At 39.0% G+C, this 72,089-nt stretch overlaps 1 protein-coding gene and 1 long non-coding RNA gene across 2 annotated transcripts; one reads left to right on the top strand and one right to left on the bottom strand.

Annotated features, from left to right (window-relative positions):
* Positions 1-4,015: 4,015 nt before the first annotated feature.
* Positions 4,016-38,166, top strand: LOC116726596 (heparan sulfate glucosamine 3-O-sulfotransferase 3A1-like). Its single transcript, XM_032573371.1, has 2 exons — positions 4,016-4,798; positions 35,411-38,166. The coding sequence occupies exons 1-2, from the start codon at positions 4,302-4,304 to the stop codon at positions 36,030-36,032; spliced, it is 1,119 nt and encodes a 372-aa protein (XP_032429262.1). The 5' UTR covers positions 4,016-4,301; the 3' UTR covers positions 36,033-38,166.
* Positions 38,167-64,449: 26,283 nt separating this feature from the next.
* Positions 64,450-67,006, bottom strand: LOC116727586 (uncharacterized). The gene is made up of 3 exons (XR_004340826.1): positions 66,822-67,006; positions 65,186-65,243; positions 64,450-65,002 (listed from the first exon to the last, which is right to left on the bottom strand). It is a non-coding gene; the product is annotated as an uncharacterized LOC116727586 (long non-coding RNA).
* Positions 67,007-72,089: the final 5,083 nt, after the last annotated feature.

Below are 72,089 nucleotides of genomic sequence, written 5' to 3' on the forward strand. Positions count from 1 at the left end.
TAAGGAAATGTGTGCCACTGCGCAAACATTGCACCAGGCACGCCTCGGCTTTAGAGTCCCAGCTCAGACGCCACTAATGACAACTGTGGTATTACAATAATCAATGTTTTTAATCAGAGATTTTAAATCTTTCATATCTTACGACTGGATATGCATTATGTTCAGATTAGATGCTGACGTTATTTAAAAAGTAGCCAGAGATTTTTTTAAATAATGTACTAGAATTAAATACATTACATTTTTTTATACATATATTTTTACCTTAAAATCAATCAATTAAAAATATACTTCTTGTTAGAATATTTAGATTTGGCTCAATACAATTAATAGCTTAAAGGATTTGTGCTATTTGTGCTATTCAACTATTTCAATTATGATCGAGTTTTGTTTCTGCAATAAAATTATACTACGTCTAAATTGAACTGTAAAATTTCTTTTGTGATCCCAGTGCTGTATGTGGCTCTTCGTAGCTTATAACAACTATGACCAAAAGTGTAAAAAAAAAATAAAAAAGTAATGTTTTTAATTATAAAAGCAGAGGGAAACTGAATTTTCTTATGTTTTGTAGGACATTAAATTTCCACAATGCAATGAGACTACAAGGTTCTGCTCTTTTGTGTTATTAATCTGCTAACCACCTGCTTTGTTTTAAAATAGGTTACCCTTTGAAATATGAGAAAACCCTAAATTGGTCTCCTTCTACTAACAAATTGAATGTTTTGCCATAATTGTGAAAGTTTTCTTTTTCTTTTGTAAAACCAAGAAAAACACCTCAACCCACCTTTAGAATTAAAATATTATTTTAATAATAAACATCAATGCCATAATGTTTTGATCAACATTGATAGAAAAAAGTCAGAAAGCCAGTTCCAGATCGGCAGTAAAAGTGAGCTACTTCCAAGCTGAGCGGCAGAGTTAGTACTGGGGTCTGCGACCTGTGGCTCCAGATCTGCATGTGGCCCCTCCAATGTGGCCCCTCACAAACCTTGACCAAATAAATTAGGAAAAAATGAGCCACTAGATACAAAGGCAATATGAATGAGTAAAAATTTTCAGTGCTTTAGCTTTGATTTGATTACAAATCAGTTGAATTTCAATTCAACAAATGTCACCACAAGGAACATTAGAAGATGGATTATATCTATAGGAAGAAATATATACTCTAAATAAATAGATTTTACTCAAGGCTGAATTTTTTTGTTCCTTGTTTTAGAACTTTAATGTTTTTGGTTTTCCAAAGCTTAAAAATATAAATAACTTATTGTAGTTTTGTTATTTTACAATTAAATGAAAAAAAGTGAAAGTAAATAGTTATAAAGCTTGAAATTGTAACTTTTTACTATTAGGTATAGTGTTAGACACTTATTGATTAGTTGAGGCTCTTTGGGTTGCATAGTTACTGATTCTAGCGTTGGTAAAATATTAATACAACAATGTCTCTCCCAAAACATTTGCTCAAAGTAAAAGTGAGATGAAACAAAACACATGGAAGATGTAATAGGATGGTTATGTTTACTACTCTAATATAAATATAATTTTTCAGTAAAGTAATTTAACTTGCCTGAGTAGTTTTCGAGCAATGATTATTTTCACTGGTGTTCTTTTTATGACATAGTTCGAAAGTGTACTTCTGATTTAGATCCGACTCGTTCATACAGTAAACTGCAGACTTCCTCTCAAGGACATTAAAGCTGCAGATGCCAGAATAAATATGTACCTTTCTTGTGGAAATGCACTTTGCATTCTCTGCTCTTCTACCATTAATCATGTCTGAATAAGTTTATTGAGTGACCCCTGGGTCCAGTGCTGTCGGAGACCGCTACACTGCACATCAGGACCGACCCTATAAAGATTCATTTTTAAACTTAAAATGGAAAGGCACTGCTAAAGCAATCCCACAAAACTTTAGCTTTGAATTGATCATAAATAGAAATCATTCTTGGTATTTCATGATATGAAGACATTTGACCTTCTGTGAGGGAATGTTAAGTGTCATCATGGTTCGTTTGAGGGGGCTGAACACTTCTCCAGGGTCGAGGACATGCAGAAAAGACACGGGGTGTGATTTGTTAAATGCGGGACACCCTCTTGTATTGTCCCAACAACATGGGGGACATCTGGCACTGGCAATGCGGCCCACTGTTGAGGTCTCCATCCGCTTTCTCGAGCAGTGAGCTGTGCAGCATTGAAGCACTGCCTGCACATTCTCATGCTAATACTCGGAAGGCAGGAGCAGATGTGAACCATTTGGTTCTGTTCTTGTCCACTTGTTAAGGAATTATGTGCTCCGTTATCATTATTTCTCTTTTTTTGTTCTTCTGTGTGTCATAAAAAGCGATTCTTGACCCAGGTCATCTTCTTTGGTGGCCTTACTCAAGCTGAAAACAGCAGTGATAATGTTGAGAGTTTTTACATTAAGGTGTGATGCTAGAGTAACAATCTGTGGTTAAAAAGTGCAAAATAAACACTTAATTTCATGAGTGAGACTTACTATTAAGGTGCAGCTATGAGTATGCTGTAATATGTGTTAATACCCCAAAGTTTTCAATTTTCACCCCATCAAACTGTGTCAATGAGGAAGGTTTTGTAATGTGTTGCCAATTAGAAGCCTCTAATAATATCAATAGCCAGAACAACATTTCAGGAGTTATTTTTAGGTACGTCACTATTGCAGTAAATACTGTTTGTCATTTAAAGTTTTAAAAATTACATATGTTTTCAGTGCAAATATACTAAAAATCAGCAGATTTGATACGCTAGTCAATGCTGTTAAAGCCCGTGCAAAATGTTATGTGCATGATTTTAAAATATTGTATCTCCTACTTTCCATCCATTTTCTAACACCCTTGTCCCTGGTGGGGTCGGGAGAGGTGCTGGTGCCTATCTCCAGCTAACGTTCCGGGCGAGAGGCGGGGTACACCTTGGACAGGTCACCAGTCTGTCGCAGTAACTCCTATTTTTTATACCTAAATCTGTATGTAAAGGGAACTATAAATAAAAAGAAATTTAAGCATAAAAAAAAAATTAACGAAAAAATAAAATTATACTGCACCTCATTTAAGCTTGTCCATACCTCTCTTAAATTCATACATAAAAAATATTATGCACATTAGACCATGGCTGAGTGCGGGAAGCAGATTTATAGGTGTGACCATTTCTCCTCTCAGCCCGCATTGGAGGCCTGGCAGAGTTCACAGCTGCTTATGATTCTGTTTGTGGACTTAAAGAAGTCTCAAAATATCCTTGAAATCAACGGCACGAGAGGAAAAACAGTCTAAAAATAGTGGACATTCAAACAACTGTCAAGATCTAGCCGTGCAAGCATGCAAGTTCATTCTGAAAACAGACTGCAAGATGCTAAAGAAAGACTCCAAAACTCCCAAAGTGGTCATCAGGGGATCTGCAGTATGAAGATGCACACCTGTACCATCAGAGAGACTTTTACAAGTTTATCTATCATTGGAGAAAAAGAAATCCTTTGCTTTTTGAAAAAAAATCACAACAGCCAAACTAAGGTTTGTTACAGACAACAAATAGAAAGGGGAGAACATTATTTCAGTAATCCTTGCCTTTGCATTTGTTGTCTCTCGCAAACTTTAGTTTGGCTGTAATGCTCTGGACTCTGCAACACAACCATGGTTTATTTATTTTTTAAACAGATCTCTTCTATTTCCTTGATCCACAATAGTGTATTCTTTAATGTGAAACTTGTAGGTTTCGGTAGTAGCAACTTTTACTTTTTGTCTACATTTGGAGCTTGAATTCAATACCCGCAGGATTTCCTTAATATTAAAACGTAAAAATAAATGTATTTTAATCATTCAAGAGTATTTTAGCTTTCTTCTTCAAGTCTATATTCATAATTTTAACTTTATGTACCAGTTTCACAAATTAGTGAGCTTATCATGATCTCCACCCACCTGGAAGCTTATTGGTTGTTTGGTTCGCTCTTCTCCCTCCCATTGGTCAGGTGCCGTGTCAGTGATCGAACTTGACGTGTGAGACAAGTTTACAACTCTATACACGTGCAGCTGGTGAATCGGGAGCATCCTACATCAGGAGAGAGGCGCAGACCATAACCCGAGTGTTTAATTAATGCACCTCCACTTTCGCGGGGTTATCTTTGTTTCATTTAAGGTAGTTCTGCCTTACATGTCAAGTTTAAGTCCCATGTGTTGTTTTTGGAGGGTTTATGCTCCACATCGTAGTGTGGATGAAGATTATTTTCGCACTTTTCTTCATGGAAAGTGGATTCAGTGATGTTCGCTTAGCATGGCTGTGGCTCCTTCACCGGAGCCGGTATGGCTTTTAGCCTCATCCGCAAACTGGACGCCCCGTCCCGAGGCATCCTGTCCAGGAAAGCGGTGGTCATGCTGTGTTCCCTCCTCGCCCCTCTCATCCTCCTGCACCTCCTCACCGACCGCTGCGCCTCGCCTTCACCGGTCAGAGGCTCTCCGCGGAACAAGCGGCTCGTGAGCGAACGGCGCGCCGCTGGCCACGGGGTCGCCGAAGGGGCTACAACGGCTGTGCGAGCGGGGCCGACGGTTTGGCAGCTTCCAGAGGAGTTCCCTGCTTTCCCGCCGCCGCAGGACCTGGTCGTTTCTCCCAGGTTCGCAGGTAAAATCAGCCCGCTCGGGGAGGGGAGCAAGAAGCTGCCCCAGGCTCTCATCATCGGGGTGAAGAAAGGAGGGACCCGAGCTCTGCTGGAGTTTCTACGGGTACATCCGGACATCAGGGCAGTGGGAGCGGAGCCGCACTTCTTCGACCGTAACTATGACTACGGACTGGAGTGGTACAGGTAAATATGTACAAATAATATAGTTTATACTGAAGAAAGAAAATGCACTTACATAAGTTGTCTAATTTGTGTAAATGTTCCTCAAGCTTAAATGGAGCAGAATATTAAATCTCTAAAATGAATTCCAACCTATTCCAGGATTTATTAAAATGTCCGAATCTGATTTATAGATAAAATTAAAGGTCTAAAATGGCCAGTGGGTAATGTTTTGGGAGAGGGGGGTTGTATTTAATTAGCTTATATCTTGCAAGCAAAACGTTGCAATTAAAGCATGAGCGCATATTCTTTTGGAAAAACCTTCAACTTCATTATTTTTTCATGTCTCAACAAATCAAATTGTCCAGATTTGCAAACAAGAGTAAATTAAATCAAGTTTTTACAAGTGTAACATCAAATTGTGATATGAAAACAGCTAAGTTAAAAGTTGCGATTGCCCTGAATAAAATGTGCATAAATGACACTCGCATGCCTTCAATGTGCTCCCTCACTATAGAGCTTTATGACCTTATTAACCGTCCGGATACAGTTATCAATGGATATAGTTTTGAATACTGTTAAATACCTAATTAAATTTTAATGTTTTTCATTTTCAAAACTGTTTCACAAATTAAGCACATTGTTTAACCTTAAAAAAAACTATTTATTTTTAATGGTTTATGTACAAAGTTTCAATAGATCAATATAAGAATAACCCCACTGTGTTGTTGTGGGTTATCCTAATATTTCAGTAAAGATCTAAAAAGTAATGGTAACGAACTGAATTAATATAGCACCTTTCCAGTCATACTGACCACTGATAGAGCTCTACACTACAGCTAGATGCACGCTTTCGCATTGACAAACACACACAACAATATGGAGGTTGGAAGGCAAGTTGGGATCAAAGCCCATCAACATGTGACAGGAGAAACTGAATCAAACTTACAACTTTGCGTTTTTAAGACATTTAGTCTTAAAGCTACAATTGCCAAAAAATAAAATAAAATAAACTCTGCAGTAGAATGGTAATGGTTTCCAGCAGGATTGTAGTTGTATTTCATCAGGCTCTTTCATATTCAAATAAGGATGGATTTTTTTCTTATTTATTTGAGAGTGGCTAATATTTCATCCCTCCGAATTTTTGCACCACCCCCTTTCTGCTGTATTGATTTCTTTATGGTTTTGAGATACTAACCTAACATTAGCCTGCTTCTTCTCTTCTTTGATATGACTCTTTGATCATTTGTCCCTTAACTTGTTTTGTTTGCAGCTCCAGTCAGTCATTAGAACATGAAAATAATGGTTTTGCTGCTTCTCCAAATAAGCACTTTGCTTTCAACATCGTAAATATTAATAAGTTCCATTGTCCAACTATGTTACATTATGTTCAATTCTCTTCCCTTAACGTAAGTTATGGACTGTGTCTGTTTTGGCTTGCCATTCAGTCAGAATCTTTGGGAATCTTTGAAAGGAACTGGATTATGCTGTTCTGAGTCATTAAATTGCCACAGTGATAGATAGTGTTTTTCTTGTGTTTTATTTGGCCTCCCATACATCACTGATAAAGACATGTCACAGTCCAGAAATCTTTATTTTGAATCTCAACTCTCAGAAGTAGCCTAATTGCTGCTGAAATCAGCACAGCCTGTTGATTTATTGAAGCTGCGTTGGCTCTGGTTTTATTAGATGTTATCAAGCGGCTCATTTTGTTTCACATTTCAGGCTTGACCACCTTTAGCTTCTTTAGTCAAACCCCATGGAAACAAACTTCAAGCCAGTTTTAGAAACAACCAAGGGAGGAAAAACAAGTAGTTAAAATATTTTTGATAATTTGTGGTTCACATTTTCTCTGCTGAGTCAGAGTTTGTGTCAAACGTTTCTCAAAACATTTGTAACCTAATTTCTTTTTAAACCTGTCATGGCAAGACACACACATGATTTAATTATTTGTTCTGTCGTTCTAAATTTTCTACAAATATTTTTTCCACAATTACACCATTATACATATCCTGCAGGTAGCTCACAAGCTAAATTGTTACAAAGTCAGATATGTTCCTAAATGCTAACAATATTTACACAAAACTTCAAAATGATACACTTGTCTAATCTACAGCATTTAGTCACTAGGATTTTAATTTTTACACTAGAGCAAAAATATTGTACTTATGAGTGTTAAAACCTTTTTGCCATTTTTCATAGAAGAGTACGGTACTAGTAAAACAAAATGATAAAAGCTGGCCAATTAGTCAGATTATGAGCTGCTTAAATGTTGCTCTTAGTTTGCTACCAATATTAGAAACAATGTCAACTGGATGGTTGGTGTTGCTTGATTCTGTGAAAGTCTGCATTTCTTAGCAGCCAGAAACATGGAAATACTAGTGATCTTTCTTTTTCAGCCTGCTGAACAACAGTGGGCAGCAACGTGCGGGGGTGGGGACGATGCTGTTTTACCATGTCACCGTGGCAACTCAGTAAAATAACTTTAAAGTGATATGTTGGAAAATGTTTACGATTCTGAAATTGGAACATTTTAAGCCGGTCTAGGTTCCCCTAAACGCTTCAGGAAGGTTGGAGTGAAAGTGTTTTTTTGTTAACCAGAAAGGTTAAAAACTTGTTCATGGCTTTTGCAGTTTGTTTTTGCTTTTAGAGGACCAGATTCCACGTAAATACACATTTACTCTCCCTTAATGTCTCCTTTTCCTCATGGAGGAGTTTCTGTAGCTCATGTCGAATTTGTGATTGATTTCATCTGTCACTGCTGAAACTCTGTGAGTGAGTGTTGGTGTGTTCACATTTCTGCAGGCCTGTGGGGAATAATGGCTCTTCCTCTCAGTGGCTCTCTGTCTAATGGGGCATTGCCGACATTGCGGCTCTGTTATTAAGAAGGATTAGGGCCATAATGAAAGGTTACCTGAGTGTCTCAGGAGGTATAATTCACCCTTTTGATTGAGTTAACACTACGCACAGCACCGCCTAAAAGCCCAGAGACCAAACTTTTACTCTCGTTCACCAACAACTCCCTTCAGAGCCCCCTCTCACTCCCTCCCCTTCGCTCCCCCTAAACATTTTGGCTTTCTCCCATCTCCCACTCACACACCGCCCTCTTTGTGCCTCGCTGAGAGTGAACATTCTCTTTTTGCCATCACTCTTTCACACTCTTCTGTTTACCTATTCATCCATTGTGGGGTTTTATATCCATGAGGGTCCCATCTATCCCGAAGAGTTGCCAAGATTCTCTGGAATTTGGATCGCGGCTCCGAGGACAGACCTCCGTGCCGGTCCACCTTAATGCTGCCCATTAAAACAACAAAAAGATCCTTGAATTAGAAAGAGGAATAAATAACTGTTAGAAGAACACAGTCCACTCAGCTGGAGTTCATCTTGTCGGCTATTCTCTACAACGCCTGAGAGTCCTCCTGTTGATGGCTCTTGTGTTTCTTTTTTTTCCACTAAGATTATGATTGAACTTTGTTCATTCTGAGTTGTTGGTTTGAGGGCATACAAAGGTATTTTCTTGTGCTTCACTGGTGCTTGTCGAAACCAAGAAATCGGTCTGATTGCAATGGTTAAACCAACAAACTCCTTGACAAAGTTGCTGCTGCCGCCGTGCTGCTGGGCTACAGTTATTTTAAGAAACTCTTAAAATTCGTCTTCTGTGGTATGGTATGTTTATGAAACATCTTCTATGTGATTGTTAAAAAGCTGAGCGTAAGGATGCAATTACGAGATTAATTTAAGGCTTTATACACTTTGTACCCAGGGAACCAGGAAATGTAGAGGGGTCAATATATTTTTGAATCCAAAATAATTTTTTGAGAAGGTGTTTCCTTGAAGTTTACTTTTTTAAATCAAACTTCAGATGTTTCATATTGTTTTGAGTGATTTTTTTACACACTAAACAAACCAAGTATCCAGTCAGTTGGTGTTACATTTCACCGCACATTACTCTGTCTAACCACACACACAACCTGTTCTTGTTCCGGCTTTTGTTGTGGAAATGGACACGCCAAGCGAACAAGCAGGTCAAGCACAAGCACTGTGAAGTAAGGCGGAGGTCCGTGCAACAGAGTAGTAACTATTATGTTTTTGGCCGACTTGGGTTACTGAACACCCAGGCTTTCACCTGTCCTTCAGACGGCTAAAGACCGGTTGGATTAGGCCTCACCTGATCCCTGAGTGGGCTAATTACGCTCCATAAAAACATGTATGACCACACAAAGAACAAACTCAACTATATGCGGATGTGCTTAAAAAGGTGACTAAAGTAAACAGGTGCTTTAGAGGAAATCTGTTTTCCTATGGTTTATAGGAGTTGAATTTTTTATGTGATTTTTTTTATATTTGTAAAACCAGAAAAAAGCCCCAAAAATCTATACGTTTGTGTGGAAAATCCTAAAAATCACATTATCTTAAGCTGTACCGTTCCTTTAACAGTGCAGGTACTTAAGACGGAGTCCTGTAATGGTAAAAAAAACACACACAAAAAAAAACAGTTCTTGATTATAAATGCAATGACCCAGTGTTGACTTGTGATTGCAACTGCCTTCTTACGCAGATCTTTTTCCCTCTGTCGCTCCGTGATTAGTGCCGCCAGACAGTTTTAGATGTGGATAAACTCAGAGCAAATTAAGGATTTTATTTCTGATTTTCAAGTATAACTAAAGATCCAAATGTAATTCTTTAAGTAAGTAAAATTACTGGAAATCCATAAGAGTTTTCAAAAAGCCATTACAGTTTTTTTTTTCCCCTCTAATTGTTACCGATTCAGCAGGTTGGTTTGGCCAAATGTTTTTTTTTATTTATTTTTTTATAAAAAGACCGTTTAGAGTTGGTAGAAAACTCATAAAAAGCAGCATTAATTCAATGTTCATCTGTTGGCTCTTTTATCTGGGCGGCTGAGTTTAAACGTCCTCATCTGCTGTTGATTCGTATTTCTTTTGTCGTTATGTGAAGTTCTGCAAATTGTTGGAAAGAATGACACAACTCCAACTGGGAGAGGTTATACATTAAGACCTTGTGTTCGTCGTACAACAGGAATGTTGTGTTCATGTTATACAAAGCTTTCTGTAATTTAATCAGCCCCTTGGAAATTTTACAATACTTAAATCACAGCAGTAAAAAAAAAAGAATCCCTATTTGCATGTGAGCATTGCTTGTCTAGTGACTGCTTTGGTGCGAAACACACAGCAGCTGCAATTGAAGACTCAGTCCAGCAGAAATCCTTTTTTAGGAACAATTTCTGTGAAAATATAATCTTAATCTAATTAGCTTTGTGATACTTTTTATTTCCATTGCTGTTTTTCAGAAGGTTGAAAATGAACATATTAACTCTGTGATCATATTAACTCATGTTTATGTGTAGGTTTTTAGGGGTGTTCTTAGTTTTCACAAATCCTTTAATTTTGGCTTCACTTTTATATAAAAATATTCATCTGGAGGTGGATTTTTTTGTAAGATAGTTTCAATACATCATTTAATATCTACAATGCACAGATATAAGAACTAGGGACATGATCTTAGAATTCTTTAATTTGTGGTTTGATTTAAAGCTACTGCCTTTCTCAATTTTCTATTATGTTATGGACGTTAAAAAAATAAGAATATATCAATAAATGAATAATTTATTCGCAAAGCATTTCCACAGCAAGCTTTTAAAAGTGATCTATGAAATAAGATAAGAGAAAATGTCATAAAACTCAAAACCACAGGAGATAAAAACATAAAAGCAAGCAAATATGCCTGAACTCATGCAAGTCTGAAAAGACAAGAATAGGCAGGAAATACATTTAAGATGAAGAAGTATTTTTAAACCTAAGCAAATGCCTGGATAAATAGACATGTCTTTAACAGATCTTTTTCATAATCTTCTGTTTTAGTCAGAAGATTCTATCATTCACAGCTTTATATATAAGCAATAATATTTTTAAAAGAAACTTAAAGTGGGAATTAATTAATTAGCCTTAAGAAGGTGGGAACCTTGATTGGACATTTTATGGGAAACGGCATAATTTTTTGAAAGTGACAATGAAAGTAATATTTAAAGAGAAGACAAATATGAATTAGGATCTCAAATTTAAATTTGAAAATCTCTATTAGGGCAAAACAACATAATTGTGCAAAGATGGGTCTGTAATTGTGCCTGTCCGATTATGTTAAGTAGGTTGTAAAATGTTTACAGTTGTAAACCAGTTGTAAAATATACTGTCTGACTTGTTACCTGAACTGCCTTACATTTATTCTCATCTGGTGGACCTACTCAAGTTTGGGAAATAGTCTAATGCCTCTGCGGGTGAATCCGCCAACTGGTCACAGAAAAATTTTCTTGGTTCTCAGCTGAAATGGGTAGGACTGGTCTAGGAAACATTACTTCAAACAGGCTGATTTTCTCACTCCAGTTCTGAACAGCATTTAGTTGTTCTTTATAACTCAGGAGCTAACAAACACTCCTAAAAAAATAATTTAAAAAAACTCTGCCACTGGATATTTTTAAAACCTTTCTCTTTGTTGTCCATGGCAGTTCAAACAGCAGCTTATGGACAATTTTTCAGTAGCATAGACTACACATTTTTGTGAAAATTTAAGGGTTGTCATCAAAGTTAACTTAATCCGCTCCGAATATTATGACTAAATATTCCTTACCAAGTTTTATATTTAACTTTTTAAGTCTTATCTTTGCGCACTCCTTTATTGTGTTTTCTGTGAGTTTATGAAATTTTCATGAGAAACACTCTTGCATTATTCAGTTGTTCTGTCGTAGTTCTAAAATTTAAATGTTGTTAATCTGTGACAAAACTACATGACATATAATTTGGAGCAGCAACCAAGAAAACTGAATAATTGCAGTGTTTTTTGGAAATCAAATTAATTGACATCTTATCTCTAATTTGATCCTTTATCACAAGAGACTGCATTTCACAAAGTTTTGTGAACTCACTGGGGTTCTAAACATGGACTGTAACAAGTCAATTGAGTGACTGCTGTCAGTCACTGTAATAAAGTCAGGTTTAAGATGTGTAAAAGACAAGGATGTATGGCAACCTGGAGATAAAAGCAACAGGCTTTCAGAGGAAGGCATGTATTTAGAAACAGTTACTATTCCATGTGAAAAATTGAGACCCATCCATCCAGCCTGGACCCTGCAGTAATATCTACCATAAATTCACGTTGACCGTTATAAAAATTTGGCTACTGAGATATTTTTGGATATTTGAGTCAGTAAATGTATTGAATTTTTAGTTGTAAAATGTTTAGGAATCCTGTTTATGTAGTATTTTGTTGAGGGGAAGACTCCAGAAACATTTGAAATAGTAGGAAAAAAATATTTTTAGCAGACTAACGTTTGGACGTTTGACCCTAGTCAAGGTCAGTTTTAATTATGACATCTAGGAAAGTTTTTAAACATCATGAATTTGACTCACTGAAATACCCTGTGCCCTAAAGATGTGTCAGTTTACTTGATATTGATTACGCAATTTACCAATCCGTTTGAACATATTCCTAGTTACTGAGAGCTTCCCTTTGAAGTTGAAATAAAATTTTTCCTGAATTTAATTTAGCAAATTTCTCAGGTAAAAACATAGAATTTAAGTAATGTAATATGCTTATTTGATCTATAAATAATAAAAAAAAGTTTTCTACATATTGCACATATTCTACATATTATATATATTATATTTTACAATAATTGCCTCAGATTTTCTGGAGCATCTGTTAAAAGCAGCAGGGTTTTCCGGGGCAGGTGGAGCGGAAGGTCCAGACGGAGGTGGAGGAGGTCGTGACAGGGGTTGCAGAGGGCACACACTCAGTGGACGGGAGGTAATGTGATCACCAAAAGACCTCCGGAGCATGAGCTCAGAGCTGCCTTTGGATTGTGAAAGTGATTATCGGGGGTATAATTGTACAGCCTGGACGCTCACCTCTTGCTGAAGGCATGCAGACCACAACCACGGCGCCCCATCCCTCTCACCCCCTTTTCCCCCAACTCCTTGACCTCCTCCGCCCCCCCGCCGACTTCTCTGCAGCTGACCCTTGTAGGCCCCATGTTGAGGAGGTAGATGGAAGCAAGGGAAATATCAAAAGTAGTGCCTGTCAGCAGCTGCCCTGTGGCATCCCGAGAATCTGCCCTCCAATGGGTGGGTGAGGACAGGCAGCAGGTGCAGACCCCACCTGGATCTCCACTGCTCACACCTGATGCATTCACCTGACACACCTAAAATAAGACTATTTGTTGTCTCCCTGAACTGGGAGGCCGGTGTCCTGCTTTGGTGCAGATATTTCAGGTGTCAGGGATCAGCACCTCCTGGGGCTTTGATGAACATGTGAAGAAAGGAAGGGTGATTGATCAGAGTCAGGAGGGTCGTCCAGAGGGCTTCAGCCGACCACAGCAGCCTCGGAGCTCGCAGTGCCAACAGATGGTACGCCGACACTGGGATCAGGTTGCATTGTTTCTAGGATTCAGTTGTTTATTCACTTTTGGGTTTATGTGTACACAAGTCGGCAACCTATATGACCTGGTTGTGTCTCAGCTTAGCAGCTGTTGGCCTTTTTATGAGCTTTCAGTCGCGACTTTATGAGGCATTTATTCTGGGATTCATATTTCCGAATGAGAACTTGAGGTCAGTTTTTTTTTTTTATTGCACTTAGCATTACAGAGCTGTGTATTTTTGTACAGTCAAGCTGTGATGGAGACTATTGTTTTATTGTATTGTGTTGTGTCTGAAGTTAAGATATGTGACCTTTTGAAAAGCAATTGTTTCACGTCTGAAGCTCAGAAAGCTATTTTCAGGCAGCATACTGTACCTGAAGCCATCACTGTATGGCAACTCTCTGAATGTCATTGATGTTTGTTTTTTTTTTCTCAAATCCATCTAAACCTGCCAAGTAATGTTTTCTAACAGTATAGCAATGTTGGCCTTAGGCTCTCTAGGGAATAGCTTAAAAAAGAAATCAAGATTTTTATGTACTATATATAAAGTTAAAGGTCGATGGTGGTTAAGTATTATCCTTCCTCAAACAACCTCTAGAATTCATGCATAGTAAGACTTTCAGAGGATTTGCCAGAGAGCATCAGGATTTCAAAACGGTGAGGCCAAACCACGTTATTTGGGCACGGAGGGGCTCGGTAAATGATGTATGGATGGAGCATGTATGTTTTACGACTCTCTGTGGTGTGGATTGGCGGGGTAAGCCTATGCCTTAGCGTGATGGATCTCTCTTTCCCATCTCTCAGGCTGCAGCTTTATCACAGGAAAGGGAGCTCTCCACATTTTCCACTAAAAAGGAGAACAGTGAGCCACAGAAAGAGAGAAGACCAATCGCTGTGGAAATCTTGGGAGCCAATGAAATGAAGGAAACCCTTTTCTCCTCTGTCCACCATTTTATATTCCTACTCAGGGATCTTTGTCGATATTTAGTGCTGTGATAAATGAAGATAATTTAAAAACTGCTTTTTTATTCATGCTTGTTATCTTATTCTGTTATTAAAATTAGTCTGATCACCAAAGCGATTCAGTTTGACGGGGAAAAAAACCCCAAAACCTTAGAAAAACATACTTTTGGCAAGTTCACACTTTAGTATGGAATTAGTTTATTTACTCATAATCTAATCAATGCCTCAATATAACAAAAATCAATCAACAATTATTGACTTTTGCTTTGAGTGATCAATATTACAAATAAGAGCTAATAAATGTATGTATATTCCTCATAAATAAAATTTTCTTAGTCATCATTAAAATAAACACTTTATTTATTGAAAATATAAATGAGAACTGCTAATCTGAGAAAGTCACACACACATACACACACTGTTGTTTTTGCCAGAAGGTCACTCCCACTGGAAAGTGGTTAGCTTTGGCCCTAGTCTGGTGAAATATTAAAGCTTTCTTAATTTCTTATTTAGCAAAGTAAGAGAAACGTTGACATTTATTATCAGGCATTTAAACCACACTCCTCCACTCGACGCCTTTGGAAGCCATAAAAACATTCATATTTTTGACATTTTAGGGCGCCAGTTGCATGGAATAACATGTTATTTTGGCCAGACCCCAAAAGTGTAGTAAGGACTTTTTAAAGTGACCTGGAGAAAAGCAGTTGGAAAAAGGTCAAAGGTCAAATCACAAATGTCTGTGTGTATCACAGGTAAAGCATTTTGTGTAATTGCTACTCAGAGAAGTTCCTCATGCCAGCTCTTGATGTGTGTTCACTGAGCAGGAAAGTCTTTTCAAGTGTTTTCCATGAGCTTATTGGCTTACATGGATTTGTTTTCCTCTCGTGTCTGTGCTTAAAGGCATGGACGCTGTAACATTCACAGTGTGAATGCTACAGCGTTGCAGCTGCCGGTGTGGTGATAGGATGGCAGCGAACGGCGCTTTCAGTCTTCTCCATCGGGGATTCCGGCCATGCCAGTTGCTTTGGCAGAGTCTACCCAGCAGACATGGGTAGAGGCTATGGCAGACGACACCTCAGGCACAACCCTGGTTTGACTGCCCAACCTCTGTCTACGTGCAGCACACTGCAGCAGAGCTCAAGGCGTGTATGTGTGGCTCTCTGAGTCCATTTGAGGGGGATTGGCACTTTTTTGGCACTGCCACCAAAGAGACCAACATCCTTTCTTTCAGATGTTATTTTCAAGCTTTCAGCACCTCCAGATCCAGCGTATTCTGCATATTCCAGCTACACTATGAACAAAGACTCTCACAGTAGTGATGAGTGAAATAAAACATGCTGAAGATTAGGGTTTGGCATCAGTAAAGACCACCACTGGAAATCCTGTACAATTTTTTAAATATCTAATAATGGAGGTGGTGAATGGAGAAAGAATGACAGAGTGCCACTTAATCTGCTGCGAGAGCTTTTCTATTCAAACAGGAGCACCGTGGATCTGTTGCATGTGCGGTTTGAAAAAGCTACCTGATTCTTCAAATAGAAATCCAGCTGTTCAAACAAAGTCTTTTGTTTTTCACGTGAGTGGTTGCATTTTATAAAGCATCCATTCACTGTATAAAATAAGATGTCCCTCAGCAAATGATCAAATAAAATTTATCACAAGCACAGGTTTAGTCTTCTTTGTTTTCCAGACCTCAGGTCAAAGTTTTTCGAATCCCAACTTCAGTCTTTCAGATCTTTTACAGTTTATTAATAATAATAATAATAATAATAATAATAATAATAATAATAATAAAAACAAGCATGCAGACTCTACTAACTACCACCGGATGTCAGGCGGCTTGATTAAGGGGAAGAATCTGTTAGAAATTGAGTTTGCCAACCTGGACTTGCTCGTTGATAGATGGAGTGCAACTGCGCAACCTCTGCCTTTTTTACATAAAGATGGAAAAGGGTGATAAAGGGGCCGTGTAACAGCAGAGCCTGTGATTGATGGGCCCACAGGGGAGTGCAGAGAACCCACACAGTAATTCAATTAATCTTAACCTGAACACTAGTAATTGCTACTGTAACTAGGTCTGACTGTATATTAGGCAGGAAGGAGATTGCTGTCAGACGAGCATGTCCAACTAATAGCAGAAGGAAGACACATGCATGGAATTCTGCTGTTTTTATGCCATTATTCTCTAGCCTAAAATTACGTTTTGCATGCAAATGAGACATTTGAGGCACTTTTTTTTTCTTTAGTTGCAAGCCAGGAATTGGAAAATGAGGATAAAAAAATCTGTACGAAATACGCTGCTGTTAATTTTTTAATAAAATTCTAGAATTGTCTCTGACAAAAATGTTCCTGTTAACAATATAATCCTTCATTTTCTGAAATATCTTTTATCTCAGAATCACATAAGGAGACCATTGCCATACTCATAAACAGTGTCTTGTGAAAGTGTTTACATACCTCGAACGTTTTCATAACACTATAAACTTCATTGTGCTACACTAGGCTTGTATGTAATAGACCCACACAAAGTGGTGCATAATTACAAAGCAGGAAAAGGATACATAGTTTTCATATTTGTTTATCATAAACTCCTGAAAAGCGTTCTGCATTCAGTCCTTCTTTATTTTGACACCCCTAAATAACATCTAGTGTAGCCAATTGCCTTCAGTAGTCACCTAAATTGTAGAGATCTACATCAGCTATTTTGTGAAAGTCACAGAAATTTGTCTAAAAAACACAATTAAACAATATTTAAAGCTTTAAAAATCTCACAGAGTGATATTTAGTCCAGCAGAAAATGGAAAGAGAATGGCACAACTGGAAATCTGAGTCTTTTTTGTTTGTTTTGTTGGACGGGTCTGAGCATTAGTTCTGACAAAAACAAACTTAGTCTTTGATTGGCTTCCGCGATCAAATTAGCCTTCTGTTTCTGCTTTTCTCATGTCCAAAGATCCCATTAAACTCTACAACAGATCCTTTCGGATTGTCAGAAATCCTTCGAGCAAACGTCAACGTATTGATTGTTTCCTGGAGGATCCCTACAGGAGTTTGGAGGCATTTACCAGGAGACAGAGACGATACTTTCATTTTATGCACCCCCTGGAAATTAGATACCTTGAACATGTCATATACTGTAAATCAACTTTACTGTAAAATCTATGTTTTCTTTCTCTCCAGTATCTTTTTTTTTCTTTTTACTAGACACACCTCTGCTCTCCTTTCATGTCTTAAAATTCTTTCCTCTAGGTAGATTTTACAGCCGTAGTGTCTGGTATGAGATCTAAAGCGAGGAATTTGTAATAGCATGCTTTGCTAGTTTTTACATAAATGCAGTAATTTTTTTTATCTGTGCAGTCGGCTGGTTCTGGATCAGCCACAGTCAGAGGGAACTGCTGCTGTGACAGCATAGAACCTTGTGGGACTTGACATGAGACCGAGACAATTTAAGCATCAAATTTGCGGTGGGGTCGGGGGTTATTATGTAATTATGTTGTCAGGCTGATTGTTTACTTTGACATCTTCGTCCCACATAGGCACGTCCTCGCCTGCAATCGAGGCATCAATAAGGAGGAGGAAGCCGCTTATTTAGCCACCAGCATAGACAGATGCACCAGATAAAGCATTTAAACTCCTTCCAATAAGATGATACGCGTGCAGCTTCTGCACCTCCTTAAACAGACCTTGCATTATTTATTAATTTAGCCAATTAGCAGGACTGAATTATTCACCCAGCTGCCTTGATCACATCCATTAACACCACTGTCATCTCATGTGAGATTCCTGCTACCTGGTGGAGACATTTGGCTTACTCCCAGCATTCTGTGCTGCACTGTGCTACAACCTGTTTTCCCCCTCAGGACAGTCTGGGAAACCTCTGGCTATAATGGCCACGTCTCAGAGGGAAGTGACCAATGATTATTTGCTTCCGATGTACTCAGAGGATGATAGCTGTCATCCGGGCCAAAGCATCCTGTTTAGTTCACCTATCTTGTTTTACGCATACATACATTTAAAAGGGAGTAAAATACAATGTATTTCCAGGAGATAAACCAGTTGTTTTGTTTCAAGATTTTATTTACAATCTGTGCTTTACTCAACTTGGCTCTACATTCAACAGCTGACACCTCACATCGGTTGGTAAGATTCTCATCTACAAACAACAGCATGGCAGAGAACATATGCATTACATGGGGTGGTGTAAAACTTTCACTGTGTGATAACCTTGGGTTAAAATTACTTGGTTTCACTCTATTATTATACAAACAATTTCAAGCAAAAATGTAACAATTATTTCATTACTTTTATTATACTACAGTAATATTTTATTACAGTGATTGTTGCAGTGATGATTATAGATATTTATTTTGGTTATTATCCTATACTGTAGCCATCTAAATTTATCATTTCAACTTTATTTTTTTAAGATAATCGGGGTTTACAAATCATCATGTATTTGTTCAGCTTCTTCCACTCATCAGGTCGTTCGCGCAGAGTCAAATGTTTCTCGGTGTCACAGTAAACTGGTCAGTAGGAAACGGTGTTCACGTTGAACTTTTTTGTAGATAACACAGCAGTGATAAGGTTGAGAGTCGGCGCAACCAGTGGTGGCTGCCCTGGTGGCATCCATTCAGATTGTGAAAAATTAAGGAATTTATCACATCCTAGGAAATGCAGGAAATCCTGTCTATTATGAAATCTCAACCGTCAGTTGATAGTGTGTGCACGGAGTCCACGCATCTCACAGAATAAACACAATACTCCTGAGTATGATGGAGTCTTGGCATGCTGTTTCTCTGCCCAAACCAAGTTGCCTTGTTTTCCCTTTCTGAGGCATGAAAGTGAGCAGAACCACCAGACTTGACAATAGTCCTGAACAATAAATCCCAAAAATTACAAACAAAAAAGCATGCCAGCTATAATTAGAATCCATCACATCTCATTCATCAGTCATCCATTATCTGGAACCGTGTAATCTTCGCTGTAATCTTTGTTAAATAGGAAATGAGAAAAACTACAATGACTTAAAGTAAACTTATATCCATGGACATAAATCATCCAAAGTAAAAGTAATATTAATGCTTATCATTGTGATCCTTTTTGTTTAGCTTTAAACCAGATGTAAATGAGCTTTTCCCACAGCTTTAAAAAAGTGCTTGTCACTGGGATTTATGGGGCCTCAAAATGCTGAACAAAACCTTTTCCTGTTTTTATTGTGTTTACTGGACACACAGGCAGGCCCACCGCACATTTGATAAAAAGTGATTTATTATCTTTTGCTTATCTGGCTAATTGATGTCCCCCCAGGTCTCCCTGGCAGCAGTAATTTCATTACACAAACAACTTAGAGAAGTTTGATTAACACAAATGAGAGTGCAACAACCCCACTAGTTTACATGTTAACCTACACATTGGGAATCATGTCAGTTTCACATCGACTCAATCTTCATTCTGCTTTGACGATTAAAAGAAACAGGAAAGAAGGCTGAACGTGTTACTCTGATTATCCACCATGAAATACAGTAGTAAAACTTTGACATAATGCAATACTTTCATTACATTACTGTAACATATATTTCACCCCCACTTGTGCATATGTTTGTGTTAAATTTCTAAAAGTGAAAGTTTAGTAAGCATCTACATTTAATTACGGTTGAATCTGTGAACTGAAGACTCAGGTATAAAAGATGGAATCCATGAAAACTGGAATCTGCAACCTACTGTTAGCATAAACAGCCAATTCAGATTTTTTGCACATTCCAACTTATTTTCTTAACAAGTCTATAACAGAGATAAAAGAGCTGCAGCTTTATCTAATGCAAATAGTAGTTCATAATCCAATACAAAATGGATAACAAAGCCAACCCACAAATGTTCACCAAACCATATGTCTATTTTTTTTAATCTGATTTATACTTATTTCAAAGCAAAGTGCATCAAAACACATTCTGGTTGCTGATATACTTGTACAAAAGTGATATTTTTCAGTTGTATGCATTTACTCAACAAGACAGCATTTTTTAAAAGTATTTTCCCTTCCAGTCAGAGCCGATTAAGGGAAAATTGGCCGATTTTGACTACTTGCTGAACGATCGTATAAACAAAGTAAATCTGTGAGGTAAATTTTTGCCTAAAACTAAAAGTTTAGTAAACATTTCTATTTATATAAAACTGGTAACATCTGGATATGCCTGTTGTAATTGGAAAGTATGGGTCTTGCTGAATTATTTTCCGTTTTCTTCAGTAAATATATATCAACTCTGTATCCTGGAGGCTTATTGTCTTTGCACAGCCTGGTCAGCTCAATGTGTTCCCACATGAAAAGCTAAGTTGTTTCCATCTGCCAGTATAATACAAATACTCTTTTTAGCTCTGAACCAAATAAAAAGGACAGATTTATTTATGCAGTTTTGCATCTAGACTTCAGAAATCTTGTGTGAGGAATGAAAATTAAACTATAAAAGTTTATGTGGTTCCCAGATTCTAGATATGGTCCCATATGACATTCTCACTATTGCATGGTTTTTCCTTACGAGCTAATTGTTTTAATTTATGACAGAAACCCACAATAGTACTTTCTGCTGCGAAAGTATAGTAAAAAAAAAAAAACAACATTTACTTATTATAAATGACACAGACTGGTGGAGTCGCACTTACTTCGCAATGGTGGAGTCGTGTGCTTTTACGAGATTTTTTTGTGTGGTTTTGGAAACTGACGGTCTGATGGGACAACCCCCCTGACCTCGGTTCTCCGCTGTCTGACCGTGACATTTACCGCACTCTTCCTGAGCATTGCGCTAAGACCACACGCGGGTGAATTGGAGAAAAAGTTTCTCGGCCTTTTTTCAGTCAGCTGACCAGCAATGCACAGCAACAAGTGGGGTATGGGAAATATGGCATCTTTGGACAACTCATGTCACTGTACTTTCTCTGGCTATTCATTAAAAAGACCATCATGTTTTAGAATGGTATAATGTAATTTTTTTGTGTCTGTGTAAAAACTTGACATATTTTTATAACAGGCCCAGGCATACTGTATTTCAAATGCAGTGTATATTTAGAGAGGGATGTTCGGTATAATCGGACTTATTAAATTAAGAGCTCACAGTATCATCCCTGGTATATCTCCTCTCATTGTTAATGTTCTTGTTTGTTTTAATCATCTAATAATTGGTGAACATTACTGGAAAAGCTTAAACATACATGGACAAACTCAATGACTGTTTCTGACGTATAATTTATAACATTGATATTTTCCATTTACCCCAGCAGCAGTGAATATTATTTTTCACTGCCCAGTTTTTTTCTTTAAATTTTTTTTTGCTCCAGCATTTCTTTTACTTTCTTTCTTTTATCAAGCTTGCTTTAAAACAGGGTTGGCTCGGACAGGGCATAAATCCAGCAGGAGGGATTTCCCCCTCGTCCACAAAGCTCCATTCTTTTTGGCAGTCAACTCCCAGTGTGCAAATCCAGCGCTTCATGTTGCCCTCTTGAATGCATGTTTTTGGAAAGACAAAAAATGGAAGAGAGCTCTAATACTCAGGGTTAATTTACACGAATGTAGAGATAGTTTTTACTAACAACCAGACCATATGCCTGTGTGGTCTTTGCTACACCTAGAGGACTTGCTCGTAAACCAAAACCATGTTTGCAACAATATTAGTGTATGTCTATTCTCTAGGTTTACACTTCAACTGCAGGCTTCTAATGTAAATGCAAATGTGATTGAAAGTAGCTCATAATAGCCTCTATTCCACTGTCATGAATATGAATTGCATTAATATGCATTTCGTTTTGGTTTGCCGCTGCTGTTTGTCTGCACATGTGAATAATCATGCACACTCAGCCCCTCCTCATTATGGGCTTTATGCTATATTTATTTATTTTCTAATTGTGCTTTGGACTGACCATATTTCTTCACACCACAGCTTTTATCTGTATTTAAGGCACATCTGTCATTCAAGGATGGAAGAGTTTGACTCAGTAATAGTGCAAACAACAGCCATTATCCCTCTGCGGAGCACTCTCTCAATGTTAATGTGTTTTTAGGACGATTACATCAGTGTGAAATATTGAAAAATAACCCACTGATTGATCACATGAATCATCAGGGCTGTGTCCCCTCCCCCCTTGAACACCTCATTTACCATCTCTGTGGATAATATTCCAGGGCACAGCCTACAAGCAATCACCTGCTCACACAAGCTGTGGTTTGGGGGTTGTCTATGTAATCAGGTGGTCCTTGGCGACAATTGGATCATTCCTTATTGACTATAACAGGAAAACAGCAGCATGGGCCTTAACTCGGTAATGCTTCCTAAATACATCACAAGTTTATGAGTAAAAAAAATGGAAGGCAACATTCCTACCGGAGGTAACTTTTAAACTGTAGTTGATCATGTGTGAAAAGCCTTCAGCAAATTTATCATTTGACACTGCAGGTAAAATGTTCATTTGCACTTTTAAACTCTTAGCGCTTAAGTATATTTAGAGCTTTACTGGTTTGTCTTTCTACTTACCTTACATTTCTTACCAGTGGAGAGTTAATAGTTGAAATCAGCGACAGGGCAGTGAAGGAAGCTACATTGCATCAGTTTCAAAGGGGATGTTACAATATTCATTGGTTTACAGATAATCCAAAATTATTTACTTGAGTAAAACAAACCAATTGGCAATATGTTTTTAATCATTACTTTGATAACATCTTAACAGTTTCATTGAGTCTGGTGTAGGAAAGGAGAGATATAGACTTCAAATTTGTTGAGATTTCTTCTGTAATTATGACATTTGCATTTCTTACTGGTTTGACTGGTCTGCACTGTAATTGCCAAAGATGAGAGATATACAAATATATTCCCATTATGGATCTTAGGAAACATATGAAATTAGATTTTCAGGCACCATACAGAGGCAGAGAACAATGGCATCGTTAAAATAAATGTATGATATTTCAAAGGAAGTGAAAAAAAATGACTTGAATTCTGTAAACTTTGAAGATCTTACTTATGTCTTTTTAGCACTGAAAATCTTGTTAAATTTTAAGCGGGAAGAGGAAAACATCCCTACAGTATATCCATTGTCCAAACTTTAGAAAGGAGGTTATGCCTTGTAATTACATTCTATTTCTAGATCCATTCGTCTTTCCTTACAGAGAGCTGACAGGTTAAAACATTAGCACGTTGTCAGCGGCTCCTCAGACGCCGCACTTCTCCATTGCACTTTATATTAACTTCCTCCAACTCAGCTTCCCAGATAGAGTTACCTCTCTGGAGCCTGGGGAGAAAGAGGAGGTGTTTTCCTGTTGCGTGGCCGGTTTAGCAGAGCCATGATGGGGCCTTCTGCATTCTCACTGGAGGTTTGTTGGATTCTGGGTCACAGTCCTTCCCCGGGTGCCCCCTGGCTGCACTTTGGCTGTTCTGTGTCGGTTTAGCTCCTGTGACATTCCACATTGGGTCATTTTTCACCTTTTCTATCAGCAAACAACCTGCTCTCTATCCCTCCCCACCTTGCTGGCACTGCATGCAGCCACAGCAAGCTTGAGGCAACTGTTGCTGATAGCAAAGCGGTCTCGACACCTCTGCATCACCTGTTCGTTATGCATAACAGTGCTGCCTCAACAGAAACGAGCTGCGTGAAGTTCCATTTTCCCCAGGCTATTTATTTAATGGATAATGCAGGGGACGCAAAATGGAAATAACGCATTCGACCGTGTCTTTAACCCCGGCTCCTCCCTGCATGCCTTCCTGAACCGCATTTCTTCTCACCCCCAGTGAGCATAAATCATTTGGGTAACTTATTATCACCGCGCTGATTATTTATTCTCCAAGGAAGTTTGAGGAGACGCACAAAATTTCTATCAAATATTAAAAGCTACCAGGGTGTGTAAATCTTGATCTGTTTCTGCCTGTGTCTTTGGCAGCAGAATCTTAGCGAAAGCTTGCTGAGATTGTTCAAGCATGTTGACATCAGAAGAAGAGATAAGTCGGGGAGCATTTATACATGCTAATCTTGGCCCTGCTCTGCTTCGTCTGCGGTGCAGGGATAGCAGAAAGGGGTTCAAGCTTTTCCTGGTGTGCTTTGGCCATGGCTTGGCTCTGAGATGAGAAAAATCACTCTGATGTGCCAGGCGCTTTGTATTCTGAGCCTGGGAGTTGAAGGATGCAGACAGGAGGAAAGAGGGAGGAGGCAGAAAGAAGAAGAGACAGTAATCACTTTTACACTCCGTGATATCGGTGTACACCTAACCCATAACTCCATCAAGTATCTCCCACCCGCCCCCCCTTTCAACCTCAGTCTAAACAGAAACTTGATCTTCAGGGTTAGCCTGTACTTCAAGGCAGTTTTGCTGTCTTCCTAATTTTTTTTATGGAAAGCTTACACTCTGGACTCCATGTGCTCCCAAAAGTGTTTAAATTTTACTGTCAAATATTTGGGTTTCATTATGCTGTAACTATCAGATTTCAAGTAGGAATTATGTTCTACTACCTTCCTCGTTCTTCTGTCTATAGATCAAGAAACACTGGGCTGAAGGAGAGCAAAAACTAATGAAATTCAGGACGATGGCAACTGAAACCTACACCAGCTCTCTGCTGTGAGGTAGACAACGGCGTCTGGGAGGAATGACATTCTGGGTTCACAGCGAACTAATCTGGCAGCCCATCTAACTCCAGCACTCTTGGCTAAGAAGTTACCTGACTAATTTTGGCTTCTATATGCCAACGTTTGTGCAGAACAATGAAGCCCTCTTAGAAGTAGATCTATTTTAGAAAATCCCAGGCGGTTAGCAGCTCTCTGTACTACACCATCGAGAATCAACCTGTCAGGTTTTTTGCTTTAATTAGGTGTCGTACCGGACATTGATTTTGAGTGTGGATGCGCCACTGTAGTTTTATCAATGCATTGATATTCTTATCTGTGCTGTGGATGTGGGATGAAAATACCTGGAGATAAAAGCAGACACATTGAAGTTGAGGGGTTGGCAAGATTGAAAATGACATTGTCTCCACAAGCTTTTCTTCTTGTTGAAATATGCATTGTGTGGTAAAATAAGGAGACAAATTGTCTGATGTAGCACCAAACACACACGCATGCAAGCACACACATGGAAACAAACACTCTCCACCACACCCAGCTCCTCCTCTTTTCCTTTGTTTTTCTTCATCCTTATGATCCATTATCATAAAATAGAACAGACTCCAGTATCATCCACTTGTACTGAGCTGTGGGAAGCTTTCAAATAGCACCGTGCCACATCTGCTCCTTTGGCAAAGAAATAAACTTTTAGTTTCCTAATGCCTCCTAATATTTTTACCAGCTGCATTAAACAACAAACATCTCCAGACATCTAATGTAGAGGGGTTTGATGTGTGCTACATACAGTAGATAATAGCTAAATACTGACGGCAATCCAGGAGGTTTTTTGGGATACTGATATTTTAGTAATGAAAAATGTACTGTATATTTTGCAGTTTCAAATCATGCCAAGGTCAAATGAAAGCTATTGGTCAACATTTAGCCTGTCGCTGCAGTGAATAGAAAATTAACATAAGAAGCTGTTTTAGTTTAGCTGGATGAATGAACACTTCCTAACATTACTAACACAAGGCTCAAGGAAGACAGTAGTGGGCCTAATGTAGACCCCTGTGGGACCTCATAACTTGTGTGTGCATGTGTGGGTTCTTTCCAGGTGCTCAGTCTTGATTGAATTGATAAAGCGCTCTAGAAGTAGAGGCAGTTTACCATTTAACTTTTTTTTTCCTCCCTTAATTTAAACTAAAATTTAGGAGCTAATCATCTAAAATTAGTACCAGCCAGTCATGGAGAAGGGATTGTCTATCTGCCAGCTCATCATTTCAGCAGCTGTTTCATGAAGGATCAAACCCTCTACTTAACTTATTAGAGTTTGCCTTTTTATTATTTAAATCACAAGCTGTGGGGATTTTTCTCATATTGCCGTCCCTTCGTCTTTCAACACAAACAGCAGCTAAAGCTGCAGCAGTGGAGGCACTCAGGTGGGATGTGGGCCAGCAGAGATGTGGCACACAGCAGTTATCTTCCAAGCGACAGCCTATGTGTCGCATGTAAAAAGTCTCAAATGCTCATATTGAAAGTTTCAGCAGCTTATAATTCACCGTGCCAGTGGTCCAAAAGACACAAGACCAAGCCTTTTGTTATGGTTAATTATCAGAGTAGACCCTTTTAAAGCCTTCCATTTTGCGCTGAACAAATTCATATTTAATTTTGCTCACAAATTTGACACAGGGCTTTGAAATTTTCCTTTCAGATCAGGCTTAAAGGGGGAATTTAAATACCCTATGAAATGAGTCCTATTTGAGTTCATTTTCTATATTGTTTCAACACTAAAAACCATAGAAAAAGATAAAAAGGGCTGCACACTGGCCTAATGCTTCCTAATGAAACCACCTTTAGCATATGAGGGAACATTTCAAACCACAATACCTTGAAAATTAGCTTTGGCATTAAAGCCAAGTTTAGGTGTCTTATCTCTTATAAGCTGCTGAGTCCCAAAAAACTGACTTGGCAGAATGAAAAAATGGCAGAGAGCTTTTATCCAAAGCCAATCCCACTGAAGTGTCATTTCCACAAGCTCTGTCTCGAGCTGCTTGTAGCTCTGAACTGGGTCAGAGAAATATGAAAAAGTAATAGCAGTGCTTTCTGAGAAAAGCCTCACACCGCCTATGTGATGGCAGTTCATGTAACACACAGCTCCTTTAGGTTTATATGTACTGCTGAACTTTTGTCACAATTTGGTTTAATGCTAAATTAATCCAGATTTCTGGGTTTTCAGACACTTCAATCAGTAATCTTACGTTCTTTTTACTTGTACTGCCTATGCACAATATCTCCAACTCAAATGCATCTCAAAAGGCCAGTTTAACTTTGAAAAAATGAGAGAAATTATTAGTTTCTTTAAATAGAAAAATTTATGTTTCCCTGTTTGTATTTTAACTGTACAATTTGCATCAAACATTGCTAGAAATTTGACCCATTCCTCCTGACAGAACTGATGTGACAAGTTTAAGTTTTCAATTTGGCTTGCAATCAAAGCTTCGGCTTTGCTTTTGGCACAATGTTTTTAGGCTTGCAAATTCCACACTTTTTCTATGTAACAATAAAAGTTATGAACAAATACATAAATAGTTTTTTATCATTTATAAAAATGAAAATAATTTATCATCATGAGCCTGGTGAAAATGTAAATGAATCGTCGTAGTGACAGGAGGCTAACAAGCTAGTCAGACAAACTGTTTTAGAAGGCCAGCAAATCAGAATGACTCTTGCTAAAAATGTTTGTATCCTTTTTGGATACAAAGTTATAATTCTAAAGTGAGACTATGTGATGTTATAGTCAGTAAAAGTTCCTTTACCTGTGCTGAGAATATTTAATATATTTGTTAAAATAAAAATAAATCCTTGAAGTGGTGATAAGCTAACAAGTTAGTGAGATGCATGTGGCTAGATTTGTATTTATGTGGAAATGTCGGCTGAGCTTGCTGGCTGCATCAATCTGCCAGATCAACTGAGACTCGTTGGACAACTTTATGTTCCCCAAGGATGAAGTAAACCTTTGGACTTTGCTTGAAACTTTAAGTTGTGCAATGGTGTGAAAGATGTTCATGTCTTATAGTTTTTATTTTTCTTAAATTAGCTCAGCAGACTTACAATCAGTTGATGTGACTGACACACATCTCAGAAGCTTAAGTTAATATAATACCAATGATCAGTTCTGTATGCTTGCCCGTGTCCATAACTACACGAAAATGTAATTACTATGAGAACACACTAGAATTGGTTTTCAAATTTTACACAGGAATTTTTCCACTTTGTTAGGTTTTTGTTTAAATTTTCTAAACATTTTAAATCTCCTAGTGGGAGATGTGGGTTCAGATGGATATCTTATTGAATTTGCTCCAAACATCTAAATCATGTCTTCTACTGTTTCTGTCACGTTACTCTTACTAATCTTTCCAGCTCAGTTCTGGACGTCACCTTCCTGACCTCTGACACACAGCCTGGATCTGACTTCCAGGAAGTCAGTGTATCTGACTTCCAGATCCAGGCTGTGGATCCAACTTGTGGATCAAAGTGACTTAATCGCATCTTTCTAACCACTCTGCATCCCTCAATCACTCTTTCAAAGAGGCGGGTGAATAATTCAACGTGTGGCCATAAAGATAAAGCTTTCTTTTACCCATTACGCAATATACTGGGGGAGAAGAAAAAGAAGACTGATTCTGTTAAAATACTGCTGACAAATTTATAAGAACAAGCTGCAAAGCCAACTATAAATGTTTTACGAAATCACATAGTGGTTTTTCTATGGTATGAAAGAAAGAAAAGAAAAGAAGAGAAAAGCCTCAGCTCAGCCGAAAGGCACATTTCCAGCTTGGAGATGCATTTTACAGGCTTTAAGAGAATGTTTTATCGCAGTGGGTTATAAAATACTATTTCATCAATAAATGTCAAACAAATAATAGCTCATTTTGGACCACTTTTATCTTCCTGTCCTTTATTTTTCATTTTAAGTGTGTATGAAAACAAAATAGAAACTTTGCAAGTGGAGCCACACTAACTAAAATCTAATTGCAACCATGTTTATTTTTTTAAACCTGAATCTGAAGATAAATGCAAAATATATTTCAGCTTCTCATCTTCATTCATTTTTTTAATACCAAGGAGAAATGATTAATGCTTACAAGCTTTATCAAATCAGTCATCTCAGCTTGTTATTGTTTTTTTTTTTTCATTTTCAGCCTAATTTCCTTCTCTGGACCCAGTTAGAACGCCTCCATGAAACCCATTCATATCCACTTTGTCTAACTTCAAAGATAACGACTCATCATTTTGAGAGCACATTTCCTGTTGTTGAAAAGCAGTCATTTTTATTTACTTAAACACGCTTATCGGAAAGTGTCCTCTATGTTGGTTTCGGTTGCTATTTCTTAAAGGACGAGAGTTCACCGTGTCCTCCTACTTCAGCTCTCTTATCTAAAGAGTCAGAATTACTTCCCAACTCCCTACATTTCCCACAAACATTGTTTTATTTCTGTTGGAGCATAATTAATATTTTTTCAGAAATATTGTGCTGGACTGTATTTTCAACAGATCTATAGTTTATGATGTTAAGAATATCAAATATAAGCTTCCCATCAGAGTTTTCACTATAGTCAAAGCAAATAGGATTGCTGTTTTTAGATAACATGGCTCATTGTATTACAGATAACCTTATCAGAATAGAGTATCAGACTTTATTTACAATTTTTGGCCAAACTAAATGGCAGTGATAAACACAATGGTCAACTTTGTAAGTTGACCATTCTGTTTATTTAGGAAATGGTCAAATGTGAGAAGAATATCTTTTGCCTTATTGAGGATATTAGTCAAACTGTTTAGTGACTTCCTCACTAAACATTGTTTTCTGAAAGCCCAGCAACTGTTACAATGCTATGGCAGATATAAAGTCAGTTGGTTCGGGTCATAAGCCAATGTCTTGTTGCATCCCTCAATAATCTCAGAGTTGCAGTCAGTTGAGTCTCATTTAATTTAGTCTTTGCTGGTATTAGTAGCCGTGCCTTGGTACTTTTGCAGACAAAAGGAGATTATGAAGGAGTTTTTGTAGGGTTTACAGAAAAGTATCTTTCTTTCCTCTTTTTAGGCTGAACGTGTCTTTACTTGTCATACCAGACAAGTAAAGAAACCTTTTACACTAGAGCTGCATTCACTCAGCCGCTATCACAACACACTTTTTTTTTTTAGCTAAGCGATAGCATTACCCATGCATGGAAAAATATGGAACAGTGGTGAATTTTTGAGGACTGTCCAGCCAACCAAATTCACTAAAAGAGTTCATTGTCGACTCATCACAAAAATACCCAGAGCAACATCTAAAGCTGGCCCGTGGGGATGGTCTGATGCTGCTCTTCTGCTTTGATACCTGGATGACTTGCTGTTATTGTTTGAATCATAAATTCTGCTCTGAACCAAAAAATTATTCAGTAGCCATCATTTGGCAACTTTAAGCTTAAGTGCACTTGAACGATGCACCTCCACCTCCGATTTGTTTGAAAAACGAGTTTTAGACTCATCTTGAAAAAGTCAGGACTGAAGTCTGATTCAGATGCCGCCGCATTCCCTTAAACAGGACGTTTATGCTTGAAAACCCTCCATTATGGCTGAAATAAAACAAATCGGCACAGGCAAGTCGGCCAAAATTCCTCCGCAGTAATGTCAAAGACTCATTGCCAGTTACGCAACCAGTTTTTAGTTTTAGGGGGCAATTACTTTTTCATATAGGGTCTGGTTGGTTTTGGCAGCCTTTTCTTTCAAGTAACAAAACCATTTGGACACTGCTATTAGTTTATGCTCTGCTCATCTACAAATAGCAGATTTGAAACATTTAAGTGTGACAAAAGACAAAAAAGAATAAATTTGAAAATGGGGAAAACACTTTTTTTCCTCTAGCACTTCATATGTTTTCATTTGAGCTGCTTTACGTATGGCAGCACAGTCGGTGCTTACAGCTCACACGGCAGGTGAAGTACTGTGTTTTCACGCAAGGCTGAGAAAGCTGTAGGGCTCCAAGCTAAAAAGAGTGGGCTTCCCCCACCACCGCACATCGGTCATTACTCTAAATCATCCCCTACTTCCTCCTCCTCCTTTACCCATTGACCTCCGCTTGCATCCGCTGACCTGGAAAATATCTGCTGAGTCCGAGCCACCGAGAGCGGTACTGGGCCCTCCCGTCGCCTCAAAATAGCAAAAATATTGAGCCAATTACAAGATTATTATCTGGTGGCAGTGGCAGGGCCACGCCGTGGGAGTGTTTTTATGCCTGCCAGGGCTCCCTGCTAGAGGAAGAAAAATGAACCAAAGATTGGTGGGGGGAGAAGTGGTCAGCCCTCATGCCCACTTGCCTCCGTGTTGTTGCAACTCCTTTCACTTGACAGACATTGGCTGAGATCCAAACTGCTTACTAAAAGGTCATAGCCAACAAGAAGGGAGCCCAGTTGGAGCTGATTCTGTTTTACTTAGTGCTAATTCATTAAATGTTTAATGCATACACATGATTTACAGTTTTAAAAAAAATGCCATTAATGCACTCTTTTGTTCATTTGTGGTGAGACATGAGTCACAGGCTGTACATGGCTGCAGAGGGAATTAGTTTGCAAGTAAAACTCGGTCATTGGGAAAAGCAATGATGCGTCAGAGCCTTTATTTCAAGGTGGTTAGTTTATAGACAAGCTTACAAAGGGGTGCATTGAGTGATGGATTGCCTGTTGTTTTTGTAATTGGGAGTAGCGATGCTCTTGACATTCGTTTTCAAACGGTTGGTTCCATATAAGTAAAATTACAGTTTGTAATGTTCTGTCATGTACACAAACTGTTTGCTCTGTTTATGCTGTAAACATCTGTCACTCTTAATATTTGCCTTTTTTTTCACTGCAGCTCCTACACACATGCCAGCGCAGTGAAACTGATTTAAAGTGAAGACTGCTGCGTTTCATTTAGGAGCTTGCGTCTTGTGTCTTGAACGGATCCCGCTGCCTGTGTTTCCTGCGTCAGCGGGCTTTGGGAGTTGTATTTTAGCAGCGCTGTAAAGACATCAAAAAGCAGACTTGGGAGCTGCAGTAAATCTCGGGCGCTTGGACATTTTGTCATCTGTTACATCACCTACAGTACTAAAGCCGCTGAGGTTTTCCTTGGAAAGTGCTGCTCGCTGCTGCTGCACAGTGGAAAGAAAGACTTAGGCTTAATTTGCTTTCAGTTAAACAAAAACAGTGTTCATTGCTTCTCTTTTGAAGTGTGAAACTGAAGAGTTGTACATGCATTAGGCATGTGTTGACACACCCATTTTTGTTCTATTTTAAATGTAAGGATTGATTTAGAAGCCATGCTGCGAAATACTTCAAACCAAAAATATGAACTGTCCTTAAACCATTTCACATTTTGGAATGGCTTATCCAAATTTTGGGATTTTTTATTTTTTTTTGTAAATGAAAAGAACACACTTTCTATACACAAAGTCTATTCTTCTATTGTTTAATGTATAGAAGAACAGGCAGTAGTTCATTCTAGAAATATAAAAAAAATAAAATGTGTAACTAAAAAGGTGCCAAAGGTGGGCATTATTTGAGTCCATACTCTGTAGAACCACCTTTGGCTGCAATTGCGTCTTCTTGGGCTATGTCTGTGGATTTGGATCTGTACTTTGACTGGACATTCCATCCCACTGTAGTTCTGGCTGCACGTTTAGGATTCTGATCCTGCTGAAAGTTGTTTGTAGCCGATAACAGATTTCCTTCCAGGATCACTTGACTTCCCTGAAGAAAAAATATCTTCACATCATGATGCTGCAACCGGCATATCACTGTGGGAAAGGTGTGGTCAGGATGATGTGCAGCGTTTCTCCTAAGTACAGTGTTTTGTGTTAAAAAAACCCAGATATTTACAATCAAAGTCAACCAATAAAATTGCTTCCTCTGACCAGAGATCACTTTTCCACATGTTTGGGTTGTCTCCTTTACTCACTTTTGGCTAACCGCAAATGGGACTTCTTTGAATTGAATGAATTTCTTTACAGAATGACTTCCTTCTGATTTCCCATTTTTGGCCAAGTTTGTGGTTGTGACAAAATGCAAAAAGGTTTAAGGGAGTGAATACTTTGAACAGCACTGCATACAGTGACCTGTAGTGTATTTATTCTATGACTGCATTCCACAAGAGTATAGTTTTCCCCCTACATCAAGCTGAATACACGAGTGGTTTACGATTTCCATGCTTGGACAAGGCCGTCTTCGTGTTGTCCTGATCACAACATACCACATTCTTCCTGACTCTGAGGATCCCTCCTGAGTTTCCCAGCTCCACCACATCACTGATGAGAAAGCGTCGACCACAGAGCAAGCAGGACGCACACCATCAAGTATGGATGCTTCCTTTTGGACAGACTCATGTCTATTTCATAGCACAATGATGTTCTTCTTCATTGCAGAGTTATACGTTTTACGGTCCTCAAGTCGCTCCCGAATCAGCATGATTACAAAATAAGCAGGAAGGAATTCAGACATGCTGGCGTCTGCAAGTCCCAGTTTATCAATAATTAGTCTCACTGCTCTTTATCATTGGCTTAGGAGCTTAGTAGCCTTTGTAGTCCCAGATGACATTGGTTTTTGTTTCAAGCACCATCGTACGGCCTCACTGTGTACTTCTGGTGCGATGAGCCAGAGCTAATGTGAGAGGAAAGGAGCCTTGTCCAAGTTGCTTGCTACACAGCTGTGGAAGACGTCCCAGATACTGAGAGGACTCTGGAGGTTGGGTCACGGTCAGAGTTGCAGGCTGATGTCGAGACATCGGTGCACCCTTGTTGGTGCTGTTGCCCTTATCGACCACTTTCCTCCTGTTCCTCTTCTGCTGACCTCGTGAACGGCTCCTTAAAGAGGAGAGCCACTCAGCATACTGAGCCACAAAGACCGGATGTGCTGTGATATATCGACATCTGGCTTTTAGAAATGTTACTCTCAAAAAGTACTTGTGACTAAGTAGTGTAGTAAATAGGTTTATTCCATAGTAACTTATAAGGTTTTAATTTTCATGCCCAAAATATGCAGGGCACTTTATATTGCTTTTATGGTTCACCAAAACTCCATGCCTTTAGTAGCATTTTCCATTATAGAATTTAAGTAATTCCTGAAATAGGAGACATAAGACCATAGTTGTTTTTCTCCTGCATGTTGCGTCATTTTGGGGAGGTAGGACATTGTTTTTTGAATAAGTGTCTCACCTAATATCTTAACTATATCCTCAAAAGATGTGTTTCAACCTGACTATAAACATCCTGGGAAACATCATCTCTTGTACCACCTACTAAAAATATTATCAACCCAAATTGGAAAGAGCCCATGTCCATATAATATGGGGATTTACAAAATGAGCCTTTGTAGCTATTATGTATCCTATCCATACACATATGAATGCACCTTATATTTAAAAACAAACGGTCAAAACAAAAAAAAATTGCGGTTTTCAAATACATATATATATATTTTTAAATATTGACATATTCCAGAAACCGAACCATGTCTTCATAGTATGTGGCAAAATTACAAACCAATAATAAGGAGTAGTCAAAACTTAAAAAGTACAGTAAAGGCACTAGCAACCTTGAAACAATGTTGAAAGTACATTTGTTTTTGTTTTGTTTCATACCGAGCAAAAACTGCCAGAATAATCTCAGCCAGATTAGAAAGGTTTTTTTCTTTACATCATTGTCCTGCCACAGAGTGTGTCAGATGAAGGTGTACACGTCAGCCTGGGGGTGGGAGTAATTACAAACAGTGTTCGAGCGAAGCCTTAAGCAGCTCCAGGCATCACATTTGTCACAACAGTTAACGTCTTTGTTTTTTTTGTGCGAAGCTCAGCGACAGCAAACATCTCGGTGGCCTCTGCCTCATTTTCTTCCATGTATGTTAAACGGAGCATGATTGTACAACAGCCTCAGGACAACAAAGAAGGTTCTGTGCCTGTCATCTTGACTGGCAGGCACAAGCTGTTGTCCTTTGATCATGTGTGCTTGTGTTTACTATTGGATGATCCTATAAAGAACATGCTGAAGTGTTGAATAATCTGCAGTCGTCCTCCTCTACGTAATCTCTGCAGATTTTTTTTTTTTTTTTACAGGTGTGCAAACTTTTTCAATTACCCCAATAACAGCCCAAGCCGCTTAGCTGTTGCCCGTCCTCACTTCGAGCAACACCAGGCAAGCAAATGAATAATTGACGCTTGCATTCTGTACTTTGGTGAATTTTAAAGCTGTATTCTGCAGAGACTCTAAATGGTAGAGGGAGGGCACGTTAATCATTCATGGGCTGCTTTTACTCACTTTGCTTAAGGTCACTGTCCTTACGGCCGCTGAGCAGAGGGAAAGTAGCAAAAGATAAACATTTTCCGGTAAGTGCAGGAAAGTGTGGAAGATTTTTTTTTTCAGCTACCTGACCAGCAGTGCACAGCAGTGGGTGCGGGAGGGGCAGAGCTGTGCAAGTCTGTGCTAATGGCAGAAGGAAAGAAAGTCTCTCTGGGAACTCGATAAAAAGAGTCAAAACGGCAGTCATATTCAATAAATTTTGCAGTACCTTTTCAGGTGTTGTCAGCATAACTGACGTCTCTGCATTGTGCTTTTGTCGAAAGTGCAGATCAAATAAATATCCTACTTTCTCTTTATCATCTCTCAGGGATCTGATGCCGAAAACCCTGGAGGGCCAGATCACCATGGAGAAAACGCCCAGCTACTTTGTGACCAGAGAGGCCCCAGCGAGGATATCGGCCATGTCCAGAGACACCAAACTGATCGTGGTAGTGAGGGACCCCGTCACCAGAGCTATCTCTGACTACACGCAGACTCTGTCTAAGAAGCCCGATATTCCCTCTTTTGAGAGTCTCACCTTCAAAAACAGGACTACGGGGCTCATTGACACCTCATGGAGCGCCATCCAGATCGGCATCTACGCCAAGCACCTGGACAACTGGCTGCAGTACTTCCCCATGGACCAGATCCTCTTTGTGAGCGGCGAGCGTCTGATCAGCGACCCGGCCGGAGAGCTGGGCCGCGTGCAGGACTTCCTGGGCCTCAAGAGGATCATCACAGACAAACACTTTTACTTCAACCAGACCAAGGGATTCCCGTGCCTCAAGAAGGCAGAGGGCAGCAGTAAGCCCCACTGCCTGGGAAAAACCAAAGGGAGAACCCATCCGAACATTGATCCCGAGGTGGTGCAGAGGCTACGGGACTTCTACAGGCCCTTCAACATGAAGTTCTACCAGATGACAGGACGTTTCTTTGGCTGGGATCACTGAATGTCTTTTTTTTTTTTTGCTAAATAATGAGTGAGAAATACAATGGGTTCTTAGGCAAACACTTGATGGTATGAGAATTTGACACTTTGGGCTTTAAGTTGGAACACATTAATCCTAACCCCAAATGTTGTCTTGTTTCCTCCAAAGTCATTAATTGAAAATTGAAGCTATTGGACTTTTCTAATAAAAAAAAAAAAAAAAAGTCTTCTGAAATTCAGATAGTTACACACTTAGTTAAACCAGATATAAACATTAGACTAAATCTTGGCTCCTGTTAGTCAATTGGCATTAGCACAATTATTTTAATTTGTTAAAGTTACATTATTGAGATTTTTTGTCTTTTCGTCAAGTTCAGAAATGTGCATTTATTTCTTAATATTTTGTGGAATTACCCATTAAAGTGTAAGATTTGGATGAAATATTTTGGGGGTATTCTCTACAAGGTCCTAACAATAGATTACTAACATTTTTGATCAATGTTTTAGTTTCTTCTCACAACAGTGGCCAAGTAAAAGTAATTTCCTCATACTACTGGACATCTTGCAAAAACTATTTCTCTGAATGCATTTGCAAACTATAATCTGAATTGTTTTTGTATTGCTTTTCTGTCTGCTTGACAGTAGGACACTGTCCTTTTATGGTTAATTCACACATTTCTCACTACATTCGTCCCTGGGAGACAAACCAGCCTTCTTCCTGAGCTGTGTGATGCCTGGACATTACCAAACCCAAATAAATGATCGAGGCATTTCCACTCATTTGAAGGTTGTACGCAAGGATGAACCAAACTTGTGGAGATCCACAAGTCTCTTATTAATATCTTCATAGGTTTTTTTTATTTAATTTTTTTTCTGCGCTGGTACGCGACAAAGCAGCGTGAGGTGTTGCCTTCAAATACATCCCCTAGTGTGCCTCCAATTAACTCTGTTGTGAATGAACCAATCAGAAGCTTTCAAAGCTATTAAATCAGCATTTTTGGCTTTCTCAAGTGAAAGGTTAGTTGATGGAAGCATCCGAATGTGAACAAAGTTATAAACGGTCTCTCTGAGTGTTATTCTCCTACCATCAGAACTTCTTCCACTCATTAATCAGCATTACCAGCTTTAAGCGATATGCAGAAGCTACAGATTAGGAAAACAATATGCAAAACTCTTTCTGCGGAAATTCTTCTGACCTGTGCTCATATATTTTAAGAACTCGTTTAAAGATTTAAGTCACATTACTCCATGGTGTCTGCATACATTTCCTCAGTTTGAATCCCAGTGGAAGTGAGACAGAGATGATGGGTATTATTATATTATGCAGTTTTTTTACACAGAAGTAATAAAATCAGTGGAGAAATAAGTTGTAAACATGCATTAAAGCGTTTAAAGTTTGTTTATAGCATAAGGAGTACGGAAAGATGAAGAAATGTATTTGTATTTTTGAAATGTATTTATTCAAAAAGTGTATACGCATTATGTATGTATTTTGAATAACTCAGCGATTGTTTTCTGAGATTATTAAGCCTTTCCATTTTGGTTTAGAGTTTTGCTTTATTTGTTTGTTTGTTTTTTTTCTAACACCTCACTTTCAGGTTATTCACGTCTGTATGGTTTTTTTTTGACATACAGAGATGAATGTGTTGTGTGAACACTTCGCTTTGCGCTCGGTTCCAGAGCTGTGAGTTTGTTATTTCAAGGGTCGTTTCTCCGTCTTCAGTTAATGAAGCCACAGGCAGAGAGAGAGCACTCAGTGTTATTTAAGCAACATCGACTCCAATGGAGGGAAAAAACACCTCCGAACAGGACCTTTCAAAACTGTGACTCAGATTTCCTCAACATGCCTCCTGATGAAGCGAACACACTCGACGCCACCACCAGTTGTCCTTTACTTTGAAACCAGGCTCCTGTGGAGGTCTGTTTGAAAACCACCGAGCATGAGAACAGTGGCTCAGTTGTGTTCCTAATTTCTAACTACTTGCAGTGTGAGACTCCTTACGAAGGGCAACGTGCCTGAAAATGCACACGATCGGCGTGTTTTTGGGTGTGTGTCGGAAAACAGTCAGGTAAAGGTTAAAAAAGTTATGCACTCAGCTGTTTGGGTTGTCACATTCATGGGCACTCCTTCAATAAAATATGTGATAATGAAAGCATCGGTCTGTGTCTACTCTTCTGTCCACCTCAGAAAGCGTGGGATTTAATGGGACACCAAATCGGCAACATTAAAGACCAAACATTAAAGCTACTGTAGCACCGCTCACGCATCTCACCAGCCCAGCTGCTAGCAGAATCATAACAGTGCTTGGCTGCTCCACTCATATCTCCTCTCATACACCTTGACATATTGTCTCTGCTTATCTTTGTCCAGCCTCCAAGGCAGAGTGTCAAAGGAGGGAAGGAAGGATTTGTTTTCTTATAACGTGGGGTCTGTTGGAAGCTTTTTTAGCATTTTGGGAAACTCAGAAGGACACTTTTCAGTATCAATGATATTTTTGATTGATCTATTTAGGATGGGTTGGTTTTTACAGTTAACATGTCGATTACGTTTTCTCCACTATGTAAAAAAAACATTTATGAACAGATTTTTAATCAGCATTGCTATCATGTATTTGCCTCTTACAGATTTCCAATACTTTTAATATCAGAAAGAAATAACTTTATAAATGAAGTTTCCTGATGATGATCTGATTTATTAACAGAAAATAATCTCTCCGAACAAACCTGAAGAAGCAACTAATTGTGCTACCGTTAATTTTAATACCAGGTAATGAGTCTTTTGCATCTGGATGTATTTTGGCCCACTCTTCACTGTCGAATTTAATTTCATCCATATTGGAGGGTTTTAGGGCATAAACAGCTCATTTGACGTCCCGCCTCTAGACTAAATGTGCAATACTAGTTGGCAGTTCATTACTAAGTGCTCAGCAGGCAACAAATATAATCCGATCCAGCCGTCTTCCACAAAATAACCTTAATTAGTATACTTCCACTAACTCAGTCTTCTAAGTAGTAAAGGTTAGTGCACCTTGTAAAATTCTTATTGGCTAAATTGCAAAGAAAGAGGGCCTTAAATAGCCGATTCATAGCGACTCAACAAGCTTTCAGTTAGACAGTTAAAACTGTTGTAGTGCTGACAAACATGTAAATTATACACCATGTTGGTATGCCGCCTGACAAACGAGCAGTTTGCTCTTTTGAAATAATGAAAAGGCTTGTGCTGACTGACTGTGTGCTGAAATGATCTTGGGACACGCGCAGCACTGAGGGAGCAAGGGGAAGCAGAGGTTGATGTCCATTTGTTGACTCGTTTAATTTGCTTGTTGTTCCTCCCCGAGTGGCTCAGGACGGGATCCTGTCTGACGGTTCTTTCACGGTAATAAACACTGACAGTTTTCCTCCTCACGTTTAAGCCTCTAGAAGGGTGGCTCGGTGTAAAAGAGAAAATGGAATGGCAACATCTGCTGGGAGAGGATGAGCAGGCCACCCCTGTCAGAGTGAATTCAGCTCAGTATCGATGGCATGGTCCTGGGGAGAGCTTCGAGCTTGAAAAACACAGACCGCATGTTCATGGATTTTTTTCTAACTCCTTTAGAGAGAGAGAGAGTCCTCTGCAGATAGACAGGCATTTCTTTGAGCTTTGCAAAGCTCTTTGATCCAATGTTTTTTAATCCCTCCCATATCCTTTGTTTACTCTTTCCCTCATTCCACAGTTTTCTGAATACACGTCGGAGCACCTGTGTCGAGTCACCTGTGCACAATTAGTTTGTCAAATTAAGCCCCTGAGGCCTCGTGGTGTTATGGTTTCTTAAATTGTGACTTTTACTTTATCTCTCCCATTGTCGGCTATGACGTCTGTCATTTTTCTCTTGGCAATGCTTCATAGATATTCCATATAGTTCAGGTCAGCTACCACGTACACAGCCTTTCCATAATGCTTGTCAGTAAGATGAATTATGAAACTTTCTAATATGTCCTGACATTGAACTTAGTAAAAAAAAAAAATCAGTGGACCAACACCGACTGATGACAAGGCTGCTCAATTCATTACTTACTATGGAAGCTTCGACTGTGACCTCAAGCAAGTTTGATTCAATGGCTCTCCTTTCTTCCTCTAGAGTCTTGGACCTTATATATATATATATATATATATATATATATATATATATATATATATGTATGTGTCTGTGTTTCGTGATTGAACTTGATAATGGACATAAATAAATTTTTGATGATATTCTCATTAACTGAGAGGCACCTGTTAATGGACTGTATGACTGCCCTCTGAGTAACTTTACACTCTGGGTAAACAAGTATGGAGTGCAGGGGTGTGTCGGGGTGTGTGTGTGTTTGTCCATGTCCCCATGGCCTCATAGCCCATGCAAAATCATGAAGTAAAAGGATTAGAGAGAGGTCGCTTTGAAGAAAAGAGCAGAAGTTAAAAATGGTGTGTGCAGCCAGAATACTTTATGCATTTATCCCAACCCTGGCCCAGTAGCATGTGCTGCAGATGTGGCTTGTCATTGTATCATAAGGAACACACACAGTGACCGTTTGGTTTGGAGTATGATCGCCACCCACTTCTGCCCCGCGGAGGGACATGTGGGGGATCAAACCTCTGTTTTCTCTGGTTCCTGTGAGAGAAACCCTTAATCCTTGGCCTAGCCTGAGCAAACAGCTCCACCAGCCACACTCCACACAGAGTCCTAATCAAAACAGCCTGAGGTGAGGAGGCTGCATGAGAGCAGACTGAGTCGTCCCTTTGGGTTCAAGTTCAGCTTTATCTATCACAGGCTCCATCTTGAAGAACACATCATGTTTGTGTTGCCTTTTTAATTGCCGGCTGAAAGTTGATTGATGTTTGTAATGCTAAACTCAATAACTGAGTAATGTCACAGTCTGTAACTTGAATGTCAGTCCTGACCAGCATTGCTATCGCAATGTACATTCATTAGCACATTCATTAGCACATTCCTGCAGAATAAATAGGGTAGCACTTCTTTGTATGATTATATTGACTGTACGATTATGATTAATAGTCTTACTATTCTGAAAATAATCAGTGTTGTATTTTAATCATAAGGATTTAGTATCTGTCAAAATGTCAATCTAAAGAAACTGTCACACCAACTGAGCCCAATCAGTCCACCATTACTTTACCTCCTTCATGTCATTTACCACAAAACATTTGATAATGACAGTTTAAGATAGCGACAAACAATAGAAGCAACCGCAGTCAAACACTCGCTCCTTCATTTGGCTCAGACATTGACAAAAAAGAAAAAAATCATCAAAGCTAAATCCTTTAATCAAGGGAAAGACAAACTGTTGGAATGTTAGAGAAAGCTATCGGCAAACATTTCTGTAATGCAGCCATACGTCCACTCGATAAATTCCTACTAAAATAATCTCTCTGTTTACAGCCAGGCTTCAAGACTGTGTCATTACAGGCACTATGTTATTATCCATAATGGAACTGCATTTCAGGTTTTGAGGGGGCAACTCCAAAGCCTCCTCTTTTGTCAGAAAAGTGTGTTTAAAAGTTATTTATCCACTTTGAAAAGCAATTAAAAGACAGAATATTATTTATTTCATACAATAGTTTTCTGTCGGTAAAATATGATCTTTGGCATCTGTAGCAGAACGCCAAAGTAGTATTTCTTCTGAGGCATGCACGTTTTATCCTATAAATTGAATAGATTTCGAAATGAGAACCACTTTTCATACTCCGAGACCTTTTTGTTTGTGTACTTCCTCACGAACCACGCTCCACATTTTCTCTTTATGACAGAATAAGGGTTGTGGCTTGCCAAAACCAAACCCAATGAAATGTCACAGCAAAATTGTTGGTTTAAACTTTAAAAACCACCTCATGAAAATGGCTGATTGTTCGTTTATAATGAAAGGCAGTTGGTTAGCACGATAGTAGGAACCCACAGGGCTGTTCTTTGAACTGTCACTTTTAGGCCCAGAATACAGCAGACAACACACACTCGGTTGCAATTAGGATTGTCTGCTAGCAAGACAGTTTTACAGAAGTGCATTATGACATAGAAGTTTGCATGTAGCTTGAAAATAGAGTGACAGCTCTTGAAAGCAAAATGATTCAACTTTACGCCTGACTAGAGATGGGTTGAACTCAAATGTCACATCATTTGGTAGAAAATATGCTGCCCAAACTACCTTTATTGAGATTTTATGTGGTAGACAAAGTAGTGCATAACTGTGCATGACTGGACAGAAAATTATAAACATTTTTTTCTTTTCTTTGTTTTCTTCTTCAACAAATACAAATTTGAAATTTGAATAGTGTGGCATGACATTATAAGTTGTCTCCTTCAGCCAGAACTTTGTAGAACAAGCTTCTGCTTCAGTGGTAGCTGCAACTCTTTTAATGTGTATCTACCAGCTCAAAAGAGTCAGATTGGATTGATGACATCTGTTAGATTTAGATCTGAGCTTTGACTGGAGCATTCCAACACATGAATGTGCTTTGATTCAAGCCATTTGACTAACTTTGACTCTACGTTTTAGGCTGTTGTCCTGCAGTTTTCCTCCCAGGGCTGTCCTGCATTTTACTTCATCCATCTTCCCAACAACTCAGATCCACATCCCTGTCCCTGCTGAACAAAAGACTCCTCACATCATAATGCTGTCATCACCTTATGTTATTTTCTATCACTTCACAAACTACTTTGTGTAAAGGCTAAATTCATTGGCCTAAAGGCTCAGCATCTAAATATACCTCATTACTTTTAAATTTCAGCTTGGAGACTAGTTTCAGGAGAATGAGTTCGATCCAATGTTTCCACCGAATCCAGAGCCAAATAATAATACCCTCCTACTTTGTGTTATTGTTCCCTTTCACATTTCTCTTTCTGCTGTATTAACTGGCCATGTGAGTTGTTTTGCAAGCACATAAAATTAAGTCCACATAGCTGTTTGACAAATTGTTCTGCTTGTTATTTTAAGACAATTAAAAGAAAACAGAATGATGTGGGACGGAATGATGGAAACCATTGGATAAGGAGCACCGGTTGTCGAAGGGGAAAATTAGCCTGTGTGGCCCGAAACAAATAGCTTTAAATAAATCATCACACACTTATTCCCATTCAGTGCACAGTTTCTGTTTGCCTTATGAATAAATGAGAACTCGACCCTGTTTACCTCCCACTCATTACAGACGATGGCCCTCCACACTCGGAGGTCGTCACACACAAAAACACACGCGAGCTGCAATTTCGCTGCTGCAGCACGTAGCTACAAACAGTTTTTTAAACGTATTCTTTTCCTTTTGATTTTGACAAAAGTCTCAGATACTGAACTTTTCACACAATCAACTATCAGACAAACACAATGTCAAGCCAAATGTAAAGATGCAGCTTTGAATTTCTCTTTTCTGAGCAATTGTTGACATGGCGCCAACCAAAGAAAAAAAAGAAAAGAAAAAAAAGAAAGAAATTTAAATAGGCAGAGGCAAAAGGACCTGGTTAATTATTAAAACTGCCAAAGTGCTACGGTGCGGAGAGAGGGGACAGCATGCAAACACTACAGGAGAGAAGTCAAGGTTCTGCTAAGTAATTATTTATCACCCAAGGCTATTGCTCTGGAGACAAAGTGAGACTTGAGGGGGCCAACATGATGAACTAGCCTGGTTTAGAACCTTATGAGGTGTTACAGACAGATTAAGTATTACCTCTCAGACTGTATATTTTGAACATGGCACGGTTAGAGTTGATGCAAAGACACAGACCAGGCGATGGGAAACTTGAGCTGCAGTTATGAGGCAAATTTGTCTCTTTAGATGCCTAACTGGGTTAAGAACTGTTCGTTAGACAAAGCGTAATGTAACACATAACACTATGTGTGTTTATCTAGCATTTATTCCCATTCTGTCACTCAACTCAGAAGGTTTCTCCACTCCCTCATGTAGCCCTTTATTTAAGGTAAGGGCTCATTCTGATGAATGAGTATGCTAAGATGGTCTTTGTGTAAGGTATAGCGGTCTAGTCCAAACACAGCTGCTTACACTCACAAATATGACAGCAGCTGCAGCAGCAGTTTGTCTTTTCCAAAGACCTTTGTTGCCATGGAGGCTGAGGTGCAGCAAGGTGATGGATCTGCTTCAGCCGATGTCATAATAATCACAGAGGCTGAATGGATGTTCATTTACACACTCTGTCAACTATTTCGCCTCACATCGACCGTTGTAATGTATGATGTAATGCTGAGCACAGTGCCACCCTGCCATTAAAAAGCAGTTAAATGAACAGCGAACATCTCGAACATCGTCGTGTTAAATGACGGGAAAAATATGCACTTTTTAGTGGGACATATGTCCTGTTGAAAAGAAACAAATCTGTGAGGTTATCACATAAAATAGCAATTATCTGGTTGGATAAGTGTGTGCACCCTTACACTTCTACTTTGCCGATTTTGATTGAATTTTAGGATTAAGTTTCCTTCCAACATGTTGACTTGGTTACGTTTACTTGTTCCACTATGCAAGATCTCTCCAAATATCTCGAAGCCAAAGATTGTCTGGAGTTTCTCAGCTATTCCAAAACGTACATTTTTATCTAATGAAGCCATTTTTGTGGATTAGGACAAATACTTTGATTTACTATTGTGCTAAAACATCTAATATTTCTTGGTTTTCTGATGGAAGACATCAGAAAGTGTTTCATTATTACTGGAATTAAAGCTTGATTATAATTTCATCCACATTGACAAAAACAGAAAACAAATCCAAATACCATTATGCTGCCATCACCATCTTTTTCCTGCAGTTATGGTGTTCTATCATTGAAGTTTGAAGGGGAAGAATTTACTGTCAGCCTTCATTAGTTTTGAATAAAATTTTTGTAATATTGGGTTTTCCCCCACATTTGTTCCAACCACTGATGACCCTTGGGGCTATTTGAACAAATGTACTCAAATGTGACCATTTACATGTTTTTATCCATGTGAAATTATGATACTACAATAACTATGATAAAGTCCCTTAAGGATGGAGTGCACTGTTTCTCCGACCATTGCAAATTTTACAACTCCCAAAAGTAAAAGCAGTGGGTTAGCTATAAGAATTGTTCCCTCACTGTGTTGTCTTTTATTTTCTAATGTCATCTTAAAGTAATTTGAGGCTTTTAACAGTCTCCATCAATAACTGCAATGATATAACAAAAAAAAATAACCTCTTATAGATTTTTCATAACACAAAGCAATTCTGAATGACTATACAGTCACTTGAAAAGCAAAGTGATACCTCTGGCATTTGTGTCCGTATGTGTGTGCGCATGCAGCAGAGAGTATGTGTTTGCCAGGTAAGCGATCCAGGTGGATGGCAGCAGAGGGGCTCCGGTGTCCCGTTTCAGGCAGCAGCTGGTGAGCGAGACCCTGGCCGAGGTCACCATCAGCAGGGACCATGCCCCCCTCGCCCCCGGCCCTTCCCTCGCCGCTTTCTCCACACTCGGCCCTGTCATTGTCATCCGATCTCATCCGTGCTGCATACATGGGAACAGCAGCTTCTCCGCAACACAATGAAGCTCTTTTTAATTATCGGGGACAGTGGCCTCGGTCGAGCGATGACAGCTAAAGCGTATGCGTCGTCGTCAAGAGACGAGCAGCTCATGCATTCATTCAGGCACGAAGCTTCACAGGCACAGTGATAACTGATCACATTGTGGAGCCGTGATGCGCAGCACAAAGGTCGGGCATGAGGGTACACAAAGACACACAGTAACAACCTCATGCTCACTGGACCGCCGGCTGAAAATAACTGAAGATGCAGCGTTGTGTCACTTTTCCACGTTATCAACTTTATAACCAAAAACTACTTTATTGGAATTTCCAGAGGTAAACTGACGTAAAATAGTGCACAATTGTGCAGTACAAGGAGAGTTCATCCATCCTCCCATCATCTCCAACCAGCTTCCTTTTCCCTGCTGAAGAATAGCATTCCTAAAATGATGCTGCCACACCATGCTTCACTGGAGAGGTTGGCCTGTTCATGATAATTTGGAGCTTCTTTTTTTTTTCCTGCATATCAGTCTTCCTTTACTGTCCCATATGACCAGAGTACATTCTTCCACATACTTGCTTTGTTATTAAACATCTAAGCAGGAATTTCTCTTTTTTTTCTTCACCGTTCAATGAAGTCCAGATTTTGCTGAGTGCACATCCAATAGTTCTCCTACTAACACCTCACCTGAGTTGTAGATATCTGCAGCTAAGCTTTTCGTGGAACCTGATTATGACCCTGGATTAGGCAACAACTGAAGGCAGTTGCTTGCACCGGATTTTATTTTCAGGTATCACAGTAAACAACTCTGAGCACAAATGCATGCATCACTTTTCTGTTTATATATAAATATATATATAGATAGATAGACAGATAGATAGAAAATTATTTTCAAACCAAACATAACTTTTCTTCCATTTTACAATTACGAACACTTAAATCTACAAAGACATATTTAAATTTGTGTGTAATGGGGGAAAAAGTTAGATATTTTGGCAGATGTAGACATTTTTTGCAAGCCGCTGTGAATAAAGATTTCAAATTAAAAAATATTGAACTTTTTCTGTTTCGTTTAAAGCATTTTTAACATCAACATTTTTAGTGACCATTGTCCCCTGAGTGCTCTCACATTGTGCAAATTAACATGGGGATATTATGTAGCTGTTGGAGCAAAAACAAGGTTAATTTGTTTGGCCTCATTTCCTTTGCTGACAATTTGTCTGCGTTAAGATAACAGCATAAAGACAGGATGAACACAGAAGCATTAAGGCATACAGAAAGTGATATTATTATAACTACATAAGGTCGAGCAGTTTTTAAAATCATGCTTCATCTGCAGCAGAGCGGGAGGTTCTGGAGGATACCGTATGTGGGACAAATTAAGCAGGCTTTATGCTCTGGATTTTAAAGCACGGCCTCTTCAGCTCACCAAGGAAATTGAGTTTGTGACCGAAAAAATGCACTTTCCTCTTAACCCCCTGACCAGCCGTCACAGACACACAAACTTTCTCTTTGAAGGCTAAACGGGCAGAAACGAGGGAGGATTGGCTGTTCTTCGGAGTTATGGAAGCCCTGATCCTATTACCCGCCACCCCGTGAAAAATGTGTCTGCAGGCCCCAGGAGCTTTTAACCTTTCACTGCTCCGCGCTTTGATTCATGGAGACCAGTGGCGCTCTCATGTGAGTGTTGGCCCGCTGAAAAATGTGGAGCCAGTGTTTCCTGGCCTCAAGGTAAGTCCGAGTCCTGCCTCGCAGTAAACATAGGGATTCCCTGCGACTGGGAAAAGTGAAATAAAAGGAATATTTCTCCAGTTTTTCCACTGAGAAAACACATCAATCAAGAGTCAATCTCTCACAGTGCATGTTATAGAAATTGTACATGGTTTTTCTATGATAGCCAGCCCCAGGCAGCTGCAGAAAGTGTCTGCTGATCGGAGTTTAAAGCCACACATGCCAGCTTTCTGCAAGTCTAAATCAGTCACTTTTGGGTTGTTGTTTTTTTTTTTTTTTAGGAACAAATGCAGTTTTAGATATATACTGACTCACAAAAGTAACTTTACTGAATTTTCTTAGTATTCTACTTGCTAGTCTTACATGGAGGAGACAGTGTTGGGAGTTCATAGCCCACCTGCAACCAATGAGTTGCCGGTTTGAAGCCCCGCTCCATCTGTCCGTCTCAGTTGTTGGGTAAGACATGTCACTCTGTTTGTTTTGGTCCAACACTGACCAGAGCACATTCTTCCACATGTTTGCTGTGTCTCCCTGTGTCTCCGTGTTCACACTGCAAGCAAATATGGCCCAAATCAGAATTTTTGGGATCAAATGGCCAGATCAGACTTTTTAGTATAAGTTCACTCGCCTTTTATTTGTGCATAATGCCATTAGTTGTCCTTTCAATTGATTTCGTTTGAGCAGTGAATCTCTGCAGCTCCTCCAGAGTCACCTTAGGCTGATTATCTGCCTTCCTTGTGTCTCACTGTAGATTGGTCATGTCTTATTGTGATTATAGATAATCCATAGCCTTTCAGTTTCAGAAGATGGATAGAACAGTGCACTGAGGTGTTCAATGCTTGGAATGCTATTTTTAAAACCAACCCTGCAGATGAATACCCAAAATAAAAACGTTTGATCCTTCAGAAATCTGGAAGAAAATGCAGCTCAACTACGAAATGCACTTTTTTTTTTCCAAATGTGTGTTTTCTTGAATTAAACTAAGACAGAGCAAAAATAGACAGCTTAGACCCCGAATAAGCTTAAATGTTTGCTAATGGGGACCTGCAGTTCATGCTTTTTCAGATTAGATTTATCATTCAATAAAAAGTGGATTTATTGATCTCATTTGTGATGCTTAGCTACAGCCCATTTAGTTCCACATCACAGGTCTCCGTATGAGTTACTGCCAAGAGCCAGAGCATTAAAAGAGCTGACAAAAGGGGGTCTGAGTCTCCCTAAAAAACTCAGCCGTTTTAGCTGCTTTGTTGCCAGCCCACAAAGAGGAGCCTTCGGGGGGCTTGGAAGAAACTCACGACAATTGCACAAGTCACAATATCTACTTGTGTGGCGGACCATAACTTGCCATGCACCTCAGCTAACGTGTTGGTTTAAATACCACGGAGAAGCTCTGAAAACAGGCATTAAAGTAGCCCAAATCCCCCTCAAGTGGCTGTGCGCTTAGCATGGTCTCTGAAAGGTATCCAGCCGTTTATGTGAAACCTAAGCACTTCTTGATCAAAGGCTTTTAGGAGACTGCGAGGTGAATGAGGAGCCTTGTACAATTCTCTGTTGATTACTTTTTTTTTTAAGTCAGCACGAGCGTGTGTGTAGGCGTGCGCGTTTTTTTTTTTTTTTTTTGCGTGCGTCTCCAAAGGCAGGAATCTTTCACCGGGGAGAACGGATTAACACATCAAATCCGTCCCTTCAATCAATTGGGAGGTAATGGAGCGAAATCGGGAAACACACACCCTGCACATTGCCAGCACGCACAACAGATTAAGGAAGCTTTCTCTTCTCCACGCCTTAATGAACACTTGTACTCAGATGTAACAAAACAAAACTTCTTTTTTTTACGCAAGAAAATGAAACAGGGGAAAATGATGCTTTAGTTTATTGAATAGGATCTTAAAATATTTCCAGCTGTTGCCTAGAATTATAGAAAGCAGAAATAAGTACAATAACTTTCCCTTCTTTTTCCTCCTTTGTTCAAGGAGGCAAAACCTGCATGGTTCCTGACGGAAGCTGCAGCACCACTTTGTGTTTGTGTTTGGACAAACTTGACCCTCAACCTCCTGCTGTGGGCCCATGACCTCTCTCACTGACCCGTCAACATACTAATTTGTCAACACTCCCCCCCCCCTCCTTCTAGGACTCGTCCGTGGTCCCTCAGACACTCCTGTCTTTGCAGACACAGCTCTGCTCACAATCAATATCGCAACTGTGTGAAAAGTTAAATTACCAAAAGAGAGTTGCATCTGTAGTGCAGAGCCATAAATATTAATGTGCTTTTGTTTTATACATGTTTGGAGCCAAAGCAAGTGTGGTGCTCAACATTAAGTTGGTGCTGCATTCAGCACTTTCTGTGGATTTTTACTACACTCTGGTGCATTTAAAGCACCTATTTGTATACTATATATTAGACATTAGATTCAGTAGCTGTAATTTTATGAAGACAGTCCATTTTCGTTGTCTTCTATTGATACCCAAAAATGTGTTGTGCTAGTGGGTTACTGTATACACATTAGTTCAGAAGTTTATATACACAACAGGTTATTTAACCCCAACTGATGCTGTCATTAGCTTCACATTTCCTGAAGACATATCCTGTGATCGGGCAAATTGGGTTAATTTAATTTAGAAAAGAGAAATTATTGGCACAGTTCTAGCAAAAAAAAAAAAAAAAAAAAAGGAAATTTGGCTTAATGACTTTATGATTAAGAGATGGAAGGACAGTGGAGAACTGTCATCTTAACTGAAGATTTGTGGTTGGAAAAAATCTTGAATAATTATTCAAGATCACTTAAACGCTTGGTGATAATAAAATATCAAAGAGACACAACTGCTGAACCCAGCTATTGCCGGTAGTTAAAGTGAGATCATTTCCACAAGCATCATGTGAAGAGAACCGAAAGAACTGGGAGTAAAAAGCTGTGCAGCCTTAAAGAAAATCTGATCATTTAGGCTAAGAAAAAAGGGCTCTAATTTGCCAGAAAACATAAAGATGGGACTGTAGACCAATGGAAGAAGTCATGTCATCTGATGAGTCTAGATTTACCTTGTTGCATAGGGGTGGGCACATCAGTGTAAGACGAGAGGTGCATACAGTAATGCACTACTGTGCTTAGTGCCAACTGGACAGGCCTATGGTTGCAGCTCTGTGATGCAGGTTCAAGTTCAGTAGCATTATGTTTCCAAAGAATGAGGTGAGCTGACAGCCTGGATATGTTAAATGGGAGGATTATCCCGTATCTGAATTTCATATTCCAAGACGACGGTGCCAGGATTGTGAAAATGTGGTTAAAGGAGCATGAGATGTTCTTTTCACACACCACAGAATCCAGATCTGAACTCTGCTGAGAAACTTCAGGATCTGCTGAAGGAGAATTTGCAAAGCCGTTTGACTCTTTCATTTTCCTAGCTTTTATCTAAGGGTGACAGTTTAGGTCATATGATTGAAACATAACAGCTGGGACGACGATCCCAAAGTCAAATCAAAATTGATTGTGGAAGGAGTAAAGCAGGTCAACTTTGAGCTCAGCGAAGATCTTTCTAAGACCTCCCCCTCAACGCTACTGGGAATTTGTGGATTATGTTTAAAATTCAGTTTCAGTACAATTCAGTTTATTTGTACAGCACCAATTCCCAACACGTCGTCTCAAAACACTTTACAAAAAATGTGCGTCCACACACCCAATAAATCTAAATGAACTAAGTCAAATTCTGAATCATTTGTTTGAAACAGTCCACCTTTCAGGCCTTCACTAACTAGAGAAATGACACCAAGCCCACAGTTTTTTGTGTCAAAAACAGAATGTTAAATTCCAGGTAACAGGCCAAACATACAGAAAACTGGATCGGTTTCCTGTCGCAACTAATCCGCTGTAGTGTGTGCCTCCCTCCTTTGACATGTGTCACCATATGTTTAGCACCAAACGGAGAGCATCAGCACTAATGCCGATGGAGCAGCGATCCTTCTGGGGATCCTTCCGCCCATTTCCTCTTTTTAGGTGCAGTGAAAAGCAGCAATTTAAAAACACTGAAGTCACAGAGGGGACTGTGTGGAAATGCGATAAGACAAAAGAATTCTCCTAAGCACCACGGCACAGAAGAGACTGTGAAAGGTGAACGAATGGTTTTTAGTGATGCCAGGCGACCACAAAAAGTGGGAAACACATAGTATTCATTCCCCGTGACTTTCTGTCCTGCTTTGTCACATTTAAGCTACAAACTTCAGTATATTTTATCAGTGTTTTAAGTGAGAGTCTTTGTTTTCAGCATCAATACTCCGATACCCCCAACTAAAATGCAGTGCAGCTGTCTTAGCAATAAGTTGTTACTGATTTAAAGTACCTTTACTGTTGTGGATTTCTTCAATGTTTTTACTCAGTTTGCATTTTAGTTTGCCTTTACATAGACTTAAACACTTGTTCAACATTTTGGTCAAATGTCATTTGGAAAAGTGTTCTCTAATTAAAGGGGTGGAATTATGCATTTTCCAGGCACAATCAAGTTATTTTTGTTTAACTTCACAATTATATACTACTTTGTTATAAATTTAACGTTATATGAATACTTGTGCAAGACACCGTCTTCATGCTCCCCTCAGGTTTGTCAAAGATAGTGTGCTGCACACTAACATGGAGACGTCTTCTTGGACCCAGACATTGGCTGAGAACTAAAGTACTTAAAAGTTGTCAGAGTGAACATATGGAGACGCAGGTCAAAGGAAGGCAAGATGAACATTTGGAGACGTAAGAGGTGCAGTTTTAAATCCGGACCCGGGTAAAAACGTGCCAGAGCATACTGCGAGGCAGAGCCCTGGCACCGCCGTATAATCCATTTGTTCATGGCAGAGGCGTTAATGTCTGAGCAGCTCCAAGCCAAAAAACATAAGGGAGCGCTTTAATCAAAACTTGCATGAATCACAGCCGTAAAATCTCTGCAAACGCTTGAACAGGGGTGAGAGGTGAGCAAGCGTCACTTTGGACTCCTGAGCCCGAGAACGATAGGGCGAAACCCTTCCTGTGTGTGATGTCACGTCAGGGGAAAATGAGGAACGTGTGCGGTGTCAGTATAGTGGTAGGCTTGAACAAGGGGGGGCGGATTAGGACTGTCAATAGACCCCAGTGTGGCTGATCCTTTCAGGGGTTAAAGACCAGGAAATCACTCTCTCAGACTCACAGGCATAAAGCCGTAAGAGCACAAGCCCTCGCTAACGTTCCTCTGGTGGCTGATGAGGTGTCTTAGCTGATTAATGCCGCGCAGAACTTTGGAGGTCGTTTCCAGGACTTTAATTAGGCCAGGCACTAACTAAATCACACTTAGACAATTGAGTTTTCAGTTATCTTGAATTAGGCTCAGCTGAAGACCAGGAAACCTGATTACCGTGTTTACGTGAGGAGAAGTCCCCAATTTAAAGGTCAGTAGAAGGGGAGGATAATAGAATATTAGTTACCTAGAGTAGATATTGGACAAAATGAAAAGTTATGCGAGCTTCCTGCGGTGTTTCATGACAGTTATAACTGCTGGGGTGGTTCTGGAGACTCACGCTAAGGCCAGACAAGCCCAAATCAGATTAACAAGCCAAATCTAAGTGATTTAACAATCTCTGTGGAGAGGTTAATCCCATTACAACAATGACCTCCTCCTCCTTAAAGCAAACAGGAACCAGCTTTTTTTTTTTTTAATGGTTTCTAATTAATTGCCTCTAAAACCTTCCCACAAGCACTTCTGCGACAAGTTATCTTACCGGCTGATTCTCTAGTCTTCTTGGTTGCAGAGCTTCAAATAAACGTCTCATGACCACGTTTATTTGGTCATAATAAACGTGACCAAATAACATTTATTATTTGGTCACGTTTATATATGTGACCAAATATATAAATGTATATATATGTTAAAGCATATATATATATATATATATATATATATATATATATACAGTACAGACCAAAAGTTTGGACACACAGTTGTGTCCAAACTTTTGGTCTGTACTATATATATATATATATACACATTTTTTTCCCTATATCATTTATATCGTAGATCTACAGATCAAAGTGTTTTGATGAAATGCAGCCCACTTAAGGTTAAGCTCGATCAAAGACATGTACTTATGCTTATATATGGTTGTACAAACAACCCATTCATTGTGTGCATACTAAGGTAGAGCCAGCCATCACTCTTCTAATGCTGCCTTAAACCTGCATCTCACAAGATACAACTACAGGCTGACTAATCAGATATGTGTCAGGTTGCTATACTTGTGTGTTATTCATAGTGTTATTACTTCAGGTAATACAGTGAAACAAGACCACCTGCAAGAAAGCTGAAATCCACAAATACATGAGTCTCCCTCTAAGAATACTTAGAACTGCCTATTGTATTAGTTCAAACACCAAATATGCCTTAATGTGAATTAATACACACAGTGGAAACAGTCTTAGCACTAATGCATAAACTAACTTCTACAGGCTTCTTTATGTCCAGTCTTGATAGATTGATTGCTTTGCAAATGGAAGACAACAATTTTCCTACATATTTCAGTCCCAAGCTGCATTTTCTATTTTCTACTGTTTTAGATATGTCCTTTGGGGGGAAAATCACAATAGGCAGGTTTTCTGCAAGTAATTTGGGGTCATGTTCTTAAAAAAAAAAACAATTATGAATTCAGAGCCATGAATAGGCGTGAGTCCAGTGTAAACCACTGTAGGCAAGTTTTTGTTATCACTATGTTCACTTTTTTCATTTAAGTCTCCTAAAGCTGAAATAATAATGCAGTGACTTTTTTCTGTCACACTAAAAGGACTCAGATTATCAGATACATTTTAATCTAGACACAGATGATCTGAGCAAAGATAAAAATGTTAATTTTTTTCATGTCTTTAATAACTGGTTGTGAAAACACTGAGGGCAATAACTACTGTTATAACTGACTAAGTCTTTTACATCTTTTCAGAGGAACTTCAGCCCAGTCTGCTTTAGAGAACTGGATTGTGTCTGAATTAAACATAATTTTAAATATTTAACATGATGTACAGTATGTAAAATTTAGTTTTTTGAGCTCTGTATCATATTATAATTTAATTCCTTCATCAAAAACACACCTGACGTGTTGCTTTGATTTTTTTTTCATGCATGTTTGAGAAATCTTTGACTCTCTCGCACCTCTTCCCTTGTCTACCACACTTAGCTCCACCAGACTAGCAGCAGCAGCGATTAGCAAACAGCTGGTGGAGCTACGCGTCTGCTGAGCTTATCACCCAACTTACATCTCAGTCAATCACTCCTAACAATCGCTGTAAATGGCATAACGGAAAGGCATTGTTGTGATGACTTAACGAAAGCAGTGTAGGAAAAAAAAAAGGGAGCTTCTTAAAGAGACAGAGGCCGTGTTTCTAGGCGTCAAATTGTGAAATCAAATTTCTTTTATGTCATGTTTGATTTCATAACAACAAGGTAACATAGTTGCCTGATTATGCTATTAAATGACACTATGGGTCTGAAAAATGCCTAATACTGCCTCTTTAACATTCTAGAAAATGTAAAAATTTTCATTTTGTTGAAGTTTTATTTTAAAATTTTAAAATATAAATAACATAGTAGTTATTTAAAATGAGAACATGTTGTAGATATGTGGTTTAAATTGTACATAGTCTCTTTTTCATAGGTAAGGTAGCATTTGAGGCTCTAAACGAGTTTTGTTCAGCTGGACTGAGGACAAAAATGGCTCTTTGCCTAAGCATCAGCCTGCTGATTACACAATCATCGAGATGAAGTGTGTCCAAGCAGATAAATGCCTCTAAAACATGCAGCTCTCCACGAACCAACTTAGCTCTAGAAAACGCTGTATGCTGTGTTTTTTGTAATGCAAGTTGCCCACCAATATACAAGGTCCAAGCCATACACATTTCTGGTCTGCTGCTCCTTTATTGCATGTCCATTTCCACTAGTTAAATACATTTACTCTTGGAAAAATTGCTTATGTGTATATATCAAACTAATTACCTAAAAGATTATCCAGACTTTTGGAGGAGTGGTCCATCCGACCATGAGGGAGGAAAAGTCGAAGGAGGGAAACAGGAACAAGGAGGAAAGGTGGAGTGACACTGGGATTCGACTTGGGAAAATTCTCTGTGGTCACTCATAAAATGGTGAAAGCAGGAAAGAAAACATGTTCTTGCAGACCGCGTAGGGATTTGATGGGACTTAATGAACTCTAGTGTGTGGTGTTTGGATGGAGACAAAGAAACACAGGAAGGACTTTGGTCAAATTCATCAACCACAAAGTGTAATCCAGTGTGTTGGATGGTGGTCTCAGCTTTATTTCTGGGGCCAACAGGGAGGTCATTATAAAACTAATTGCCGTTCTTTTTTATGTATGAAACCTTTTGCATTTTGGGGGGGAGGGTACTCAAAGGCTCTAAGTTTAGAAAGTACATTTATATATCCAGAAAGAACTTCACATTGTTTTATTTTTTCAGATTTTTATGGTGAATTGACAGAGGGCATAATTAGATTCTTTGTGTTTTTGTTATTGTTTTTCTCCCTGAACAGAAGAAAAATGACAAATCAGAAAGGACAGCTAAATTTTTTTTTGTGCTGAGAAAAATATTTTGAAAAGTAACTTAAGATGAATTTTAATAAGAAAAAACTGGAACATCCAGTGCCTCACAAAACACCCTTTGAATTTTTTTAAGCTTAGTAACATCTATTATTCTCACATTCAGCTTACAGACTGTAGCATGACTTTAAATTAATACTTAGTTGCAAACTTTCTAATGTGTCTGAATTCAATTCTGCTATTTAAAAAAGTAAATAATTAACCTAATGACAAGAAAAATAGAAGTAAAAAATATTACAGGTACTTTTAGAGTTATTCTCTTGTGGGAATTCAGCAACAATATGTTCCCATATCTTTATTATTATTATTTGGTTCTTTATCAATTTAGCCAAAGTCATTAAGATCTATTGCAAGTCCAAAGACCACTTATAGCTCCAGAGCCACAAGTTGCACACCACTGTGATAGACCAACATTAAGTTTTCAAAAACCCTACAACAAAACTCTGAGAAGTGTGGCATACACTTGTGTTTATCCCCCTTGAGTCAATCATTTGTAAAACCAGATTTTGCTGCAATTATAGCCACATGTCTTCTGGGGTTTGTCATTCTTCCCCACAAATAAATGCAATCTCAGTCTGACTGTCCGAATGACTTTGACTAGGTCATTCTAACACTTAGATGTTAAAATAGTTAGCCTAGGCTGAAGCCTTGGCTGTAAGTGTAGTGTCTTCGTCCTGCAGAAAGATGAACCTCTAACCCAGCCTGAAGTGTGTTGCAGCCTCCAACACATTTTTCTTTAGGCTTGACCTGTTTTTAACACCACTTATCTTCCCATAAACCTTGACCAGATCCCCTGTATCTGCTGAAGAAATGGTTCTCAACAACATGGCGCTGCTATCAACATTTTTCAATATTCCGATGTTGTTGTCATAGTAGTTTCCCCTTAAATTCTGATATGACCATAGTACCTCATTTCAATAAAGTGTGTCCACGTGTTTCCATGCAAATAGATGCAATAGTACAACATCAGAAGTGCAGAATAACATTGAATGCCTGTAATAACAAGTCATGTTTGAAACCAACAGAACGAGGTGAAAACAAAACACATCTTGCAGTTTTCTTGCTTGTAAAATTCCTGAATGGTTAAGGACCAAATGTCCATCCTGCAGTTGTCTGTTTGTTTTCTGCAATTCCAATAGAAATGATCAGCTTTTATTTTTTTCCTGCTCTCTGAGTTTTGTGTTTGGACAGAAAAGGGGAGGACCCACTGAGATCTCTTCCACTAACAGATGGGAACTTGTAGGTCCATTAGGCTGTGCAGCACGCTTCGATGCATTCCGTCAAGAACGCTGCAGAATCTATCGATTCTTTGGTAAAAAAGAAAATTACAAACCAGACATCTAGTTTACAATTCTTGGGCGCTTGCTGGAAAGGACGCCCTGCATGTGTGATTGTTTCTGCAGAGAACTTTTGCTCATAAGGAAACACTCTGTGTGCTCCGAAAGCAGGAAAATGATGGATGTGTTTCATTTCTGCCACCTGTGCTTCCACTGACAAGATAATGTTATTCTGTTGCACATTAAAACTCCATCCATTAAAAACAGATGGTTAATTTATGTGGCACCGCTCTCTCAGCGTTTGCTACTGTTAATTCAGTTTGATCCCAACACCCAGCAGAGAACTAACAGGTCCTTCAATTTGTCTTGGATTTGAGAGCATTGTGTTAACGAGAGTTCAAATCTCCCTTCAAAAGTCCAATTTGTTTTATTACATCTACCACTAATTTTTTTTTTCCAATTAGCTGTTCATTTAATGAACTGTATATGATTTTAAACACAACAAGTACGATCAATCAATCAACTAAGAGTGAGAAACAAAACTGTTTCCTCAAAGTGCGTGCTGGTGTCTTTCATTGGAGAGCTCTTACACATTTCTTATGTAGTTTTTTTTTTTTTTGAGAAGTTCTTAGTACTTTTAAGCAAGTTTATAAAATACAAATACAAAATTTCACCTTGAATTTATTCAGGTTTTTGTTTTATTTTTATATGGAGATCAAACTTTAAATACAGAAAATGGATGTATGTACGGATGGATGTCGGTGACGTGCGGTGACGTTCATAGCTGGTGAGGCACTGACTTCATCACAATCAGATTTACAAATATAGACCCCCTGCATGTTATTGTTTACATATGGAAATTTCACGCATGTGGAAAACGCTGGAGGGCAAAAAGACTATTCTTTTACATGTCATACAAGGCCGCGCTGCCGCAGTAGAATAATTCTGTTAACTCAATCAAACTTGGACATGTAGATATTAATTACGTGCAGACTCGTTGCCATAGCAACTGACAACAAAGCTACAAAAAAAAAAAAAACACTCATATTTCCCACACAAAGAGCAGAACGTTCAGTCTGTTGCAGTAGTACGGTTTTAGGTTATGGCTTTTGCGATTATTAATAAGTGATTGCTGTGGTAAGAGGAGAAAATTATAAATATATCGCTGCACTTAACTGTATGGCTAGCTAGCTCGCTGTTTGGATGGATGGATGGATGGATGGATGGATGGATGGATGGATGGATGGATGGATGGACGTTCAAGCATTTTTCTCCAGATAGTATTTTGTTTTCCAATACATTATCATTCTGAAAAGATACAAAGTGCTGCTGCTGACATTTCGGTAAACGTCAGTAAATTCAACTCAAACTAAACTTTTAAATGAAGACTGGATCTGAAAGATTTTACCAAGAAAGGTAAAGTGAAACTTAAGTGATACATTTTTCAACAAATCAAACGTTTAATCTCCTTCAGCTGACATTAATAAATTCAATATAAAAACAAAAATCCTTTTGGTGTCTTTAAATCACCTTATCCCTCTGCTTTCCTTCAATTTAAACATTTATTCATCTCTTCCAGACAAAGCCCCTTTGTGGGATCCATTACTAGGTGAAGACATCTGCAGACACTTCACCTGAGCTGAAAACTGCTCTGTGTCCTTCAGCTCCAACTCCCTCCTGCTATCGAAAAGGAACAGCTTTTTTTCCCCCATTCATTCACCTACTATATCACTATCAACTGGGGTTCAAAATGTAAAGAGAAAAGAATAGTCGGTGTAGATTGTGCATGCTTAATGTTGACAAAGTCCAGGATTGTGGAGTGACCAAATAATAGCTTCCTACAGGTTTTTCCACTTGAGGTGTTAATCTCTGCACCTCCTCCAGAGCGACCATAGGCCTCTTTTTTGCTTATCTAATCAATTGTTTGTCTGCAACTTCATAATGTCAAAAGAGACTTCTGGTTGTTTGGAAAAAAATCTCCCCAAAAACCATGATTATCAGACATGCTGTTGAATCACTCTGAGAAATAGGTGTTTCTAAGTGGTCAGAAGAGGAAAGCACTTTGCTTCAGCATGTTTGACCACAAGAAAGCAGACAGATTGGTAAACAGTCTGCAGGTTCCTGCTGCAATGAGAGCGATAATAGTTTTGTCCTTCCTCCAGGCTCCATAGCTGTTTTCAGGGGAAGCAGGCTGGCCAATTTCTGAGGCAGGAGGGGGGCAGATGAGTTAGTGGGGATGGATGAAGAGATTTGAAATAGAGTGCGGAGATTCTGGCCTTCGGTGCCGAAAGAAGTCACACTGTCTGGAATCAAGTGCTGGCAGTTGGTAGGCAGTATTTATTGCCATGTTTTGTGGCAACAGTGGATGTGGTTGCTACAACCTGAATGCAAATAATGTATTTGTCTGCAATTTCCTGTATTAGTCTGAGCCACACATGTGAAACTCAAGGACTGCGGACCACACCCAGCCCAGGGAACACTTGCAATATCTCCATCTTTGATTGTCCAGCAGTGTGTCACATAATGCTCATATCAAAACACACTGCATATTTCAAAATGTACCGCTCCAGTTAGATATGAACGAAGGTTCTGTGCCTCACTGTAATCCAAAGTATCCATTTTACTGCTTAACTAAGCCCCCTGCACAATTCACATAGCACTTCATTGACTTTGTATCGCAAGACAAGTTGTCCAAAGATGTTTTTCAATAATTTTTGTTCTTAAGCAGGAGAGTGTATCTGCGTACATCCAAATGGAGTTTGCAAAAGAACAGATTATCAGTCCTCTCTGCGAGTCTGACTCAGTTTTACATGTACTACCGAGAAAGGTTACTCTAAATCTAAAAGTAATAAAATTCTTCAGTCAAAAAAATTCTCTCTCTGTCAAAATGGGGTGCTGATAAATGTATTTATTGGCTCCTCGGGATTTTTTCATAACTGTATTTTGAAAAAATCTGAACTGAAAGAAGTTTTGTAAATGGTGTGGCCTGTCTTGGGCCAACTTACATAGCATACCTAGGGTGTTTCTTACTGAAAAATACTGGGTGGTGCAGCTGGTTGAAAACATGGAGAAGTTAAAGCAGGCAAGAGTCCAAAGCTGAGGCTAACTCTCAGTCTGGCACAAAGCTCTTGATTTCTGCTACAGCATGTGGAAGTGCTTTTGGCTTGGAGTAGAACTAACTGGGCTGGGAGGGGGAAAAAAGAGGGAGAAAAAGCTGAAGGCAAAAACAAGCAAGCAAAAAGCAGAGTCTGCAAATGGACAAAGGAGCTGGGACAAAGCACATTACTCTTCATTTTTGTCACATCCAACTACCCAGTAGCCATACAGTGGGAAAACAAGCCTCTGAATTATGATGAATGCAGTCAAAAGTGGAAAGCGGCTGCTAACAAAGAAGCACATAAAGGATTCTTACATTTAGTATCGCACAATGGAGCACATTTCCTGGGATAAAATTACTGCTGTTGCCAAGTTGATTAAATACACAGATTTTTTTTTTTTTTTTGCATTGCCTTCATGTTTTGTCATTCTTCCTGATCCGACCTTAACAACCGACTTCAAGACCAATTCCTCCCCTGAGCTGACCCCGTCCCTCTGACACAGCCAGCTCTCTGCTCTATATGACAGGGTTTCGGCAGGGTTATCATCAAGTCTATCCAGTGGTCTCAAAGCTAATATCAATGTCTCAAGGGTGTGCAGATAACCATCATTTTTCTCCCTCTAAACCCCACTGTTGGTCCCCTGAGTAGAGGCTCAGCTGCCTGCTAAAGCCTGTTTTTACTTCATCCCTCTGCTGTTGTCACAACATTTTCATTACATTGCAGCTTTAAGCCCTTAATGACCCCCTTCTAAGACTAAACATGAGGTCAAACAGGGTGTTGTCCGGACAAAGAGCCGCATAGGCGGCAACTTTTGTTCATAGCTAACCTTTGTTGACCTCTAAGCTGATAATGCCAATATATTGATGTCAGATGTTCAACACTGAAGCAAATATTAAATTACATTTAGTATATTGAGTCTTTTTTTTAAATCTTTGAAATGAAATGATTTTCACAGAAATAATGTTGATTACATAAAAACTCATAAGGTAAAAATCTCATACGGATTCTATCACCTTACTTTTTATGATCAGATTTGTATTGGAATGTACCTTCAGATCAGGATTTGGTTGATGCAACGCTAGCTGCAATCACAGCATTCAGAGGGTATGTTTGAGGCTGTTTTAGGGTATATTTCATTTTTGACTATGTGGGAAAAAAGGTCATGCTTAGATATCTTAGTATTTACATTGGACTTGGTATAAAAAGTTAGAGAACCACTGACTGAGGCAAAACAGGAAAAAGGAAGCAAGGACGATGGGTTTTTGGAGAGTTAGAACTTTTAGCTGTTACATAAATACACACCACCTTCTGAAATGCTTTCTGGTGCTTGTTACCATATGACTACAGCAAAAGTCTGAGCAGCCTGTCTATTAGTGTTGTTATAAATAAAAACTTCAGTTCAGAAAGCTAAAGCAAAGTGTAAATAATGCAGAAGTTGGGCATGATATCAAAAACACCCAAGAGTTAATCCATTCAGAGAGCACGTTCCAACACACATGGTGAGTGTTTGATATCATGTTTCTGAGTTTTGTTAAATAAACAGTAACTGCTTCAGCCTTTCTAAACCTTTGCCAAAACCATACAGAGCTTGGATGCAAGTGCTCCTTGGAGAATAGTTTCAGGGGAAAATTACTACAACTATCCAGATCTGAGGTAATCATGTAGTAGCGTACAAATGTCTACATGTTTCACGTTAGGAGGAGCCGGTCTCTTCTCCAGGTTCTTTGGACTTTCTGAAGATTCTGGACTTTGTAACAACTAGTGACCATTTTTTGGATTAAGATGCAGCTCTGCTAAAACACAAAAGTTACCTGACTATCTTCTAACCAGAATGTCAAAGGGCACTTTCATTTGAGGACTGACTTTGGGCACCACTGCCCTAAAGTTGGTCTTTTAAGCTGCAAACCTACAGCTTCAATCCGGATTTCCTTGCTGAAAGAAACCTATAAGAAATCCTACTCTCAGTTTTCCACAAGCCACATAGTGTAAACTGCAAATATGGGGAAGAAGGTGCTGTGGTCAGATGAGATTATGTATAAATCTTGGGGGACTACTCTGTACACATCCCGTGGGTAAAACATGATTGAAGCAACATGCTGTGGTGATTCTTTTGTTGCAGCAGGGGCAGAGAAGCAGGTCAGTGTTAATAGGAAAATGGATTCAGCTAAATACATGGCAATCCTGAAATAAAAACTTAGAGGTTGTAAAAGACTGGAGAGGAGATTTAACTTCAAGCAGGATAATCATACCACCAAGGGTACAATTACATGGGATACATCAAAGTGTATTTGCAAATCTAATGAGGAATCTGCTGCAATTAAGAAATGCTGTTCGCAGAACCTCTCCACCCACTTGGATGGAGCTACAGTTATTTTGCAAAGACATATTCGCAGAAATTTCAGGTCCCAGGTGTATGGATCTGGAGAGACATACCCCAAAACACTTGCAGTTACTAAGTATCAACTTAGAGGCACTGAATACAAATATACACACAACTCTTTCAGATTTTCAATCATGATTTTAGAACCAATTATAATCTACTGAAGTTATGTGATACTTTGTGTTGGTCTTCCACATGAACAAAATGCAACTGTATTTCTTGTTATGTGACAAAATATGAACACTGTAAAGTAAGCCACCTGACCACTTTTCTCCGTTTGTTAGTGCAGTACTGTGATGTTCTGGTCAAATTTATTATGTAAACATCAAGCTAGGGTCCTAAGATAAACCGTGAAATACCATTGAGAACCTGGAGAATTATTGGAGAAACGATAGAAGAACAGTCTGTACTTGGAAGAAAAACAAAACAAATTTTGAGCAGTGATTTTTATTTTATTTTTAATTTTTTAGGTTAGTTGTGAGTTTTCTGCATGTCAAGAAGTAATTTTCTACAACTGAATCCTATAGTGGTATGAAAGGAAATGCAGTGGTTAAGATCATTTAAGACTTCTGCACTCAGAATGTTGTTTCAAAGGGTTGCAGAAAAACCTATGAAAAGTTTATAAAGCTAATTTCGGCTGATTGCCGAGCTTTCAACATTTTCCAAGCTTCTTTATGGATGAGAAAGACTCAGGCATTTTCTTTTGTTGCTTTTAAGCTCAAATCAACTGCTATAGACAAGTTGAACACCTTGGATTAGCCTTCCCATAATTAGATCCGCAATTATTATTGATATAAACATAAAGAAGAACTGTTCATTTTCTCCCTGATCTCTTAGTGCATGTGGTTTGAAGGCTGCTGTCTGGCTTAATCTCCTACAGTGTCAGTTTATTTCGTGCGCCTGTTCTACAGCTCTGCTGCCGATGTCGCTGCCAGCTCTTTGGTGCCGAGTTCAGCGCAGACACAAGCTCACTCAGCCCAGAGTCGGGTGTGATTCTTCAGTGTTTGCTTGATTTTCCACCAAAGTCCAAATGAAATGATTAATGGCAATGAAGGGCCGTGGCTTGTTTCTCAGCCCACAGGCTTCAGGGTCTGATCAAGTTGTTTGCGCAGGCTAAACGGGAATGGGTGTGTAGGCGAACGCAGAGTTTGCAAATGGAATATGATGAACAGAAAGTGTCCTTGTTAATGTGGATTTTACTCTTATGTAATATGTGAAGCAAACTTGGATTAGTTTTGTTCTCTGCTATTCCCCAGAGGTAATCACATTTTTAAATTTTCCTGCATGCATCAACAAGAAACAAAAAAAAATTGCTCTGTCACATTCCACTGTGGGTAAGTATGAGCAGTATCAAACAAATATGACTTTACTGCAAGCTGCAATGCAATCCGACAAGCAGCTGCGGCTAAAATGGCAAAATGAGTTAATTCTGCTTCTGACAGATAGAAACCAGTCTCAGAGTACCTTCAACTCAAACAAATATTACTAACAAGCATTAAAAAAAGAAATTATGTTTTCAAAATGTATTTTTGAAACATACGAGCACAAAAGCCACTGTAATCTCTACTTTTAAGTATTCAGATGTTCTACATTTAACATTCTATGTTTTATCTTACTAAGCATAAAAAAACTTATTTGCTGCACAATCAACTATTTACATTGAAGACTGGGCTAATTAAATCACATGTTTTTTGACAAGCAATCAGAGGAAATTGATACTGATCTGTTTTGTTAGTCAATCACATAAAGTAATTTGAAGACAAAGAAAAAGAAAAGAATAATAATACAAACAGGAAATATTGGGAGTCAGTTTCTTAATATCTAGCAGTTGCTGTTAAGGATGTACTAAATGGTTTCCAGAAAGAATCTTAGGGGAAAAAATGTCAACTTACATATAAATATCCTACTTATATAAAGACATTTCTGTGGTGACAATAAAGCCTATTTTGGTCTCAAAACAGCAGAATGCCCTTTAATTTAGACTCCTCAAAATTAAATACATAGATTTATTGCAGCGCTCTAAAGCTTCATCACTGGCAGAGGGGTGATGAGAAATACCTCTGAGCACCTGCTCTCAGAAAGAAAAAAAAAACATCTTGTGAATGGGCTTCAGTACCTGTTAACGTCACACTCCCTCCTCTTTTGCTGCACCACTATTAGCTCACCTTTCCATATGAAAGTCCTCCTAAGCCAGGTCGTCCAGGCAGCAGATGTTACGCTGGGCCGTTCAGGCCGAAAGCCTTGATCCAAGATGATTGGGCGTAATTACAGGCTGTAAGCTGATAGTGATGGAATAGGGAGTCCATTGAGATGTCAGTCCTCCTGGTGTTTCTGAATGCAGCCAGCCACTATCACGGGTGCAGCCTGCACAACCCTGCAGGCTGATAAAATGAGGAGAGGTAAGAGATTTTAATAGGAGCACCTGGAGAAGTGAACTAGGTTAAATAGTGACAGGTTTGTAAGTGTTGGTTAGTGTAGGATGGAGACAACGTCACAGCACATATCTGTATATTGTAACAGATAGGTTCCTCCTTTTCACCATTCCTTCATTCCTTTTCCCCTACCTCCTTCTGTTCTTCTGTCCTTCTTCACTTCCTTCCTTTCAGGTAGTTCTCTCCAAGGCTGAACAACAGAAATTCAAAATTATTATATAAACATATGTTGCAAATTGTTTTTCAAGGATTTTGCATCTAGTTTAGCTTAAAGTAAAATGGTTGCTACTACATCTTTCAGTTTTGCTTTTCACATACACGAACTCATTGGGGGCTCGTTGAGAAACCTATAGTCCCAGATTTAAAAAAATAAAGAATGTCTATGTATGTTTTTAGTTCATGATTTCAGATCTAATAATTAGGACACTAATATCATTTCAAACTGTCCAAAAATCAAATGAGATTACTTTTACATAGAGACCTTACACTGAATTTTGAGTTTTAGGGAGTGGATTTTAGTTTTCAGACTGTAGGAGGTATTTCTGATCTCTGTCTAAACAAGTGGAACGAATATACAACTAAACTTGTTGAACACTTTGTTAATTATTTACGTTTCAATTCTTAAACCTTTGAGTAAAACATGTTTCTGTTTGGTGTAGCCTCGCATAAACAAGACCTTAAAGTACTTCATATGCATCAGATTTGCCACCAGTGCAAATAAATCACTGTCTTTTTGAACTCCAAAGAAAACGTTTTCCAAATGACTTTACGTATTCAGGCAGCGTGGAAGAGGAACAGAGAGACTGGGAGGCAAAGGGAAAACAAGGAAGAAATGTTGGAGAGAAGAGTAGAAAAAAATCAGAGCGGCCTGGCTGTATGTTGGAAGGCACCTAATTGTCTACTGCAGCATGTAATGACAAGCTTACTTTGCATCAATCTTTCATTATTAGGAGCTATTTTTGTCTCCATGCAGGAGGCGAACAGATTCATCCTCTGCGTGGTGCTGAATGAGGAGGGCAACGGCGGTCTGTTCACCAACAGAACAGGAAGGACAGGAGCTAAACGTGATTTCATTTAAACTGGTGCCACAAATTAAGTCGGGCTGCATTTTCAGGTAAAAAACATATGTACATATATAATAAATAGTCTTGTAAAAATTCACTTAGACAATAAATGAGAGATATTAAAATGTTTACCGTGATGAATGAGGATAGGTTTTTGGCAATAAATCTTTGCATTTAAATTCTTTATCTGGTTTAAATATTACAGTATTTTTTCTCAACACACATTATAAAAGTAACCTACTGAGAGTATTTGAAATTTTCCTTATCATTTTCTCTTTGAGAACACTGCCCCCTATCTATAAACAATATATAGTGACTCGGTTATCTACGGCTTCAAAACATAAAATAGCATCTCAAAGAAGCTCATGTGAACCTTTTAATTAAAATCTTGTGGAATTTTGTTTGTTCTTTGTTTTTTGTTGTTGGTGGTGGTTTTTTTGTGTGTGTGGGTTTTTTTGTTGTTTTTTGCACTGCATGGCCTTGTGTATTGCTTTGGCTCATCAATAAACTATTACAATGAATCAGTGAAACAGTAAAATTCCTGTGAATGGCTGAGAATGAGAGAGCTGGGCTCTGTGCCAGGGATCAGGACTCGGGGAAATACAGAGGGAGAAAGAGAAGAGGGGCATCTGTGTGGATTTGACTCATCTCTGTGCTCCTAATAACCCCGCTGGATGAAATATGCGTTGAGTGGAGATGATTACCTCTTTATCGCTGCTCTCTATACTTATCCCCCCCCACGGTCTTCCTCTCTGCAGGTTGTAGCTCCTCCCCGGCTCTCATCCTCTCTTGAACGTATAAGCCTCAGTCTCAGTGATCCTGTTCGCTCCTCAACAGTCTTGAAGCGATTAGCTCTGCGAGCTCGTGCGGCTTCGCTTAAACACTTTCTTAACTTCTGATGGCAAAGTACATCAGATGCCACGAAAGTTTGCATTGAAAAGAGAGAGACAGACAGAAAGAAAAAAAAGTTAAACTTGGAACTTTCTGTAAGATCTAAGCATAAAATTTAAGACAATGACAGCAATGGCTCAGTGCAGCTGTAGGCATCTTTCTTCTACATCACTATGGATACGTCTTGGCCCACTCTTTTTTTTTGGACGCTAGAAAACTATATTTCACGTCTAGCCTCAGAAGTTGTATGTGGACATACAGACATTAAGACATCCCTTTTCAATTAAATGTTTAACCCACTTTAATTGAACCTTGTTTTTATAACAATCCTGCGTTGGGTTTCTCAGACTTCTGTAAAGTGCCATGCAGCCGAACTGTGATGTCCCTGATGCGAGCGCAGATCATCGGGGCAGAGACTGTTTTCCCAGCTGTCTTTGGCACGCCAGGCATGAAGGAACGAGCAAGGAGTGACGGATCCGTATCCCTGAGGATTAGCATGCTGAAGACATCCTGGTGTTGAGCGGGATCGGATTTAAAAAGTACTTTGCTGATAATGACGCTGCTCTTTAAGACTGCAGACTACAGAGGTAGACATGCAGGACCAGAACCTTTTGAAAAGGAAATGATCAAAACACACTTTAAACTGGAAACCACCTGCTTCCTCCTGAAACAACTTGTCTGGCTTTTTATTATTTTTCTCCTCACTAACATATGCTCACTTAGAAAAGATTTTATCCCTTTACTGTGATCATGTTTGGAAGCCTAAATCTGATATTGTGCTTTGCATTTCGTTTTGTTTTGCACCAAGTTAGTTTTGCAAGCCCACAGCAGTTCTTGTCTAGACATCTCAATCTGCAAAGATGCAGAGGCTGCCAGTAAGAGATGTTCATCTGCTACATTTATCTCTACAGGCATCAAAGGCCCCCCGACAGCAGCCTCCGTCACGCCACAGGTGGAGGATATGCTGTGAAAATAGCACTATTGTCAGCCCTTCGTACCATCTGCCTCACTTTCTCCAGACCCCCACCCCTCTCTTCTCTACTACAAAGGGCCGTCACCTCATAATGAACCCTGAGGGTGATTTAAAGTCCTGTTGGTATTGCAATGACCAGAGACTGCAGGAATGATGGCAGTTTGTTGTGCTCTGTGCACAGATGGGATTTTTTTTTTTCACTGAAAGAATCAGTGACACAGGCCTCCTGTACAGTCTGGAAGGGTGGAGTATTTTCCAGTTGTGGAAAACAGAGCATGAAAATATGTCTGTCCCATTGTTTTAATGTTGTGTTGTTAATTCCTCCCTTCCTTATGTCCTTCCTTTTACCGTTCACCTGCTGGGTGTCACTCCCAGCTTGTGTCCCATTAGGGAGGCTACACCTCCCTAATGTCCTTCCTTGTTTTCTTTCTTTCGTCCTTGTGCCTTTAAATTTCTTTGGTGTTCTTCTTTCTTTTCTTCCTTCCTTCCTTCCTTTCTCTTGTTTGTTCTTGATGATATTCTTCTTCTTCCCCTCATATCTCATTTCAATTCTTCCTTTTTTATAAATATCTGCACTTCTGTTTTTCCTTCCTTCTTTCCCTTAATCATGTCTTTCCCCTTCTTCTTTCCTTCCTTGTATGCTACCTTTCTTTCTTGTATACTTCCTTTTGTCCTTCTTTTCCTGTACTTCTTTCCTTCCTTTTGTCATTCTTTAGTTGCACAATTCCTTGTGTCCGTTTCCCTGCTATTCATCCTTACTACCCCATCTTCTCCTGTTCTTCCACCAAGTTCCTGTTTTTTTCCAGTTACTTGCTATACATAAATTTTGCTAACAGTAATTTTATAATAAACTTTCAATTTTATACTTTAACACGGCCTCTGGAAAGCTCCATGTGGAAAACTTTCTAAATATGACAGTAGAAAAGTGTAGGGACCTCAAGTATTATTGAATAAGCTGTGCAGGGTGCGTGTGTGCTGCAACAGATAGTTGTTTGGCTCCTTTTAGTCACTAATTGTTTTCTGGATTCTGTCGATGAGTATTTTCTGAAAAGCGAAGCGTAGGTTTAATATTCTGCACCACTGGAGTGGATAATGGAAACATCAATAACAATGTCTTTAAAAAACATGCAGGTATACAGTATTTTGGGCACACAGAAACCTTTCGCAGTGATGGGAAGAAGAACATGACTTCTGTTCTGGATGATCGTGTCGACTTTTGTGGCCCAAAGCCGCCCCGTGTCTCCGCGCTCTTAGTGTGAGCCGTTTATGAAAACGCTCCGTTCAGCTTGAAGCCAGAGCGATTGTGTCTGCCTGTCTCACTTGGATCTTTTCATCTCTCCATGCTGTCATTACGGTGGGTCACGGAGGTGAAGGGCACCAATTGGGGCAAAGCATGCTGGGATACATGCACTGTGGGTCGCTCTCCCAACGGTGCTCCGAGCCCTTGAGGTTCGATGGCACATGTTGCTAGGGTACGCTGGCAGCTGCCTCAGCTTTGCATAGTAACTAACGTAAAGGAGAATTAGTTCTGGTCACATCCATGTAGGATGTTTATCACCTCTTGCATTGTAATTCTTCATCTGTATTCACATAGATGGTCCCTGGGGGTAATAATTTAACACCGTCTCAATTAAATTGTTTTCATATTTACAGGATTCTACGAAAGTTTTAAACCTCCTCATATTTCTTTTTTAAATTTTGACAACAAGCACTCAGACTTTAATTTATTGTCTTAATGTGATTGAATTTTGACTGCTACAAATAGTCTCAAAAATTAGGACTATGGACTGCGCCATTGGTGAATGCTGGGTGTTGGGAGTTGGTTTGTTATCAGATAACATACCAACACAAAGTAGTACTTAATTGTGAATTGTTAAAAGGACAATTATTCAGAGATTAAAATTTGCACAGGGCACAAGGATGTTTATACCCACTCTTATTCTGATACCCCTAAATAAAATGCAAAGCCACTAATTGCCCTCAAAAGTCCCCTAAAAAGTGAATGAAGCTCATAGATTGGTAATTAAATTCCAGTATAAATATGGCTGTTCTGTAAAAACCTTAGATGTCTATTAGAGAACATTATTTAGCATAAAAGAGTGTTGTCAGTGTGACCTGACCTGGTATATTCAGGTCAGGTCATTGGGGAAAAAATGTTTTTGATTTCTGAGCATCCACTCTGTCAGTGCCAATCAAGCTGAAAACTGTCCAATTTTGATTACTAAGCAATTCCTCTGTGCATCTCTGTCTAAAACCATAAAATATATCTTTGACTAGAAGATTTACTCCTTCAGCTAACACTGTTGGTCAAAAGCAGAAGTCCGTGACTTATTACAATAAAAAAATTATAGAGGAGATTAAACTGAGACAACTGAAAGAAAATACTCAGAAAGATTAAACAAGTCAGAAACGCTTGGGCATGCAAGAAGTTTAGTGCCCTTCTGCCAGAGCCATTTGCTGTTGCAAATTTCTAACCCGTAATCTTTTTTTACCCTAGAACAGCGGTCCCCAACCTTTTTAGTCGCGCGGACCGCTCAGCCCTTCGCAATTTTGCTGCGGACGGGTGGGGGGTGGGGGTACGCGGCCCGATGGTTGGGGACCACTGCCCTAGAAGATGCGTGAAAATGACTAGAAGAAAACAACGGTTTGACAAAACTTCAATGGCAGTTACAGTTAAAGTCCAACCTTGCCGTTTTATAAGAATGGGGGAAAGCAAACTTTTAAGGAAGTTGTAGCTAAAAAATTTCGTAACGTAAAATGCACAATATATAAATAAATGTTTATGTACATAGACACAAATCTCAAATGGAAAAGTGACAGACACATTACCCTCACATAGGGATGAAAAAATTTATGTTAAGGAATCTTGAAGACCTTCAAATTTCTCAACACCTATTCCTATTGTTGTCCTGTAGATAACCCTTTTAATTACCAGAGCAGCTGAAGTTCTTTTTTCACAAGAATGGTTTTCAAAATAATAAAAAAAAAAATTCTAAGTAAAACAACATCAACCTCAATTTTAGAAAATGAAATTCTCAGAGAAGCTCTGAGGGAAAAGCCAATAGACAGTAACATTGCTTGTCGACTGGCCTTTATGGACATAAAGTGATCTTGTCTCCACAACAAACCGAGGTTCACACTGTGAGTGAAGCTGAGAAAAATATATAAAATGGTGCATCATGTACTACACTAGCCAGCTCATCAGGCATGCAGTCTCAGCTGGCATGGAGGCAATATGAAACACATAAACCCTTCCGATATTAATGACTCTGTCGAGCTGAAAGCCTCTGATGCTATTCGGAGATAGGCGTTAAATGTCCCTGAGTACTGAGAACACAACATTATGTGCATTCATATAAATATCCTCTCATCTCTGCGCAAGACGGCCTGTCCTTGAGTTCCCATGAAAATAATAAGAGGTGGGCCTCCTGTAACTCAATACCCAGATATTGCCTGCACTGGTGGCGCCGAGAGATGAAATGAAATCAGAACAAGGTGATGACAATGATGCCACTTGTGGTCGAGTTGCAGACTTGAGGATTCATTCCCTTCGTATTTTAGCTCCCCTCTAATTTCCAAATCTTGTTGTGAGCCTTTTTTTGGTGCTATGTGATTGTTTTAAGTATTGTTATGCTTCCAATAATCAAACACAGTTACAAATTGGTCTAAAAGCAATAGAACCAAGAAAAAGTAAGGAATTACAGCATACCCACTTACAAGGCTCATAAATTATATTTAAAAAAATACAATTACTCTACAATGAGTTTCATCTTCTCCCAAACACTACTTATTATACAAACACCTTACAAACAGGTGTTTAATGCTCACTCTACAATGTGAAGTAGAAATTCAAAATAATACACCCAAATTCTAGATCTCTGAGTAAGACTAACGGTATGAGACTGAATCTTGCCTTTATGAGACAAGGATTTTTGCCTCTGTCTTTTCAAGCAATCTTACTTTTTTCAAACAGATGAAGGATCCAAGGAATTAAACAGTTTATTTTATGCAAGAGTTGCCTTTGAAGCCATTATGAGCTATTCCCAACAGCCAGGGATCTAATCAAGTTGTGCGGCAAGCCAAGAGGCTGTCATCTCTGGGGGGGTCC

Source organism: Xiphophorus hellerii, chromosome 10 (assembly GCF_003331165.1).
Source record: "Xiphophorus hellerii strain 12219 chromosome 10, Xiphophorus_hellerii-4.1, whole genome shotgun sequence".
NCBI classification, from domain to species: domain Eukaryota; kingdom Metazoa; phylum Chordata; class Actinopteri; order Cyprinodontiformes; family Poeciliidae; genus Xiphophorus; species Xiphophorus hellerii.

Coding starts and splice junctions, on each gene's coding strand:
- LOC116726596 (XM_032573371.1), top strand. CDS start 4,302: ATGGCTTTTAGCCTCATCCGCAAACTGGACGCCCCGTCCCGAGGCATC. Junction 4,799..35,410: donor TACGGACTGGAGTGGTACAG/GTAAATATGTAC, acceptor ATCATCTCTCAG/GGATCTGATGCCGAAAACCC.